The sequence below is a fragment of the Hyperolius riggenbachi genome, chromosome 3 (assembly GCF_040937935.1).
Source record: "Hyperolius riggenbachi isolate aHypRig1 chromosome 3, aHypRig1.pri, whole genome shotgun sequence".
In the NCBI taxonomy this organism is placed as follows: domain Eukaryota; kingdom Metazoa; phylum Chordata; class Amphibia; order Anura; family Hyperoliidae; genus Hyperolius; species Hyperolius riggenbachi.
In genome coordinates, this window is record NC_090648.1 from 112,900,579 (window position 1) to 112,961,526 (window position 60,948).

The window sequence follows — 60,948 nt, forward strand, 5'->3', positions numbered from 1 at the left end:
AGGAGGACAGTGTGAGGACTGGGACTGGGGAGCACAGTATAAGGAAGTACTAACAAAAGGTAATATAATTCAGGGCAGGGCCGGCCTTAGGTTTCACAGCGCCCTGAGTGAAACCGGATTTTGTTGCCCCCCCCATAAGTAGCATAGTTGTCCCCATATAGGTAGCATAGTTGCCCCCAGTGTAGGTAGTATAGTTGCCCCATATAGGTAGCATAGCTGCCCTCAGTGTAGCTAGTACAGTTTCCCCCAGTGTAGTAGCATGGTTGCCCCCAGTGTAGGTAGTATGCCCCCAGTGTAGGTAGTTTGCCCCAGTATGCCCCCAGTGTAGGTAGTTTGCCCCCAGAAGTGTAGGTAGTTTGCCCCCAGCGTAGGTAGCTTGCCCCAGTATGCCCCCAGCATAGGTAGCTTGTCCCCAGCATAGGTAGCTTGCCCCAGTATGCCCCCAGCGAAGGTTGCTTGCCCCAGTATGTCCCCAGCGTAGGTAGCTTGCCCCAGTATGCCCCCAGCGTAGGTAGCTTGCCCCCAGCGTAGGTAGCTTGCCCCAGTATGCCCCCAGCATAGGTAGCTTGCCCCAGTATGCCCCCAGTGTAGGTAGCTTGCCCCAGTATGCCCCCAGCGTAGGTAGCTTGCCCCAGTATGCCCCCAGCATAGGTAGCTTGCCCCCAGCGTAGGTAGCTTGCCCCAGCATGCTCCCAGCGAAGGTAGCTTGCCCCAGTATGCCCCCAGCGTAGGTAGCTTGCCTCAGTATGCCCCCAGCGTAGGTAGCTTGCCCCCAGCATAGGTAGCTTGCCCCCAGCGTAGGTAGCTTGCCCCAGTATGCCCCCAGCGTAGGTAGCTTGCCCCAGTATGCCCTCAGCGTAGGTAGCTTGCCCCAGTATGCCCCCAGTGTAGGTAGCTTGCCCCCAGCGTAGGTAGCTTGCCCCAGTATGCCCCCAGCGTAGGTAGCTTGCCCCCAGCGTAGGTAGCTTGCCCCAGTATGCCCCCAGAGAAGGTAGCTTGCCCCAGTATGCCCCCAGCGTAGGTAGCTTGCCCCAGTATGCCCCCAGCGAAGGTAGCTTGCCCCAATATGCCCCCAGCTTAGGTAGCTTGCCCCAGTATGCCCCCAGCGTAGGTAGCTTGCCCCCAGCGTACGTAGCTTGCCCCCAGCGTAGGTAGCTTGCCCCAATATGCCCCCAGCGAAGGTAGCTTGCCCCAGTATGCCCCCAGCGTAGGTAGCTTGCCCCAGTATGCCCCCAGCATAGGTAGCTTGCCCCCAGTGTAGGTAGCTTGCCCCCAGCGTAGGTAGCTTGCCCCAGTATGCCCCCAGTGTAGGTAGCTTGCCCCAGTATGCCCCCAGTGTAGGTAGCTTGCCCCCAGCGTAGGTAGCTTGCCCCAGTATGCCCCCAGTGTAGCTAGCTTGCCCCAGTGTAGGTAGCTTGCCTTGCCCCAGTATGCCCCCCCCCCCCTTTATGTGGCAGAGACTCACCTGACATCCAGCTCCAGCGCCGACGTCACTCTTCTCTCCCCGCCTCCGCTCCATCTGTAGTTAGAGCAGGCTACAAGAAAATGGCCGCCGTTTGTCTGCATTTGTGGACATCGGCGGCCATTTTCTTGTAGTCCTGCTCTAAATATAGACTGAGAGGACACCGGGAGACAGCGGGGCGGCAAGGGGCGACAGGGCACATGCGCCCTTGAGAGCATGGCGCCCTGAGTGACCGCACAGGTCGCTCATAGCAAAGGCCGGCCCTGATTCAGGGTAACAGAAAGCACATAGTGGGAGGGTGCTAGTAATTGGCATTGACCAGTAGTACAATGGCAAGAACCAGTAATAAAAAACAGTATGGGGAAAGACTAAGCAAAGGTGCAGAAGACAGCATGAATGTTTATTGCCCAGAAACCCAGTTAAGAACAGTCAGACGGACAACCCAAATTCTATCAAGGAACGTATGCCCATTATCGTTAATTTCTCGGGACAAGCGAGAGAATGTAAAAATATTTTTAATAAATATTGGCCAGTTCTATTGAGCGACCCGATCCTCAAACAGACCCTCCCACCTATACCCAAAATAGTGTTTAGAAGGAGTAAGAATATTAGGGGACACATAGCCCCTAGCAGACTTAGCTCTAGGAAATCATTGACTAATGCTAACAAGCAGGCTGTGACTCAAGTCAGGCCTGGATGTTACCCTTGTGGGTCGAAGCGCTGCCTCTGCTGTAAAACGATTGGTGGAGGCGCCAAGACTTTTGAGACTGGTACCTCTATAGAATACCAGATCAAAAGCCACCTAACATGCCAGAGCACACATGTTGTGTATTTACTTAGTTGTCCATGCAATCTTTCATATGTGGGTCGGACAACCCAAGGATTCCATATTAGATTAAATAAACATAGATCTAACATCACTAAGGGGGAACCCAAACATGGAGTGTCACACCATTTCAATTTAGTTCATAATAGAAACTTCAACACATTAAGGGCCATAGTCATAGAACAAGTCTACCATCCAAACAAATATGAGAGGTATAGGATCCTGTGCAGGCGGGAGTCTTATTGGATCCTTAAGTTGGGCACCCTAGAACCGAGCGGTTTAAATAAATGTCTGGAGGAAATGAGCCATTTACAACCAGTAGTTCATTGATTGATCTGTCTTGGTTCTACCCTTTAGATGCATTTTACCCATCTCTCCCTTCCCCCTCTTCCCTCCTTCCCCTTTCTTCTCCTCCCCCCCAAAAAATCCCCTCCCCCCTCCTTTTCCTTCCTTCCCTCCCCTCTTAATCCCCTCTCTCCTTCTACCCCCCCTCGCATCCTCTCCCTCTTTTTATAGAAATTCCCTCTATTCCTCTTTTTCCCTTCTTACCCTCTTTCCTTCTAATTCACTCATAATATACTCCCGTTATATGGGGGCATACATACTGGAGATCTGTTGTATTTTAATAGGGGCTCCCGAACCCCTCCCTCATAAGACCTGATAGTAGAGGTAGAGAATGTATATATAGATATGAGATGTGGGTTTACGCAATCATCCTAGGTGTAGGTGGAATGTGTTATGTTTTATATGTTTTAGAATTGTATCTATTAGATCTCTATGAGATGTCTTGTGTATTGGCAACCAACAGGCTCTGTGTGAGAGCATGTAGATTATTTATTTTTATCTTTTTAGATATATATATACAAATTTACGCCTTTGATAGCCATTGCGCTTTCCCACTTTATGTGGGTGTATAATATATTTATTATGCCTCTAAGTTCTTTTTTGTCTTGGGGGACCCTTTTAGGCCTTTTTCCTGCAGGATCTGTTTTTCAGGGTCCTGCCTATTAGGTGTATTACGGCTCCCTCTATAGTATTATGAACATTAAGGTTCTAAGTTCACGCCCCACACAGGACCGATTGGTTGATTTTCCATGATGTTGTTTATAAAATGAATTCCTTTTTACCAAGTGTATAGGACTTGAAAAAGCGGAGGCTGATCCTCCGTGAAACTCGTTGTCATTTTAATAAATATTTATAGCCCCATCCAGTCTATGGTGGCTTTTAATATCACCATATAGTATCAATCTCCTGCGTACAGGCGCCGCTCGCAGTGTTATTGCAGGAAGCGAGCGTGCACATTGGTTCCTATAGCTACCATCCAGGAAGTACGCAGGAAGGAGTGACGTCACGTCCGCCCTATCACCATTGGAGAGCCCGGTCCCCGGCTCGGCAGAGAGGGACAAACGCTAACTGTGGCCGCGTACGCTGTACTGGCCAAACTTCAAACAGGTGAGACCTGTCCTGGAATTACATGGTATATTGTGGCTTGAAGGCTCAGAGCGCCCCTCCGGCTTGGCCCAACTGTCACTTCTCCCTTATTTCCCTTGCCCGTTGTAGGTAGCTCGGTACTCTGCATAGGGAAGGAGAGAGGGAGGAACTTGAGTAGGGGAGTGAGCTGCCTTTCCATCATCAGGTGCCTGTAGGCATGTGCCTGCAGTGCCTTATGGTAAATCTGGCCCTGTGTGGGATGCAGTGGCGTACCTAGGGCATTTGGCACCCGGTGCTGGGTATTAAAAGACAGCCCTTCCTAAAAATAATGGGCGTGGCCACAACCTGCGGCGTGCTTCGCGGGAAAAATGGGCGTGGCCATGACCGGATGAGGGTGGAGCTAACTGTAATTTAAAGTATTAGCTAGTATAGTTGCCCCAGTAAAGCTAGTATAGTTGCCCCCAGTATAGCTAGTAGTTTCTCCCAGTATAGCTGCCCCCAGTGAAGCTAGTATAGTTGCCCCCAGTGAAACTAGTTGCCCCCAATGAAGTTAGTATAGTTGCCCCCAGTATAGCTAGTTTAGTTGCCCCCAGTATAGCTAGTATAGTTGCCCCAGTATAGCTAGTATAGTTGCCCCAGTATAGCTAGTATAGTTGCCCCCAGTATAGCTAGTATAGTTGCCCCCAGTATAGCTAGTATAGTTACCCCCAGTATAGCTAGTATAGCTGCGCCCAGTATAGTTGCCCCCAGTATAGCTAGTATAGCTGCCCCCAGTATAGCTGGTATAGTTGCCCCCAGTATAACTAGTATAGTTTCCCCCAGTATAGTTACTATAGCTGCCCCCAGTATAGCTAGTTTAGTTGCCCCCAGTATAGCTAGTTTAGTTGCCCCCAGTATAGCTAGTTTAGTTGTCCCCAGTATAGCTAGTATAGTTGCCCCCAGTATAGCTGGTATAGTTGCCCCCAGTATAGCTGGTATAGTTTCCCCCAGTATAGCTAGTATAGTTGCCCCCAGTATAGCTAGTATAGCTGCCCCTCAGTATAGCTAGTTTAGTTGCCTCCAGTATAGCTAGTTTAGTTGCCCCCAGTATAGCTAGTATAGTTGCCCCCAGTATAGCTAGTATAGTTGCCCCCAGTATAGCTGGTATAGTTGCCCCCAGTATAGCTAATATAGCTGCCCTCCAGTATAGCTAGTTTAGTTGCCCCCAGTATAGCTAGTTTAGTTGCCCCCAGTATAGCTAGTATAGCTGCCCCCAGTATAGTTGCCCCCAGTATAACTAGTATAGCTGCCCCCAGTATAGCTGGTATAGTTGCCCCCAGTATAGCTAGTTTAGTTGCCCCCAGTATAGCTAGTATAGTTGCCCCAGTATAGCTAGTATAGTTGCCCCAGTATAGCTAGTATAGTTGCCCCCAGTATAGCTAGTATAGTTGCCCCCAGTATAGCTAGTATAGTTACCCCCAGTATAGCTAGTATAGCTGCGCCCAGTATAGTTGCCCCCAGTATAGCTAGTATAGCTGCCCCCAGTATAGCTGGTATAGTTGCCCCCAGTATAACTAGTATAGTTTCCCCCAGTATAGTTACTATAGCTGCCCCCAGTATAGCTAGTTTAGTTGCCCCCAGTATAGCTAGTTTAGTTGCCCCCAGTATAGCTAGTTTAGTTGTCCCCAGTATAGCTAGTATAGTTGCCCCCAGTATAGCTGGTATAGTTGCCCCCAGTATAGCTGGTATAGTTTCCCCCAGTATAGCTAGTATAGTTGCCCCCAGTATAGCTAGTATAGCTGCCCCTCAGTATAGCTAGTTTAGTTGCCTCCAGTATAGCTAGTTTAGTTGCCCCCAGTATAGCTAGTATAGTTGCCCCCAGTATAGCTAGTATAGTTGCCCCCAGTATAGCTGGTATAGTTGCCCCCAGTATAGCTAATATAGCTGCCCTCCAGTATAGCTAGTTTAGTTGCCCCCAGTATAGCTAGTTTAGTTGCCCCCAGTATAGCTAGTATAGCTGCCCCCAGTATAGTTGCCCCCAGTATAACTAGTATAGCTGCCCCCAGTATAGCTGGTATAGTTGCCCCCAGTATAGCTAGTATAGTTGCCCCCAGTATAGCTAGTATAGCTGCCCCCAGTATAGCTAGTTTAGTTGCCCCCAGTATAGCTAGTTTAGTTGCCCCCAGTATAGCTAGTTTTGTTGCCCCCAGTATAGCTAGTTTTGTTGCCCCCAGTATAGCTAGTACAGTTGCCCCCAGTATAGATGCCCCAGGAGGGGGGAAGCAGCGCTAGAAGGAGGAGCAGTGGGGGCAGCGGTGGGGAGGGGGAAATATCTCCACCTCCCTCACCTGGGACCCCTCCTTCTGCCTCTCTCCCCCTCCATAGATTAACGGTGGCAAGTGCGGGCTCGGCGGCGGGGAGACATCCGCAGAATTACTCACCACTTCCGCGTTCCAAGTGCTGGCAGCGTCATGTCGTCACAGATCTCCACCTTCAATGCCGCCCACTGTGCTTCCGCTAATCAGGAAGCACAGTGGGCGGCATTGAAGGCGGAGATCTGTGACGACATGACGCTGCCAGCGCTTGGATCGCGGAAGTGGTGGGTAATTGTCCGCTTGTCTCCCCGCCGCCGAGCCCGCACTTGCCACCGCTAATCTATGGAGGGGGAGAGAGGCAGAAGGAGGGGTCCCAGGTGAGGGAGGGGGGGGATATTTCCCCACTCCCCACCGCTGCCCCCCACTGCTCCTCCTTCTAGCGCTGCTTCCCCCTCCTGCTCTGCTGCTGTGGGGGGTCGCGGCGACACCACCTAGCTGTCTGTCACCCGGTGCGCCATGCCCCCCTGCGCCCTACAGTAGGAACGCCACTGATGGGATGCATAATATGGAAGTGGGGGGAGGGGTGGAATTATAATCACATTACAAGGGAAGGGACCAGGAGTGAGGAGCAGAGAATGGGAGGTAAAAGAGGAGTGGGCAGCACAGTATGACAGGAGGAATAAGATATTAAAGTATATGAGGGAGACCAGGAATGGGCAGCACATTATAGTATGGAACACAGTATGGGAAGGGACCAGGACTGGGGAGCACAGCATGTGGGACCAGGAAAAACATCATGGGGATGGGCCAGGAAAAAGGTGACAAAATGTGCTAATCATTGGGCAATAGGTAACGAAAATGCTGGGATGGAAGAGGTGAAAAAATTAACTGCCCAAAGGAGAATGAGAGATAACGGAAAATTGAATACTTACCTACCGGTAATTTTCCTTTCCTGATGCATCCATGGCAGCACTTATGGGTAGTTGCCCCGCCCACCTACCCCATTGGACAGGTAACTAGATAAATTCACGTCCCACCCCCATACACCTGTCTAGTATCTTTTCGACCTCACCGAGCAAAGGGGTGGGTCTCCCATGCTGCCATGGATGCATCAGAAAAGGAAAATTACCGGTAGGTAAGTATTCAATTTTCCGTTTTCCTTATGCCTCCATGGCAGCACTTATGGGAACTAACTAGAAAAATAGAGACATGAAATAAGTACAAGGGGGGGGGGCCTTTGCAGGTGCAGAAAACAAATTAAATTTTAATGAGATCAACACATCTCAACATATGTCAACAAAAACAGGTATTCAATTTGAGACCACAGACAAAACTGATCTACCAAACTGTACAGTAGAGTTCACAGCTGGGTCTACCTTATAATGTTGCATGAACATATGGATTGTGCGCCAATTGGCCGCTTGGCAGATCTTATCTGCTGATACATTGGCATAGGCTGCCCAAAAGGCTGCCACTGATCTTGTGGAGTGTGCCCCTAGCTGAACTGGGGGTACCATGTTCGCCGCTGTATAGGCTGTCTGAATTGTCTTGACTATCCAGCTTGCAATCGTCCTGGAGGAAGCTGACTCCCCCTTCCTGTAGCCTGCTGGTACTATAAAGAGCGTGTCTGCCTTTCTGAACGGCTGGGTTATTTCTAAGTATTGCTTTAAGATTCTTCCGACATCCAACGTATGTGGTTCATTAGTATCATTGTCCTGGAATGTGGGTAATGCCCAATCCTGGTTAAAGTGGTATACTGAAGCCACTTTGGGTATGAAGTGTAGCATTGGTCTAATCACCACTCTGTCCGGGAAAAAAGTCAGAAACGGTTCTCTTGTGCCTATTGCCTGGAGTTCCAATACACGCCTTGCAGAAGAGATTGCTGTAAGAAATACGGCCTTCATAGTTAGGTTCCACACTGTACAAGATTGTATAGGTTCAAAGGGGGGCCCTGTAAGGTAATCAAGAACCACTGGCAAATCCCATTTCGGAAATATGTTCTTCCTGGGTGGTCTCATCTTCATTACCCCCCTCAGGAATTGTGTGACTAGCGGGTCTGTAGCCCATCTGATTCCTGTCAGAGCAGAGAGGGCCGTAACCTGCACCTTCAGTGCAGAATAACTAAGCTGTTTGTCCACACCCGTTTGTAAGAATTCCAACACCTGACTCGGAAGGGGTTGTTCACTATTGACGCTATGTTCAATAGCAAACTGCAGGAATTTTTGCCAAATATTGTGATATGTCTTGTTAGTGGTAGATTTTCTGGCTTTAAGTAACGTTTTAATTACCTTCTCCGAGCACCCTGAATTTTTTAACTTCCTCCCTTCAATCGCCAGGCCATCAAATTTAACTTGTGTGGGTTCTGATGTAGGATCGGTCCCTGGGACAGCATGAACGGTGTTATCGGTATTGGCCATGGAGGCTCCGTCTTCAGACTCCAAAGGAGGGGGAACCATGGTCTGTGTGGCCAGAATGGTATTATCGCTATTAACGTTACATTCTCCTGTGATAACTTCCTGAGGGTTCTGTTGATCATTAGTGTGGGAGGAAAAACATATCCTAGATGGAAATTCCATGTTGTATTCAAAGCATCCACTGCTTCCGCTCTCGGGTCCCATCGGTGAGAGTAGAATCTCCTGCATTTTGAATTCTTGTATGTGGCCATAAGGTCCACTTCTGGTGTGCCCCATTTGTGACATATAGTCTGGAAGATGCTCATGTGTAGAGACCACTCGTTGTTGGTTACCCTGTTTCGGCTCAAGTAGTCCGCTCTGGTATTCTCCAGCCCAGGTATGTAGACAGCTCTCAGGCTGTGGAAATTTGTCTCCGCTAAAAGCATAATCTGTGCCGTTTCCTGCAGAAGTCTCCGGCTCCTTGTGCCCCCTTGCCTGTTGACGTAAGCCACTGCAGTTCTGTTGTCCATCCTCAGGAGTATAGCACTGCCCCTTAGACGAGGTAGGAAGTGAGATAGAGCCTGATAGGCTGCCCTCAACTCCAGGATTTTGGCCGGTAAGTGCGAGGTTGAGTGATTCCAGACTCCCTGAGCAGAGTATTCTAGAAGGTGGGCTCCCCATCCCCACCGACTGGCATCGGTGGTTACTATTAGCGGAGTCCTCTGTTGTATGCCGTGAGGTCTGGATAAGTGGGAGCTCACCGTCCACCAGTGCAAACTGTCCCTCATTTGTGTGGTCACCCGAATTGTCTGCTGCATACTGACTCCATTCCATTGGGACAAGAACCCCCACTGGAACATCCTGGAATGCCACTGAGCCCAGCGTATCATTGGGATCGTGGAGGTTAAGGTTCCCATCAGACTTAGACATTGTCTTGCATGTAGAGTGTTCCGTTGGATGGTACCCTGTACCCTGTCTATTACCACCTGCTTTTTCCCCTCTGGGAGAGTAACAATGTTCTGGTTTGTGAGTAATCTTGCCCCCAAAAAGACCATATCTTGTGCTGGTTGAAGACAACTCTTCCTCCAACTTATCCGCCAGCCGAATTGTTGCAGGGTTGTTAGTAGCGTCTCTCTCTGGGCTAGGATAGTTTCTCTGTCCTGTGCGAGAAGAATTATATCGTCCAAGTAATGGTGTAGGCGTAAGCCTCTGAGACGTAGTAGAGCGATAATCTGCACAAGGATCTTGGTAAAAGTTCTTGGTGCGGTACTGATACCAAAAGGGAGACATCTGAATTGGAGGTGTGCATGCCCGACCGCGAATCTTAGGTACTTCTGGAATTCGGGATGTATCGGTACATGCAAGTATGCATCCTCTAGATCTGCTGATAACATCCAGTCTCCCTGTCTTGTGGCAAGCAGAATGGACTGTAGGGATTCCATTTTGAAGTGGTGTAGATTTATATGCTTGTTCAGGATCCTGAGATCTAACACTGGCCTCAATTCCCCTGATTTCTTTGTGACAAAGAAGAGTGGCGAGTATACTCCCTTGTTCCTCTCTGTCTGTGGAACTGTCACTATCGCCTTTTTTAGAGTTAACTCCTGTATATATTGGTTCAGGATGTCTCTCTTTAATTGTGACCTGGGAATTCGTGTAGGAACAAATAGATTGTGCGGTGGTTTCGTTTTGAAGCTCCAGCGGTGTCCCTCTGTTATTGTTTTCACCACCCAAGGAACATGTTCCGCCCAGACGGATCCAAAACTTTGGAGTCTGCAGCCTACCGGACCCCTCTGGACGGGCACACCATCAAAATCCCTTACTGGCCGTAGCTGAACTGGAAGCGGCCTTCTGTTTGTTCATCCTCGCCAGATTGGCTTGGCCTCCCTGCCAATTACGGCGATAGTCCTTTCCTGGCCTATAGGCTTTGGAATTGCGGAACCTTGTTTGCTGGGACCGTCCTTGCTGATTAAAGGTCCTCTTCTGCCTTCGATCCTGTGGGATTAAACCGGATTTTCCACCTGTTACTCGAGATATTGCGGCGTCTAATTTCTCCCCAAACAGGTTCTTCCCATCAAAAGGGATTTTACACCAGTTATGTTTTGAATTAGGGTCTGCGGACCATGATCTCAGCCAAAGGGCTCTCCTGGCTGTTACCGCATGTAGTAATGTTCTAGCGATGGAGCGGATGATATCAACTGACGCCTCTCCGACGAAGTCAGATGTTAGCTTAAATTCTTGCAGAGATCTAATTAAGGATTCCTTGTCTGTATCTGACGAAATGGCGGTTTCTAGGTTTTCGGCCCAGGCCCGTATGGCCCGGCTGACTGAGGTTAGGGCCACTGCAGGTCTCATGGCCCCGCCAATGATGGCGTATACCTTCTTTAGATCCGAGTCTATTTTTCTTTCAATTGGTTCTTTGAAGGAGATAGCGTCCTCTATAGGTAGCGTGACGTGTTTTGCTAACCGCATAACAGCAGCATCTACTGCGGGTACATTATCAAAGCTGCTACATCTTTCCTCTGGTAGCGGGTAAAGTTTAGAAAATTTATTATTAAAATTTGACTTTTTTTCCAGTTTGCTCCATTCTTCTTGGATTATTTCGGAGATCTCCTCCATAAACGGGAAAGCAGCCGAAGATTTCTTGAGGTGTTTGAAGTAGGTTATCTTCTGTTTTGTGTCCCTCTGTGGTTCCTCCACTTGGTCCTCCCACTCAATGGCCTGCTTTACTGTGCCAATGTAGGGTTCTACCAGGCTGAAGTCGAAGCCCCCTTCTACTTCCTCTGTGTCTGGTACTTCTTCTTGTAATGTAGACGGTAAGGGGTCCCCTTGTGTTAAGTCCGGTCTGCTGGCGACATATTCCGCCATTGAGTCTTGCTGTATGGACGCCGGACGCCAAAGAGCCGCGCTTGAAATCGCCGCCGCTAGCTTGTGGGCGTGGCGGCAGGGATGACGCTTCCGCTATGACCACTTCCGGCTGCGTGGAGCGCACCCGGAAGTGATGACACACCGAGTGTGTCCGAGCCAACACTCCTCAGCTGGCGCCGCTGCGTCAGAAGTCTCCCCGCAACTCCCCCAGGAGCGGCGAGAGCGACCCACACCATCTGCCAGGTATGTTTACCGGGCCAAAGCCGCTTAGGGATCCGCACGTAAGAGGCATTTAGCCATCTGATATGTAGGAGGGGATACGCCACACAGGGGATATTTAATCCCCAAAACTGACAGCCCCGCAGCATTCCCAAAACCCCCCAAGACCAGCAGAACGGGGTTACCATAGGGCTACCTTTAGTAGTCACAAGGTCCACATCAGGAGAGGCTGAACCTGATGGATAACCACACTTAGTGGCCGGCATATGCACCTGAAGTCTTCCCTGTCCGAGGTGAGGACGAAAAACATAGACAGGTGTATGGGGGTGGGACGTGAATTTATCTAGTTACCTGTCCAATGGGGTAGGTGGGCGGGGCAACTACCCATAAGTGCTGCCATGGAGGCATAAGGAAAATAGGGGAGTGAGGACATAGTATATTGGGAGGACATAAGATCCACTCTTGTACTAGGCTTATGCTGGATACACACGTTGAGTTTTCCCATGCGATTTGCGGGATCGATTCCGTCGATTCGATTATTTCCAACATGTTCGATTGTGTGTCGATGGATACAGCCGTCGATTTTGCATACTTAATATGCAAAATCGACGGCTGTATCCATCGAAACACGATCGAACATGTTGGAAATAATCGAATAGACAGAATCGATCCCGCGAATCGCACGGGAAAACGCAACGTGTGTATCCAGCATTACATCCAACTCTAGTCTGTTAAATCAATGTCTGAATTTCCTTGAGAATGCCAATAATCAAATTCATATCTGTACTTTCAGCCCAAACTGTCAACATGATAATTTTTATCTCCAAATTCAGACGTCAAACAGTGAAGTGGATCCAGTCCAGCATGTCCACTGTGTGCTCATAGTATCTTTTGGCTTTAAACTAGTCACTGATTATGGCAATCATATTCTCACAATGAATTTAGTCAGCAATTTATCTAAAGTAAAGATGTTTTGATAGGAAGGGAAAGCTGGCACAAAATGAATGCTAGAACACAGGTGACATGCAAACATACTAATGATTGCTTTGACAAATTCAGCTTGACTGATACCACAAGTATTGGGCCACAAAATATTTCCTTCCGATTGCCTTTCGCTATTAAGGAAAGCGAGCGAGGTGCAAGGTGGACCCTTGGCCCAACGCTGTGTGCCAGAGATGACACCACTTGCCTCTCAACTTCACGGTACAGTTTGGGTAGCGACTTTTTAGAGAAATATTTGCGTCCTGTCATCTTCCACTGCGGTGTCCCAATGGCCACAAATTTACAGAAGGCCTCAGAGTCCAGCAACTGGTATGGTAACAGCTGGCGAGCTAACAGTTCCACCAAGCCAGCTGTCAGACGCCGGGCAAGGGGGTGACTGGCAGAAATTTGCTTTTTCCGCTCAAAGATTTCCTTCACAGACACCTGGTTGCGGTGGGCAGAGGAGCAGGAACCGCTAAAGGTCAGAGGCCGAGTGGAGGAGGGTGGCTGTGAAGGTGCAAGGGAGAAAGCGGCTGAAGATGATGCACCTGAAGGAGGAAAAGTAGAAGGAGGGTGGCTTTTCTTTTGTGTGCTGCTTTTGCTCAGGTGCTCTTCCCATTGCAGGGGGGATTTAGATAGATTTCAGCGGCGGGGATGCAGCGGTTTAGGTAGGGCTATCATATTACACAGGATTGTTTAATAAAAAGATGATTTTTAAGAGACTTCAGTATCTCTTTGAGGAAAAGTAATATTGAAATGAAGTTAATCAGGAACAACTTACTTTGAGTGATTATCTTGCTTGTAAATGTGCTGAAATGTTATTATCAATTAGGTGTTAAATTAGTCAGTTATGAGAAGTTTTGTGAATAGAGCCCATTCAGTGTGATATAAATGTTATATGCCTTGTCTTGTCTATTCAAAATCTGTTGGCCCTCATACTACACGGAAGTGGTAAAATTGGCAAATCGTTGGCCAATCGAAATTGGATGTGCGTATGCATCCAAAGAGCAGAAATAAGCTTGTAACCATTGGCGACCGACTAGACAAAGAACGATTAATCCACACACACTGGTTGTTGGGGGTGCGTAACCAATGATTGGCCAATCTATCCCCTTCCATGTAGTATGAGGGCCAGTAGATTATGAATACTATGAACAGACAGTGCAGGTAAAGCTCTCATACTACATGGAAGTGGTAAGATTGGCCAGTTATTGTGTATGTATAATATGTGTGTAGCAGGTGTCAGCCAATGATGTAGCAATAGGGGATGCAGAGGTAGCGACAGCATGAGGGTCCCTGGGCCAGAGGGGTCCAGTAGCAGCTCTCCTTGCACCACTTTATTGCTGCTAAGCTGGTAATGATCACCTCTATACGTGATTTGATTCAGAGATGACTTAAAGGATACCACAACTGACATGTGGCATAATGAGATAGACATGGGTATGTACAGTGCCTAGCACACAAATAACTATGCTGTGTTCCTTTTTTTCTTTCTCTGCCTGAAAGAGGTAAATATCAGGTATGTAAGTGGCTGACTCAGTCCTGACTCAGACAGGAAGTGACTACAGTGTGACCCTCACTGATAAGAATTTCCCCCTTTTTTATCTCTTTCTTGCTCTCAGAAGCCATTTTCTTCTAGGAAAGTGTTTTATAGTTGGAATTTCTTATCAGTGAAGGTCACACTGTAGTCACTTCCTGTCTGAGTCAGGACTGAGTCAGCCACTTACATACCTGATATTTACCTCTTTCAGGCAGAGAAAGAAAAAAAGGAACACAGCATAGTTATTTGTGTGCTAGGCACTGTACATACCCATGTCTATCTCATTATGCCACATGTCAGTTGTGGTATCCTTTAAGATGTAATAGAGCCCTAGGTTAGGTAGTAAACCTGGGTTCCCCTTGTGGTCTTCTTGGTAAGCTGAAGTGGAGAGAGGTCAGACAAGGTGGCTGGTGGGTCCCCTGGACACCCACTAGGCCCTAGGCACCTGCCTAAGTTTCCTGGTGGATAATCCTTGTCACGGACGGTTGCGGGGCCGCAGGCGCGTCCTGTAACCGCCCGTGAAGAAAAGCGATCGCACTCGATTCTCTGCATCGATTGCGCTTCAAATCGATACAATCTGGGTTGAGTGTGTAGGGGCAGCTGAAGTCCTTTTCTTAGCAGAGAGATAGCACCAGCCCAACTGCTGGATGGCTCTTTTGATATGCTAATGAGCCTGGGCCCAGAGAGTCCCTGGCTTCAAGCTGTGCTGATGGCCCATCCATCAGGTAGAGACCATGACAGAAGCAATCTAGTTGGAAGAAAAGCCAGACCCTCCGGCTCCCTCCCAGCAGGGGAGCTGACACCTAGCTAGCTGCCCCAAACTTCAAAGAGCCTTTGCCTGGGAATGACCTGCTATCAATCCCAAATGGAGATCATATTCCATAAACTGCTATATGTATCATATTTTCTGTGTTGCCAGGCTGGCAGACCCTCCAAACTAACAGAGCGTGTAGGGCCCGGTCTGGCGTTGGTTCTGAGAACATTTCAGAACCTTCTGAGGTAAAGACTGCCCGTTTGGCAGTTCAACAGTGCCCTAATGATACCACAGGGGTCCCACCCCTCATGTTTGGTATCAGGCTGCTGGGTACATCGAGGCAGACCTGAAAATATTAGTAAATCTGCCCTGACCTGTACGGTTCTGTGAGATAGAGCCCATATATGGTTAAGGCATGATTTCTGGTCCCCCAGGACAAGGGGAGGACTCATCTCATGTTCTAAGGGGGTGTGTGGGCCCGCCCTCACTCCCTCCTACTGAATCAGGGGCATAAGAATGGCAGAGGAGCCAAACTCAGTGTCCTCCACCCTGAAAACATCTTGAACTCATCGGTGCCAGCTTGAGGATATGCTGGCATCCACCTGGTCTGAACTCTGAACTTTGATTGAAACCCAGAACTCTGATTTTTCCCACAAAAAGGACATCTTTCCAGGAACTAAGTATTTTTCTCCCTTCTTTTATTTTTTATACTGGCTATTACTGTTTTAATAATTGTTGATTTTAATAATTGTCTGTATATATTAATTATTTATATTGCGTGAATAAACGACTTTCTCCAAGTCATTCACTGTCCGCTACCCTGCTTATCAGCACACACAGAACTGATCCCGGGTCTCTGAAGATACGCTACTGTTTGTTTGTTGTTGGCTAGACAGAATACCGTGTGTTTAACCGTTTTATTCGCAGGACTAGTGAGTTAGTGGGCTCCACGGTCCCATGGTAACCGCGGTGGTGGCAGTTTACTCTGAACCAGTGGGTGAAGTTGTAATCACCCGTGTCTCACAGGCTCCCTTCTGAGTTGTCTGCGGCTAATTCTTAACGGTTCCTGCGCATTGACTGCGACCAGAGTTCGCACGATCTGTGCGCTGGCACCGTTTAGAAGGCTAAGTTCGGTCAGCCACTAGGGCTCCTGTGACAGTGTTAGGCAGCGGTTGGGATCTGTGTTGTGCTGAAAGTATCTACGATAGCGCTAGCGCTATCGAGAAACGAACTAATTCGTTGGTGTAGCTGGAAGGCAATATATTTTTTATATATACAGAGAGACTGTGTAGCCAGTACCCCTCCCCAAAAGTTTTATTTTATTTGGCGTGGAAATGTCCGGGAACTACAAGAAAATGTGCCTGGCGGACCTGCAAAATCTTTGCCAAGAGAGAGGCATTGATGTCGGCCGCAAGAAACAAGGGGACCTGGTAACGGAATTGTTTCAATGGGATGCCCAGCAACTGCGGGAGCCGGGAGTGTCCGCTGAAGTGGATACCAGCCCATCTGACAATCGAGGGGAACCAGAGACTGAGACTCCTGACCGTACAGAGGTTGTGCATCCTGAGGGCCCTGCATCAACAGTTACGCAGGAGAATGTCAGTGTGGACCCCAATCCCAGAGTCTCTGACAGTACTCGCCCGGAACTGGCCAGTACTGGACTGTCCATGGGTGCTGACCCGGTAATGCAGCAGGCATTACAAAAGCTGATGGAGACTGACCTGGAAAAGTACATGCAGTACATGGAAGCCCGCGAGGAGCGGGAACGCCAATCTGCAGAACGCAAGGCTGCTGCTGCAGAACGCCACGCGGAGAGGGATGCCGCTGAGCGGGAACGCCAACGACAACATGAGCTCAACATGGCAAAGGTTCAACAGGCCAGCCGGAGTTCACCGCCCAGCCTCCCTGCTGAAGGAGCTGCAGCACCCGTAAGTGCCAAATTTAAATTTGCTAATATTGAAAAAGACACAGACATTGACTTGTTTTTGCGGTCTTTTGAAAAAGCATGCCGTCAGTATCGTCTGTCCCATGACCAGTGGGCCAGACATCTGACACCTTTGCTGCGCTATAAAGCGCTTGATGTCTTCGCAGAATTGCCTGCGGAGAAGGATAATGATTATGCTGCTATAAAAGACGCTATCATTACTAAGTACCAGCTGACGCCAGAAGCCTATCGGAAAAAGTTCAGGGCCTGGCAGAAAAAGTCTTCTGATTCGTACCGAGATGTGGTCAGCAGCTTGCTCACCACACTCCGCCAGTGGACTTTAGGCCTCACCAAAGGGTCTTATGGCGTCCTGGAGGACTTGATAGTCCTCGAACAATTTCTGAACATTTGCCCTGCTGATGTACGACAGTTTGTGTTAGAACGCAGGCCGGCTTTAGCCACTGTCGCTGCAGACCTTGCTGAGACTTTTGCAACTACCCGGGTGGCTGATACCCGCAGAACTGTCCCATCCAGCTGGAGAGGAGGTCAGCCCAATACCTCGGCAGACCCTCCTGCCCCTGTGAGCCGTCAGCCACAGAGGCCATCCAGCACAGCTTCTGCACCCAGGGCTGCAGCGCCTGGAGAGGTCACCTGTCACTCCTGCCGCCAGCCCGGACACATGAAATTCGACTGCCCGGAGCGGAGACAGACACCACCAGCACCTGGATCATCTGCATCACCTGTACCTCACCCACAGCAGAGGCAACCCGCCAGCGAACCACAGCCTGGATCATCAGATTTTGTCCTGTTTGCCCGCGGAAAGGAAATCCGCGACCGAACCGACCAGCAGCAACTTGTTAGAGTGAACGGCAAAGTTGTCACCGGATTTCGAGACACCGGAGCTGACATCACGTTAGTTCACTCACACCTTGTGCCAAAGGAGAGCATCAGCTCCAGCCGATCCCTTGCCCTTACTGGAGTAGAGGGCACCCTTTTTCACATAGCCCACGCGAGAGTGAAGCTGGATTGGGGAGGAGGGGTCCACGAAAGGGTTGTTGGGGTTATGAAGGATCTCCCATTCCGTGTGTTGCTGGGGACTGATTTGGGCAAGCTTGTGTCCTACTATGAACCTGCCACGACCGCCTTGTCGCTCACGGAAGGAGACGGACTCTCCACCCACCACCAGGTACTTTATACACTTGGGGGAGCACCAGGGGGAGGTGGGTTGAATGTGCCCAGTTCAAGGGTACCAGGTTCAATAGTGCCTGCTTCAAAGGCACCTGAGTTTGATGTACAGACTGTCTGTTGTGATGATGCTGTAACTGTACCTGAGTTTACTGTACAACCTGTCTGTAATGAAAAATTGTCTATACCTGTCAATGTCATTACTGCATGCAACGATGATTTGAGTAATGTCCGTCTGTGCCATTCTGACAGTGTACCTGTGCTAGCAGTACCACGCAGCTGCACTGCTCAGAACCCGAACTCAGAACAGGTGAAGGGGGTTCCGGCCTCCTCCCCCTCCTCTGACCGCGGGGATGAGACCTTTCAGCCGCTGGCCTCATGTGACATGAGCCAGTTGGCTGAAACTGACAACGCTGTATTCTCAGCCGCACTACAAAGTGACCCAAGCCTGGAGGTGCTCAGGCAGAATGCCGCTGAGCCCCTCGCCGACGGGGCTGCTTTCAAGGTGTACTGGGAAGGTGGGAGACTGTACAGTGAGTCTGTACAGCACCCTACAGGTAGATCCCACGCAAATACCAAATGGCTTGTGGTCCCGAGTGCGTTCAGGGGACATGTGCTGAAATCCGCACATGGTAATCCTCTGACAGGGCACTCGGGTGTCCGCAAGACACTTGCCGGTATTCGGAAACAGTTTTATTGGCCCCGGATGAACAGGGATGTAGCAAACTACTGCAGAGCATGTGCCGTCTGTCAGGAGCCGGGAAGGTCCAGGGATTCCCGCGGGGTTCCCTTAGGTCCACAGCCACTTAGCAGGGGAACCCTGCATGGGCTGGCTGTTGACCTAACCAACCCGCTGCCCGTTGTCAGCAGTCCCGGCAGACACCACGTCCGACTGCAGTGGCGCAAACGCCCTGTCCAGAACGGTCCACGTCGGGTCTACCCTGAGGGTAGCAGACCGCGACCGGTCCAGGGGAACCGAGCCACAGGCTCCAATAGGTTTTCCCGCCGCACCAGCAACCCGAGACCCGTCAGCCAGGTTGGCCGACACGCAGCGGGCAGCCGACCCCAGAACGCCAACGGGGAACTAGATCAGATCTCGCAGGTTAGCGGCAACGACACACATCTTGCTGATGCATGTCTATCTGCCTTCTCCCCAGGGGGGGGCTGTCAAGGACGGTTGCGGGGCCGCAGGCGCGTCCTGTAACCGCCCGTGAAGAAAAGCGATCGCACTCGATTCTCTGCATCGATTGCGCTTCAAATCGATACAATCTGGGTTGAGTGTGTAGGGGCAACTGAAGTCCTTTTCTTAGCAGAGAGATAGCACCAGCCCAACTGCTGGATGGCTCTTTTGATATGCTAATGAGCCTGGGCCCAGAGAGTCCCTGGCTTCAAGCTGTGCTGATGGCCCATTCATCAGGTAGAGACCATGACAGAAGCAATCTAGTTGGAAGAAAAGCCAGACCCTCCGGCTCCCTCCCAGCAGGGGAGCTGACACCTAGCTAGCTGCCCCAAACTTCAAAGAGCCTTTGCCTGGGAATGACCTGCTATCAATCCCAAATGGAGATCATATTCCATAAACTGCTATATGTATCATATTTTCTGTGTTGCCAGGCTGGCAGACCCTCCAAACTAACAGAGCGTGTAGGGCCCGGTCTGGCGTTGGTTCTGAGAACATTTCAGAACCTTCTGAGGTAAAGACTGCCCGTTAGGCAGTTCAACAGTGCCCTAATGATACCACAGGGGTCCCACCCCTCATGTTTGGTATCAGGCTGCTGGGTACATCGAGGCAGACCTGAAAATATTAGTAAATCTGCCCTGACCTGTACGGTTCTGTGAGATAGAGCCCATATATGGTTAAGGCATGATTTCTGGTCCCCCAGCACAAGGGGAGGACTCATCTCATGTTCTAAGGGGGTGTGTGGGCCCGCCCTCACTCCCTCCTACTGAATCAGGGGCATAAGAATGGCAGAGGAGCCAAACTCAGTGTCCTCCACCCTGAAAACATCTTGAACTCATCGGTGCCAGCTTGAGGATATGCTGGCATCCACCTGGTCTGAACTCTGAACTTTGATTGAAACCCAGAACTCTGATTTTTCCCACAAAATGGACATCTTTCCAGGAACTAAGTATTTTTCTCCCTTCTTTTATTTTTTATACTGGCTATTACTGTTTTAATAATTGTTGATTTTAATAATTGTCTGTATATATTAATTATTTATATTGCGTGAATAAACGACTTTCTCCAAGTCATTCACTGTCCGCTACCCTGCTTATCAGCACACACAGAACTGATCCCGGGTCTCTGAAGATACGCTACTGTTTGTTTGTTGTTGGCTAGACAGAATACCGTGTGTTTAACCGTTTTATTCGCAGGACTAGTGAGTTAGTGGGCTCCACGGTCCCATGGTAACCGCGGTGGTGGCAGTTTACTCTGAACCAGTGGGTGAAGTTGTAATCACCCGTGTCTCACAGGCTCCCTTCTGAGTTGTCTGCGGCTAATTCTTAACGGTTCCTGCGCATTGACTACGACCAGAGTTCGCACGATCTGTGCGCTGGCACCGTTTAGAAGGCTAAGTGCGGTCAGCCACTAGGGCTCCTGTGACAATTCTGCTCTGTTGTGATTAGTTGTAACTATTAATAGGCTGCTCTCCTTCCCAGCCTACACCTCTCTGACCCCCCCACATGTTCCTGGCAGGTTTTGGTGCTCCATATCAATTGTTATGTATAAAGTGATTTGGGGGGGGGGGGGGCAATGTAAAACTCTCACAAGGGGGCCCAGAACTCCTAATCTACACTTCTGGCTTTAGTCACTGATTCAGTATTTATGAAGCATGAGATCTGAATGACTGCCAGGCAAGTTGCCTGTGGTTTATCATGGAACTGCCTGAAATCTCACCGACCATCGGAAAATTCAGCTGCGTGATTCCCCATTCTGCTCCTCCAATGCTGCCCCTCCTTATTCCATTCCCTCCACTGGCTGCCCATCACACAAATAATCCAATTCACACTTCTAATGTTACCCCACAAAGCTCTTTATAATGTAGCCAGTGGTGTAACTAGCAGGCTTCTACTACAGGCCCACTGGGCTCCGCCTCCATCAGCCCCCTGGTACTCGCCCTGCAGAGAATAAAGCACTGACACCATTGTTATATTTACCTCTGGGGTATGTGTGCTAAACTGCGGTAAGCGGAATAATGTGCGTAAAGACTTGCGCATGATGAGTAGAGCATAGTGCATTCAATGTAAGGTAATACATTATGCTCTACTCATTGGCTTCAACTCACTAAGACCTGTTCATATTTTACTGTAAAAAATGACTGTAAAAATTTCATGTTCAGTAATTATCCTTATGCGGTAACATTTTAGTGTTTGATGGATAATTGCAGTGTATGGAAAAATGGATGAAAGATGTGATACTACACAGAGCATTTTTTAAAATTAGACTGACATGCAAAGTGCAAGTTTAAGAGGCATAATAGTAGTATAAAATTTCAGGTCATAACCAATAGTATCTTATTGACCATTTTTAAAGTGAACCTAAAGCCGATCAAAAAAAATGAGATTAACTCACCTGGGGCTTCCCTCAGCCCCCTGCAGCCGATCGGTGCCCTCGCAGCTCCGCTCCGATGCATCTGCACCCGCCGGCGAACACTTCCAGTTTCGCCGTCACTGGCCGACAGGCATGGGAACGCGAGTGATTGTTCGCGTTCCCAGCCTGTATATCGCCCCCTATGCTGCTATTGCGACCTCCTGGTCGCAATAGCAGCATAGGGGGCGATATACAGGCTGGGAACGCGAAGAGGTCGCAATAGCAGCATAGGGGGCGATATACAGGCTGGGAACGCGAACAATCACTCGCGTTCCCATGCCTGTCGGCCAGTGACGGCGAAACTGGAAGTCGTCGCCGGCGGGTCCAGAGGCATCGGAGCGGAGCTGCAAGGGCACCGATCGGCTGCAGGGGGCTGAGGGAAGCCCCAGGTGAGTTAATCTCATTTTTTTTGATCGGCTTTAGGTTCACTTTAATTACTACGCAATAATATTGTAAAATTAGGGAAATATGTTTTTATTATTCCAGAGATAAAATACTGAACATCTCATTTGTTTTATCGCATGTGTTATCCTTCGTGAATTGAGATTTACCTCACAACTTGGCAGTTTTAGTTTAGTTTCCATGCAGTGACAGCCTTAGATGATCAGTAATATCAGTTGGTGTCGGCTTTACCAAATGCGGTAAGGCTTGGTGATGTATTGAAGACACTGGGCCTGATTCACAAAGCGGTGATAACTCAGTTATCACGCCTAAAAGACTTTAGGCGTGATAAACTTTGCACCACTGAGTTAGCACCGATTTGTGCTCTTTATCGCGCGCAAAGTCCCGCGTGCAAAGTTTTGGATAGGGTTTAATGGGCGCATCGTGCGCACTGCACCGTGCGCCGCGCGATTGCGCGCGGAAAATTCGCGCAAGTTTCTTCTTATCATGCCTAAACTGAGTTTAGGTGTGATAAAGGGCTTTTCACTGGCGTGCAAACACTTTGCACCGCTTTGTGAATCAGACCCACTGTGTGGTAAGAATTTACGCCCAATGTTCTGCCTCCCGCAATTTAGTCAATATAATTGTGAACGGCGGTCAGCTTCAAGGATACTCGCCTCCTTTTCTCTGTCTTAACTTTTATATATCCCTCCCCCAGTGCTGGTCCAGAGCTCCTGTCCTGTCACTTCATCCCTGGACCAGGCCTGGGACAAGGTTGTGTGGACATGGGCAGAGGGAGAGCAGGGTAGCCACAACTTCCGTTCCTTTGGAGATGGAGTTAAAGACCAAGCATCAGTAAACGAGAAATGGCTGTTGTGGCGGTTTCTTCGGTGCGCTGGCACCCATCTTCACCGCACTCCTCTCCACCACGCATCCAATATGATGTGACACTCATGGACCTTTAGTGTCATTTTGCTGTGCTGCATTACAAGGCATAAATTACTCCACAATGATGCCTGAATCCTTTGTGTTCTTTGTCTTATAATTTATGTGTGCAGGCGGCGCATGTGCATTTTACCGGGCATTACGCAAACTATACAACACGTGTGTTTCTTGTATGACACGTCACCCTATTTGTGTAGTGCACATTACACAAGCAATACACATGTGTATAATATATTGTTTGTATAAACCTCTGTAAAATATTCTTGCATTGTCCCCGCATGCATATTGTATCAGTCATTAGTGAATGGTTCCCAAAGTGTAATTTCATTATCTGACAAACATACCATTGTAAAGTAATATGGTGCAGTGAAACAGATTATCACCAGCGTTTCTCACCGGATTTGGCTGACATTACCTTTCAACAGTTACTGATTTTTTGATTGTAAAACCTAACCAAAGTCAATTAGGCCTTGTTCCCATTGCATTACGTTTGGCTTCTTTGACACCATTTTTTTTTCGATTCCCGGCGCTTGGGTGGGCATTGCGTTTTTGTGAAAAGCGCTTTTCTAGCGTTTGCGTTTTTCCTATACCTTCCATTGAGGCAAAATCGCCTCAAAAATGGTACAGGCGCCGCTTTCCTGAGCGGATTGGAAACAAACTGCTCAGATGTGAACTCTCTCATAGAGAATCATTGCACAAGCGCTTTCAGGGCGATTTTTGAAAATCGCCAGCGCTTAAAAAAAATCAAAAACCGCCTCTAGTGAGAACGAGCCCTTACAGTATTATTTCAGCAGCCACGATTGCTGATAGGGCTGCAGTTTGTAAAGGGGCCACAAGTTGGCGATCTATAAGTGAACCTCCACTCAGGAGTCAGGAATTAAAGGACAACTGAAGTGAGAGGGATACGGAGACTGCCATATTTATTTCCATCTAAGCAATGCCAGTTGCCAGGCCCTCCTGCTGATCCTCTGCCTCTAATACAATTAGCCATAGCCCCTGAACAAGCATGCAGCAGATCAGGTGTTTCTGACATTAATGTCAGATCTGACAAGACTAGCTGCATGCTTGTTTCTGGTGTTATTCAGATACTACTGCAGAGAAATATACCAGCAGGGCTGCCAGGCAACTGATATTGATTAAAAGAAAATAAATATGGCAGCCTCCGTATACTTCTTACTTCAGTTCCCCTTTAAGCATTGCAAGTTATCTAACTTTAAAAAAAATACTACTTTTGTTAAAAATATTTTTTAAAACTTAAAGGAATCATCAGGCAAATATATCGCAAATCTGATTTACTTAACTGGAGCTTTCTCCAGCCCCTCGCAGCTGTATGTCCCTCGCTGAGAACTTAGTTTGCAGCCCCCGGCCCGGGGTCCCCGCACTGTGCAGAGGACGACCTTGAGGTCATCCTTACTGCACCGCATGAAGCGCCGCTGTCAATCAAGCGCACGTTGTCCGTGGCGTACTGTGCAGACGCAGTACGCTGAAATCCCTACCTCCCTGGCCCGTTGCCTGGGCATCACTATTGACTTGGCCCTTTCCTTCATCCCCCACATTCAAAACGTCACCAGAGTCGGCAATTTCCATCTCCACAATATCTCTAAGATGTACACCTTCCTGACCCCAGACACTACCAAGCTGCTCATTCTTGCCCTCATCATCTCCTGCCTTGATTTATGCAACTCCCTTCTGTCTGGCCTCCCCTTGAACTGCATTGCCCCCCTTCAATCAGTTATGAACGTGGCTACTAGACTCATCCATTCTCACCACTTCCTATCCACATCTCCCTGTAAATCCCTGCTCTGGCTCACTATCCGATTCAGTATAAGTTACAAGATTCTATGCCTGGCCTATAAATCTGCTCACAAAACCTGCCCTACCTAAATCTCGGAGCTTCTTCACAAATATACACCAGGCTGCCTCTTGCATTTCCCACTCCCAAGCACGCCTGCAGGATTTCTCAAGAGCCTCCCCCACCCTCTGGAACTCCCTTCCACTGCCCATCAGACTTGTACCTTCCTTCAACCCATTCAAGCAAGCCCTTAAAAACCACCTCTTCTAGATGGCCTACCCACTCCCTACCACACAGTAACTGTCTACTCATAGCTCCCAACCCTTCCTCTTTTGGAGGGACACTCACTCTTTGGAAACTTCCTCATTTGTCCCACTTTCAGGACTCATAAACAGATCTGTGTAACTATATGTATTTTATTTACTGAAAAATGTGTTTAATTGACTCTTAACTTTATTTCCTTCTTTTAAATTGATATATTTCTTATTTTCAAATGTTAATACGAAGACCAGTATAGAAAGGACCAGTGTGGTTTAAATTATAAAACAACATTTTTTTCTTAAGAAATCTTTATGGTATGCGTGACTAGGGTGTCTGTTGGGCTTGTGGGTAAGCATGGTTTAAGTGTCTGTTTTTCTTATCCCAAAATATACTGCACTTCCTGGTGCTGGTGGTCAATCGCATGCAAGTTTTACCATCGGACACGTGTGATTCTTGTGACCACCCTCTTTGTCTGGGGGACTGAGGCGTCCCAGGTCTTTTTAGGGGGATCGCAGCCCCACTATACACTTGCCAGTAAATATATAATCAAGTTTTACAGGCAGCTAGAAATTGTCTGTTACTTAAAGCATACAATGTATTTTTTATACGATCCACTTTTTTCTTCTGAAACAATTATATTTGATCCCATGCTGGGCATGAGCGCCCTTGTGAGCACTAAGCTGACTGATTCTTCTCCATCTTGTATCCTTCCTTGGTCAATTAGGATCTCTGTGCTGCCCCGCCTCCTGTCCAACCTCCTTTGGCCGGCGTCTCTGCTGTGTCGGGAAGAGACTGAGGGCTGCGCAGCATCACATTGGTCCACGGGAGCTTTGAGAGATTAGTGTATGTGTGATGATGTGAGCTTGTCCATGCCCCCTTGATGAAGTTGGACATTGTACCGGCGAAACAGGTTGGGCTCTTTAGTCGTACTTGCCGGACCTGTGGCTCTTGGCTCACACACCAGATCTCCTCCACTCTGATCCTCCAATTGTCAGCTGACTCCCACATTGTGACTTGTCTCATTTGACCAGCTTGGACTGCGGTACACACCCATGCTACGTGCAGTTACTGGCCTTGGACCTGCGTATGGAGGACATTCTTCTGAACATTGTCCAGTCACCACAAGATCCTCTTACTATCTGAATTACAGCAAGACACAGGCATCACACCTTAGGCCAGGGTCACATTTAGTAAATCACATGAGATTTCCAAAATGTTCTATGGGGAAAACGCATGCAATTCTACTAAATGTGACTCTGACCTTACTAGCTTGACTGATTGGGTACAGTATGCCAGCCTCACAATTGCCACTGTGACATTGCCTGCACCATTCATGTGCTTTAGCTATATGAGCTGTGACCTGCATGTCGCTGCTTTCCGCTCACAGTTTCTGCAATACACTGAGGCAGGGGACACGCTTGACTGTTTTTTATGCGTTTTCTGCACAGAGAGAGAACTCATGTTAATGAATGGGCTAGTTCACACTCAATGTGTTTTTCGCGCACAGAAAAAAAAAACTGGCATTCTGCATCATGATTCTGCTCATTTATCAGTTTTCTGTATCAATTACATTAGCTGCTGTGAAAAAAACGTGCGCTGCATAGAAATACACATGGTGTGCAGAAAACGTGCGCAGAAAACTGAAAGACAAGTGTGTTCGCTGCCTGTTCAGTAACTGTTGACTGCGCTTCTTCTGGCTTTGTAACTGCCCAGTTGCTATACCAGCATGTGATGTTTGCTATGTCTTTTGGACTCTGATTTCCAAGTGTTCAGTACGGAGCTACATTGAGGCACACCATCAATACGGTGCAGTTTGGACATCATACAGGCCTGGGTTTGATTATATGGTGATCACCATTACATCTATATGTCTTCTGCATGTCTGCGCTGTAGGAGTGGTTGGTCAGGTATGGGTGAGACGGCCAACCTGGAGGTCTTTCTTTTAAAGTTTGTTTATTCAATAAAATTATACAGTATTTTATATTTGACTCTGACTCAATGCTTTTGATTGATGTGTACCCCTCTTCTATTATACCCTAGTTTGGTCTTATCTCAAAAGAGTTGGGAGGTAGGTCTACTGAATACTTATTCTACAGCCCTACCTAGTGTGCCCATCTCCCCTTCCCTTAGATTGTAAGCCTTTAGCAGGTTCCTCCCTTCCCTAGTGTATCCCTCTGCTCCTTTCCTATGACTGCCTCGTACAATAAATATATACTATGGTACAAAGGATAACAGACATAACAAGGTTATATAACATTGGACAAAGTTATACTAGGCAAACCGGGTACCAAATACATGATCATGCGATTCTGGGTGGGTTAGGTAGGCCGAGTAATACAAGTACGAGGCAGTCATAGGAAAGGAGCAGAGGGATACACTAGGGAAGGGAGGAACCTGCTAAAGATTGTAAGCCTTTAGCAGGTTCCTCCCTTCCCTAGTGTATCCCTCTGCTCCTTTCCTATGACTGCCTCGTACTTGTATTACTCGGCCTACCTAACCCACCCAGAATCGCATGATCATGTATTTGGTACCCGGTTTGCCTTGTATAACTTTGTCCAATGTTATATAACCTTGTTATGTCTGTTATCCTTTGTACCATAGTATATATTTATTGTCCAGCGATGTGTAATATGTTGTTACTTTATAAATATAATAAATAATAATGGTAAATAATGGTGGGCACTTAAATATTGACACTTTGGGCATCATTTTGACATTCTTCCCTTAGGAATGGACTCACTTTTGCTGCCAGCGGTTCAGACATTTATGGCTGTGTGTTGAGTTTATTGATGGAACAGCAAACTTACATGTTATACAAGCTGTACAAGTGTAGTCATTTTTGTGAGATGCTATATATATTAAACTATACTGAACCATGTGCTGTATCCATATCCACATGTTGTACACAAAAGTTCAGTGAACTCATGCAGCGTTCACTTAGGGCCTGAGCACACGTCTGCATTATAACAAAAATTCTCATAAATGGATCATAAAAAGCGTGTATATTGAAGTGTGTTAATGAGCATTGCCATGTGTCTTTAAAATGCTTTCTATGTCCTTTCTGGTGTCCTTGCATATTGCACACTGACCCTGGAGAAATCAGCAATGCACAAGTGTGCTCAGGCGTTACCTACACTTTGTACACACATGCGCTGCATACGTACTGAAGCTTTGTGTACACATGCACAGTACACTTAGGGCTCGTTTCCATATAGCACGCTTTCAGTTGTGCTTATGGAAACGCAATCGCAGGGACATTAGAGAGGGACTGCACTCTCTGATGTTTCCATACATGTGCTGTGAGTCACAGCTGAACCGCAGCACATGGTTGCCTGCATTTCGGGGGAATTGCGCCCGCTATCCCATTCAGTATAATGCACAGGATCACAAGCACTGCCCGCCGGGGAGTCACGTGCTGTACACACACCTAGATTTATCAGCACACTGTACACATGCACTGAAGTTTTACCCATAATGTGCTGTAAAAAGATACACTGTTCTTCCACACACTGTAAAACCATATGCCACTTACACTTAAAGGATACCAGAGCCCAACACACTAGGAGAAATGGGGGAGCAGGAATGTAGGGGGAGCAGTCCTGATGCCCACCGCTCCCCCGTTTTTCTCTGCCCCAATCCTTTCATACCTGAAGCCCCTTATGCAGCGTCCTACAGTGTGCGATCGCAGACGGGAGTGCTCTGCATATGATGTCACTATTTACGTCATGCGCAGAGCGGTCCCGGCCAAGGTTGTACGCTTACCCAACTACTGTATTCTGACATACAGTGCACTCAACCATATGCTTTACACATCAGCTGTACACTTACTTGTGCACTGTAGGCAGATACGCTGTATACTTACTTACACCCTGTATACAAAGGCAGTGTACACTTACCCACATGCTATACACATAGGCACTGTACACTTACCCACATGCTATACACATAGGCACTGTACACTTACCCACATGCTATACACATAGGCAGTGTACACTTACCCACATGCTATACACATAGGAAGTGTACACTTACCCACATGCTATACACATAGGCAGTGTACACTTACCCACATGCTATACACATAAGCACTGTACACTTACCCACACCCTGTATACAAAGGCAGTGTACACTTACCCACATGCTATACAAATAGGCTCTGTACACTTACCCACATGCTGTACACATAGCCTGTACACTTAACCACACACTGCACACATAGGTGCTGTACATTTACCCACACACTATACACTGTACAAACAGGCTCCACGGCCACACTGATTTTTCAAATAAAAAAAACACCAGTTACAATCTTATTTTATTTTACCTATTTTATTGAGAATTTAAACTATCTACAAAAGGGATTGGCTTGGAAGACAGATGAAAGGCTTTGCTGGTCACTGGACTTGTTATGATGTCATCAGGGAGCCGGTGTCAGCAAGAAGGTGAGCATGAAGGATCAGCATGCAGCAGGCAGATGTAAAGTGGTAAGGTGAACAGGTGAAAGATCAGGGCAGTGCAGGGGAACTGCCACCAGGTCATGTTTATTTTGTGGGAAGACTTCGCCCGGATCATGTTTATTATGTGGGGAAACTGCTGTCAGATCATATCTAATTTGTGGAGAAACTGCTGCCAGATCATGTTTATTATGTGGGGGAACTGCTGCCAGATCATATCTAATTTGTGGAGAAACTGCTGCCAGATCATGTTTATTATGTGGGGGAACTGCTGCCAGATCATATCTAATTAGTGGGGAAACTGCTGCCAGATCATGTTTGCTTTTTTTTTTTGGGGGGGGGGGGGGGGAGCTGCTGCCATATCATGTTTATTTTAATTTATTTATTTATTTATTTTTTTTTTGGGGGGGGGGGGAGGACTGCTGCCAGATCATATTTTTTTTAAATTCAGTTTTTTTGTTTTTTTTTTGGGGGGGGGGGGGGGCTGCTGCCAGATCATGTTTATTTTTTGAGTGGACTGCTGCCAGAGCGTGTTTTATTTTTTATTTTTTTGTGGGGGGGCTGGGGGGACCGCCGCCAGATCATGGTTATTTTTTTTTGGGGGGGGCGCTGCTGCCAGATCATGTTTATTATGTGGGAAACCGGCTTTCAGATCATATCTATTTTGTGGGGGAACTGCTGCCAGATCATGTTTATTTTTTTTTTGGGGGGGGGGGGGACTGCTGCCAGATATGTTCATTTATGGGTTTTTTTAGGGGGAGAGGGCTGCCGCCAGATCATGTTTATTTTTTTTTTTGGGGGGGGGGGGAGAGTGCTGTCAGATCATGTTTATTTTGGGGGGGAGGGCTGCTGCCAGATCATGTTTATTTCATTTATTTATTTTGGGGGGGGCTGCCGCAAGATCATGTTTATTTTGGGGGGGGGGCTGCTGCCAGATCATGTTTATTTTGGGGGGGGGACTGCTGCCAGATCATGTTTATTTTGTATTTGGGGCGGAAACTGCTGCCAGATCATGTTTATTTTGGGGGAGGACTGCTGCCAGATCATGTTTATTTTGTATTTGGGGCGGAAACTGCTGCCAGATCATGTTTATTTTGGGGGAGGACTGCTGCCAGATCATGTTTATTTTGTATTTGGGGCGGAAACTGCTGCCAGATCATGTTTATTTTTTTTTGGGGGGGGGCTGCCACCAGATCATGTTTATTTTGGGGGGGAACTGCTGCCAGATCATGTTTATTTTTTGGGGGGGAAACTGCCACCAGATCGTGTTTATTTTGTTTGGAGTGGAAACCGCTGCCAGATCATGTTTATTTTGAGGGAACTACTGCCAGAGCATGTCTATTTTTTTATTTTTTTTTGGTGGGGGGGGGGGGGGGGGGCTGCTTCCAGATCATGTTTATTTGAGGGGGAGACTGCTGCCAGATCATGTTTATTATGTGGAGAACTGCTGCCAGATCATGTTTATTTGAGGGGGAGACTGCTGCTAGATCATGTTTATTATGTGGAGAACTGCTGCCAGATCATGTTTATTTGAGGGGGAGACTGCTGCCAGATCATGTTTATTATGTGGAGAACTCCTGCCAGATCATGTTTATTTTTTTTTGGGGGGGGGGGCTGCTGCCAGATATTTATTTTTGTGTGTGTGTGGGGGGGGGGGGGGAAACTGCTGCCAGATAATGTTATAATGTTTATTATATGGAGGAACTTCTACCAGATCATGTCGATTTTTTTTTTTTGGGGGGGGGGGGGGGCTGACACCAGATCATGTTGATTTTGGGAGGGAACGGCTGCCAATGTTTATTTGGGGAGGGGGGGGGGGAACTGCTGCCAGTTCATGTTTATATTTTTTTTTGGGGGGGGGGGGGCTGCCACCAGATCATGTTTATATATTTTTTTTGGGGGGAGACTGCTGCCAGATCATATCTATTTTTTGGGGGGAGAGGGAAACTACTGCCAGATCATATCTATTTTGTGGGAAAACTGCTGCCAGATCATGTTTATTTTTTTATTTTTTTGGGGGGGGGGGGGGGTGCTGCCAGATCATGTTTATTATGTGGGGAACTGCTGCCAGATCATGTTTATTTTGTATTTGGGGCGGAAACTGCTGCCAGATCATGTTTCTTTTGGGGGAGGACTGCTGCCAGATCATGTTTATTTTGTATTTGGGGCGGAAACTGCTGCCAGATCATGTTTATTTATTTTTTTTGGGGGGGGGGGGCTGCCACCAGATCATGTTTATTTTGGGGGGGAACTGCTGCCAGATCATGTTTATTTTTTGGGGGGGGAAACTGCCACCAGATCGTGTTTATTTTGTTTGGAGTGGAAACCGCTGCCAGATCATGTTTATTTTGAGGGAACTACTGCCAGAGCATGTCTATTTTTTTATCTTTTTTTGGTGGGGGGGCTGCTTCCAGATCATGTTTATTTGAGGGGGAGACTGCTGCCAGATCATGTTTATTATGTGGAGAACTGCTGCCAGATCATGTTTATTTGAGGGGGAGACTGCTGCCAGATCATGTTTATTATGTGGAGAACTGCTGCCAGATCATGTTTATTTGAGGGGGAGACTGCTGCCAGATCATGTTTATTATGTGGAGAACTCCTGCCAGATCATGTTTATTTTTTTTTGGGGGGGGGGGCTGCTGCCAGATATTTATTTTTGTGGGGGGGGGACTGCTGCCAGATAATGTTATAATGTTTATTATATGGAGTTATATGGAGGAACTTCTATCAGATCATGTAGATTATTTTTTTTTTTGGGGGGGGGGGGGGGGCTGACACCTGATCATGTTTATTTTGGGGGAGGGGACTGCTGCCAGATCATGTATATTATGTGGGGAACTGCTGCCAGATCATGCTTATTTTGGGGAGGGGACTGCTGCCAGATCACGTTTATTTTGGGGGGGGGGACTGCTGCCAGATCATGTTTATTTTGGGGGGGAACTGCTGCCAGATCATGTTTATTATATGGGGGAACTGTTGCCAGATCACGTTTATTTTTTTTTTAGGGGGGGAAGGCTGCCGCCAGATCATGTTTATTTTGGGGGGGAACTACTGCCAGATCACGTTTATTTATTTATTTTTTTGGGTGGGGCGGTTGCTGTAAGATCATGTTTATTCTGTGGGGAAACTGCTACCAGATTGTTTATTTTGTAGGAACTGATCCAGGGGAAGGCGAAAAACCTTTCAAGGCGTGGGCCAATAAGCCTTAAAAAGGGAAAATTCCTTCCCGACTCCAAATGGCAGTCAGACGAATCCCTGGATTAGCTCTCCTGGGAATTGCCTAGTAATTCTGATCCTCCACCCCCCTTCCTATAGCTATATATTTTAGTATTTTTTCTCTTTTGGATGTTGTTTTACTTCTTTCCCTTTTGTAGAAACAAATACACACAGACAGACAGACAGACACACATATACACACACACACACACACACACACACACACACACACACACACACACACACACACACACACACACACACACACACACACCCCAACTTAACAATAGTGATTTTTTTTTTTTTGTGTATTTTTTTTTTTTTTTTTTGTATTTTTTTTTTTTTAAACTGCCTGTTTTTTTTGGTGGGCACTGATCCAGGGGAAGGCGAAAAACCTTTCAAGGCGTGGGCCAATTAGCCTTAAAAGGGGAAAATTCCTTCCCGACTCCAGATGGCAAATGGCAATCAGACGAATCCCTGGATCAGCTCGCCCGGAAATTGCCTAGTAATTCTGAACCTCCCTCCCCCCCACCCCCCCAAAACACACACACACACACACACACACACACACACACACACACACACACACACACACACACACACACACACACACACACACAGACACACACTGACACACACACACACACACACACACAGACACACACACACACACAGACACACACACATAGACACAGACACACAGACACAGACACACACACACACACACACACACACACACTTAATAATAGTAAAAAATTTTGTGTTTTTCTTTTTTGTATTTTTTTTTTGTATTTTTGGTTTTAAACTAACCCCAACCCCCCCACCCCCCATTTTTCCCTAACTATTAAAGTATATGTTTTTTTTTTTCTTCATTGGAGCAGGACGCCTTAATGATGGTCTGTCTGTAAATCAAAAAGAGGACAATAAAGTTAGTAAGAGTCCAAGGATATTGTATATAATCAGAAGATGGCTTACCTAGGCGGTCCTGGTGGCACTGCAGGTGAAGAAGCGTCTCACCCGTCTCCAAGCCCTGGCGCATCTGAAAAAGAAAGAATAAAGGTTGCGTCACATGAGGGAATAAGGACACATGTCAGGGATATGCCCCAGATACAAAGCTAACAACACCAATGACTTTCTGAAGCCTATAAAACGTGCATCAGTCCCCTCAGTGGGTACAGAGCGCAGGATGATGTGTGTACCTGAAGTCTCTGCTTTCTTTCTATTCTGCAGGCTGAGGCACTCCTCCATTATTCCCCTGCTCCAGCATTCCCGTCTTCATCCGCGCCGGCCGCATCTTCTCAGTGACCCGCTGCATATTATGTATTACCATGTACCAGGTCACGGAGGAGAGGCACCCCTGTGAGGATGAGGAGGGGAACACACAGAGCCACAGACTAATGGGGGAGAGGCAGCCCTGTGAGGATGAGGAGGGGAACACACAGAGCCACAGACTAATGGGGGAGAGGCAGCCCTGTGAGGATGAGGAGGGGAACACACAGAGCCACAGACTAATGGGGGAGAGGCAGCCCTGTGAGGATGAGGAGGGGAACACATAGAGCCACAGCCTAATGGAGGAGAGGCAGCCCTGTGGGGATGAGGAGGGGAACACATAGAGCCACAGCCTAATGGAGGAGAGGCAGCCCTGTGGGGATGAGGAGGGGAACACACAGAGCCACAGACTAATGGAGGAGAGGCAGCCCTGTGAGGATGAGGAGGGGAACACACAGAGCCACAGACTAATGGAGGAGAGGCAGCCCTGTGAGGATGAGGAGTGGAACTCACAGAGCCAAAGACTAATGGAGCAGAGGCAGCCCTGTGAGGATGAGGAGGGGAACACACAGAGCCACAGCCTAATAGGGGAGAGGCAGCCCTGTGAGGATGAGGAGGGGAACACACAGAGCCACAGACTAATGGGGGAGAGGCAGCCCTGTGAGGATGAGGAGGGGAACACACAGAGCCACAGCCTAATGGGGGAGAGGCAGCCCTGTGAGGATGAGGAGGGGAACACACAGAGCCACGGCCTAATGGGGAGTGAGTCAGCCAGGACAGGTGGGTCGCTACACTGCCAATAACTCTGAAGGGGACCCGGGACCACAATGCAGTTGGGTAATAAACATAAATATGGTAGCCTCCATATACCTCTCGCTTCCGATTCCCTTAAAAGGAGAATTTACCCGCATGGGAATTAAACAGGAAGAACTTTTTTTTGTGGTTCAGGAATGATCAGCAACAATACTTGTGAACATATAAGTTCAGATTCCCCCTCTAGTCATAATTCAGGCTAATACCTGCTAGAGAGCTCATTAGAGTGACAGATACCGTGGCTGAGAGTTGCAGGGCTAATACAATCAGCCATAGGAACAATAGACTCTGCCTGTGAGAACTTACAAGTAATATAAAGGTTCGTACACACGTCGGACTGTAACAAGCTACCAGTCGTCAGACCCGTCCCGTTCTAATGAAAGTTTGTCGGTGTGTACAGTCTGTCATCAGGCTGATAAGGATGGTTTTGACTGATCCGCTTGGCGGATCGGTCAAAACCAGCCTTATTAGCCTGACGATGGACTGTACACACTGGCAAACTGATGTCAGAACGACCGCCCCACGGGCGGGTCTGACGACTGGTAGCTTGTTACAGTCCGACGTGTGTACGAACCTTAAAGAAAACCTGAACTGAAAATTAAAAGTCAAAATAAGCATACACAAGTCATACTTACCTTCCATGTAGTCTACTCCTCAGTGTCTTTCTCCTCTCCCGTGTCCTGTTTGTTCACTGTGATCAAGGGAATTTTCCATCCTCCATTTTGAAAATGGCCATTACCCATAACAGCTTTCTGGTCAGCACACAGTTAAACTGTAACATCGCCCACTTGAGCCATAGAGAAACACAGACATTACCTGGTACATCAGTTTTCCTCTCAGCTATAACTGACAGAAACTGATAAATAACTGACAGCAACTGATATATTTCAGATCTGACAAAATATTGTCAGAACTGGAAGGGATTATTGTCAGAAGAAAATGGTGAGCTTCTGAGAGGAACTGATGGCAAGGTAACTATGTAATGTTCATTTGAAGTTACCTCATGTGTTTATTTTAAATATTTTTACTCAGTACAGGTTCTCTTTAAGCTGACAGTACACCGCAGGCCAATTCCCGTTTAATTTCAACATGAAATCTCTTGAGAATCGGATGAGCCCGCCGCATCCTCCACCTCGCCGCTGTGTGTGTATGTATGTGTGTGTATAATGTATAAATGTGCTGTAATGTGCATTTATACATTACCTGTCCTGTGACCGTCTGTCTGCCACCTCTCTGCAATTATCTGCATACACGCTGCTGGTGTGTGACGTCACACATCGGCGTGCTATGCGCTGGCAGCGTGTATGTGGGTAATTGCAGAGCAGCAGAAGACGGACGGCCACCATAACACAGGACAGGTAATGTATAAATGCATATTACAGCACATTTACATATTACACACACTTGTACACATTCAGGGAACAACGCCAGGGGTTTTGTCACTTGTCCTGATATCGCTGCCGGTTACCACTGGGACCCGATAAAGCAAGTCGGTCCTACATCTTGCAGCATGTCCGATCGACTCATGTGACCAATTTCAACAAGAAATTGGTTGCATTGTTGGTTGGGCATGCAATTGGCAGCACCAATTTTAATCTGATTTTGAATATAATAATCGAATCGGATGGTTAATCGTCCGCCAAGTTGCCTGATGTATGGCCAACTTTAGACAGGATAGCTTTTCAGGGACACAAAAAGTAGATTTAAGTGATCTTTGGAAGCAATTTAAATGCTAAGCAAAAAATATTTGAAAATTAAATGCTAAGCAAAAAATATTTGAAAATTAACTACAGTAACTAAAGTTGGGGAACACTTTTATTGAATTCTTCACATAGTTCTTCTTTAAATTAGGATGAAAAACAAAACATATCCATTAAATGTGACTTGTCACCCTTCTGGCAGGTTTCATGTAGACAGCTAAAAAACACCCCAGGGGAAGTATGTCCAGATCTGCCCTAATAGGAGGAATAACTACCCCACCACACAATCAGGGCCGGTTTCCACTACAAAGTGATGCGAATGCGGCTACCTCCCGATGCGGAAGTGTATTGGAGGAGATGGGAAGCGGCTGCGGGCGGATGCGTCCGTGCGAGAATCTGCAACATGCTGCAGATTCTCGGATCGCTCCGCACACCATGCACGCAGGGGAAACTCTTCCATTGCTGTGCATGTGTTTCAGGACACCTGCGGTGCGATGCGGCTATGTAGCCGCATCGCACCGCTCCTAGTAGAAACGGGCCCTCAGAGTCTTCCTGTACTGTCCCTGATCATTCCAGTCGGGAATAGCATGCAGGAGGAGGAGCTTATCACAACCCATTTGCATAGTGTTAGTACCTTCAGCAGAGGTCACCCACTGTGGACCGACTCTCCACACTGATCAGTAGTGGTCAGTGTTGCTCTTTGACATGCACTTTGCTATAGGAGCCCCACTGTGTACTGTACAGAATCAGACTGGGAAGGTAGAACTGAGGTGGAGGGGATATGATGGCTGGGCAGTCATAAGCCATAGATTTAATCCTGATCTATCAGGAAGTGACATCACAAGGAGGGAGCCTATAGGAAGCACTACAGATGGCCACACCTATAGACAGGTTACAGGACAACTTACCTTGCTCTCAGAGTCCTCCGCGGAGCTGGTGTTGGCTCTGCCGGTGGGGCCTCCGGTGGTGATCCCTCTGCTGGTCCTGGAGTGGGTGGCCTGGAAATGGAAAACAGAGGTAAGTGTAAGAAGGCTGTGGAAATCTTCAATGGATATAATACAATTCTTATCCTGTCTAACCGGCTGGTGGGCAGATCCCATACATGGACAACAAATGGTCAATTATTCTTGCATGCAAATTTAATATAAATTGTATGCAGCTTGGAATTGGGCCAATCAAAAATGATAGGAAGAACATTTGTTTTACCCAGTTCCAAGTTGCATGAAATTTGCATGCAAACCGGAATTGTATGCATTTCAGTAATATCTTGTGATTGGCTCCCATTGTTATCCTACACCTGCATCCATTTTATAAACTAACCATCAAAGTCCATAATCATTAGTGGCAAGTATTGGAGAATTACTTACTGGTCCTCTGCAGCTGGTGGCTGGTTGTCCTCTGCAGCTGGTGGCAGGATGTCCTCTGCAGCTGGTGGCTCGATGTCCTCTGCAGCTGGTGGCTCGATGTCCTCTGCAGCTGGTGGCGGTGGTGGCTGGACGCAACTGCAGAAAAAGCGAAAGAGAACTATCAGTCACACAGTAAATACTTTGTAGGGCTAAGGAAGGAAGAAATAGCTTGCAATCTGTTTATTCTCAAGAGACAGCAAGGAGCTACATATATGTAAAGTACTTACGGTTCAGCGCTTCCATTCACTTGTTTGGCTAATAAAGTACTTACATTGGATCCTCGATGTAGTCGTCTCGGATCCTGCAAAAAAATGATAAGAAATAGCAGGATTTAATATTTTTATTATTTATTGGATTATATAGCGCCAACATATAACGCTGTGCTGATGCTAAATCACCTCCTTCCTCTAGTGCAAGGAGCTATAGACCCTCCGGACCACCCCCACCAGTCCTTTCCCCGATCCCCCATGTCCCCCTCCAGCACTCAGGAAATAATGAGCTGCTGGGGGGGACAGGGATGATTGGGGAAAAGTATTGGAAAGGCTTAAAAGAGGCACTTTTTTCTAATGCATTTCTGCAGTAAGGTAAAGACTGAATTGCTGTACTGTGAATACTAATGTTCACCACTAGAGGGGCCTGGGGAGACCGCGTTCAGTCATGGAAGACCCCAACACCTATGCAAGGGTGTAGCAATAGTCATAGCAGCTGCTATGGGGCCCTGGAGCAGAGGGGGCCCAGGTGGAACTTGATGTATTCAAGTGACCATGTACTATATGCAGTGTAGATCACATGAGAATGCAAATCTCCCATTTACCTCATACCCATAGGGGAGAGGTAGGTGGTCATATCCATAGGGTAGAGGTAAGTGGTCATACCCATAGGGGAAAGGTAGGTGGTCATATCCATAGGGGAGAGGTAAGTGGTCATATCCACAGGGGAGAGGTAGGTGGTCATATCCACAGGGGAGAGGTAGGTGGTCATATCCATAGGGGAGAGGTAGGTGGTCATATCCATAGGGGAGAGGTAAGTGGTTATATATCCATAGGGGAGAGGTAGGTGGTCATATCCATAGGGTAGAGATAAGTGGTCATATCCATAGGGGGAGAGGTAGGTGGCATTTCCCAAGTATGCCTACATTTTATGGCCCCATGAAACTTTTGCTATGGGGCCCCATAATGTCTAGCTACACCACTGCACCTGGGCATTCGCTACCTAAATACCTCCTTGTATCACTGAGGGCCCAAAGGAAAGAGGTGTGTCTGCCATCCCCAGTGCTAATGGAGGAAATAGTGGAGCTCCTTGTGTATTGCTGTGTATTGTGTATATGGTAATGCTCACCTCTTCACCACTCTTCTCCAGGCATCTTCCTCGTCGTCTCTATAAAAGGAAACAAATATAAAATGAGGTTACAATCCTTGTACAGCAATCTAATGCAGGTCAGACTATAAGATTCAGGTAATACTTACGTGAGGGGGGGCACCGGGTGCATCTCCATGGCAAATATGAGGTCAGCAGCCACGGCGGTGATGATCCTAGGAAATAAGACAAAGGGCGAGGCGTAACTTTTTATGTTATTGATGAATAAACTCAAAGGTAATACTTACACAGCAACTCAAGAATGGAAAGGAGTCCGGATAAGCGGCTGGAGGCTGGAATGTAATACATGTAATGGAGACACGTGATTACAGGGCCAGCTTATAGCATGGCAGTTGTTATAGAGCATTAGTAGTGGGTCTCTTTCACACCATCCCTGTATATCTTCATGGCTATACAATGTCATGTAGAACAGGTAGGTGATTGGACACGTTGTTGTCTATAAAATGTCCCAGAGAGCTGATTGGTCAGTGGTAATACTTACCCCCACAGGTTCTCGGGTGTTGGGGTCTGCATGTCTTCGTAAGATCTGCAGGGAATAAAGAAGACATAATCTCAGCATACAAGTAAAAGACAACCAACTGCATCTTATAAGTATTGCCTGTGTGTGTCCCGCCCATCTGACTACACACGTATCTGACAACCAACTGCATCTTACAAGTATTGCCTGTGTGTGTCCCGCCCATCTGACTGCACACGTATCTGACAACCAACTGCATCTTACAAGTATTGCCTGTGTGTGTCCCGCCCATCTGACTGCACACGTATCTGACAACCAACTGCATCTTACAAGTATTGCCTGTGTGTGTCCCGCCCATCTGACTGCACACGTATCTGACAACTAACTGCATCTTACAAGTATTGCCTGTGTGTGTCCTGCCCATCTGACTGCACACGTATCTGACAACCAACTGCATCTTATAAGTATTGCCTGTGTGTGTCCCGCCCATCTGACTACACACGTATCTGACAACCAACTGCATCTTACAAGTATTGCCTGTGTGTCCCCCGCCCATCTGACTGCACACGTATCTGACAACCAACTGCATCTTACTAGTATTGCCTGTGTGTCCCGCCCATCTGACTACACACGTATCTGACAACTGCATCTTACAAGTATTGCCTGTGTGTGTCCCACCCATCTGACTGCACACGTATCTGACAACAAACTGCATCTTACAAGTATTGCCTGTGTGTGTCCCGCCCATCTGACTGCACACGTATCTGACAACTAACTGCATCTTACAAGTATTGCCTGTGTGTGTCCCGCCCATCTGACTGCACACGTATCTGACAACCAACTGCATCTTATAAGTATTGCCTGTGTGTGTCCCGCCCATCTGACTGCACACGTATCTGACAACCAACTGCATCTTACAAGTATTGCCTGTGTGTGTCCCGCCCATCTGACTGCACACGTATCTGACAACCAACTGCATCTTACAAGTATTGCCTGTGTGTGTCCCGCCCATCTGACTGCACACGTATCTGACAACTAACTGCATCTTACAAGTATTGCCTGTGTGTGCCCCACCAATCTGACTACACACGTATCTGACAACCAACTGCATCTTACAAGTATTGCCTGTGTGTCCCCCGCCCATCTGACTGCACACGTATCTGACAACTAACTGCATCCCAGTCTACACAGACTATCATGGAATCTTGATGCAGCCCCCCTCCTGTCATGTCACCACCCCCTCCCTATAGATTGTAAGCCTTTGGCAGGGCCCTCCCTCCTTGTGTATCCTATCTTATCGTGCATTCTGCTCATCGATTAACATGAACTTGCATTACTCGGACTACTACTCTAGTGCCTGATCTGGCATTGTGTGTCTTATTGCTTATTCCCTGTATTGTGTTGTCTGTAACCCCTATTATCAATGTCTGCAAGCTAATTTATTGTACAGCGCTGCGTAATGTTGGTGCTATATAAATCCAATAAACAACAATAATTAAATACTTACGGCATCGGTCCATGGTTTCTGGTCAGGCGGTTCTGCACGATGGCCAGGCCAATCCTAAGGAATACAGAATGTTTACATGAGCCATCATATTATCATAACACATCTGTATATAGTCAGATCTGAGCAGTATAAGTGACCTCGGCCTCATGCTGTAATGAAGTGATATGTGATGATTTCATATGTTCACCTTCCCCCAATAACATTACACATACAGTAAAAACATTTTATAAACAAATAGTGAATAGTAGATGTGATACTCACTCGACACTTGGTTCGTCCAGGATGTCCCTGATGAAGAGGGCGGAAGCCAAACGAGTAGCAAGGTAGCTAAGGGATGAAAGAGAGAATAATGAGTTATCTTTGCTTGAAATGGGACTCTGACATGTTTTAAACATGTACAACAGCAATCTTTCCATCTTCTGAACAATACGGGAACGCAAGTCAGTGAAGGTGAGAAAACTGCTATCACTAGTCTATGATAATGGCCTCAATTCACTAAGATCATGCTGGAGATAATAAGGCAAGAGAAAACTTGCTACAAACAGTGAGAGAGTTAGCTTATCTCTTCATTCCTTAAAGCGGACCCAAATCAAACATTTTTTTAATTCAAAATATTTAGTTGCACCACTCTGACACATACAAAGATAAATAAACACTCCTTCAAGCCTATGAGCATTTCAGTGCATGCTTTTCACCCTTCTCTTTTATAACTAGGATTATACAGGTGGCAGCCATTAGCAATTCCTCCTTTGCTGGACACCATTTACTCCACCAGTTTGCCGGATTATTTGCCGGCAATATGAAAGGAAGGAAGGGAGGGGTTTCTCCCATAAATGTAAAATATTTTATATTTGTCATCATGCAGCTGAAAAAAGGCTGCTATTTATTATTATAATTTAGAAAATAGATTTTATTTCTGAAATCTTGTATTTTTAGTTTGGGTCCACTTTAAGTTACCTCCTCTGTAGTTAAAGGGGCACTATGGCAAAAAATTGTAAAATTTAAAATATGTGCAAACATAGACATATAAGAAGTAAGTTTTTTCCAGAGTAAAATGAGCCATAAATTACTTTTCTCCTATGTTGCTGTCACTTACAGTAGGCAGTAGAAATCTGACAGAAGTGACAGGTCTCTTCATAGGGGATTCTCAGCAAGGCTTTTATTCTTTATAAAGATGTTCCCTAAAAAGGATTTAAACAATGATGCTGTCCAGCTTCCCTGCTCGTTACACAGTTTTTTGGCAGTTGGACAGAGTAATGGTGGCCACTAATGATCCAATCTTTTTCATCCAATCTTACCATTTCTATCTAATATAAGGGAACTGCCTATAGTATCCAATTAATATATTCCATCAGTTTACTCTTCTACTACATAGATTTGGTAAGATTGGATGAAAAAGATTGGATCATTAGTGGCCACCCTAAGGCTTCTTGCACACTGCAACTGATTCCGATTCAGATTCCGCTTTTTAATCAGTTTTTACATCCGATTCAGATTCCGATTTGCAGTGTGCAGGGTGCAAACTGCAAATCAGAATCTGAATCGGATGTAAAAACTGATTAAAAAGCGGAATCTGAATCGGAACCAGTTGCAGTGTGCAAGAGGCCTAACTGCCATTCACTAAGTGCTTTTGAAAATAAATAAATCCCTGAGAATCCCCTATGAAGAAGATAGCAGAGTGAGTGCACACCTATGCCTAAAACATCCTTATACCTTGCATACACAGCGGTGCAACATCCGGATAGAAACCAGCTAAATATCTTGCAAACAAGGAGAAAAGGAATATCCAGGAGCAACTTCGCCAATCCAATTTTCATAAAAAATCCAATCTTTAATGCAAAACTTCCATAAAACCATCAGCCTCTGCACCTCCTGCACTACCTCACTACCTCACAATGATAAGTATTGCTGCTTTTTTGTCTTTTACCCTCTGATGGTTTTATGGAAGTTTTGCATTAAAGATTGGATTTTTTATGAAAATTGGATTGGCGAAGTTGCTCCTGGATATTCCTTTTCTCCTTGTTTGCAATCCCCTATGAAGAGATGGGCTAGTCCAAAACCTCTCACTTCTGTCAGATTTCTACTGCCTACTGTAAGTGACAGCAACATACTCACTAAGCCATCATTAGCAGAAGCCGTCACTAGGGAAAGCCACGCAGGAGAGGAGAGGTCTGCTGATCGGTGCAGGAATCGCTGGTGAGGTGAGCTGATGCTTCCGCTAATTATTCTTACACAGGGCCAGTGGAGAAAACATGCGGGAACCAGAGGACCACATGTGGGGGGGGGGGGGGAGGGGATACAGGGGGACAGGTGGACCACTCAGGGGTACAGGAGGGAAGACAGGGAGAACCAAAGGACAATGCAGGGGAATAGAAGATGACACAGAGGGACAGGAGGACACAGGGGGTAAGGGAGGACACAGTGGGACACGGGGACACACGGGTAAAGGAAGACACAGGGGGACACACTGAAGTACTCAGGGGAAGTAAAGGAGGACACAGGGGTCAAAAGAGGATACATGGTGGACAGAAGGGAACACAGGAGGACAATAGGGGAGAACATCTAGATCCTACTGGAGCATAGATGCACACACACACACATATATATATATATATATACATATATATATATATATATATACATATATATATATATATCCCTTGTTTTTACCCTCTAAACCTAGGTGCGTCTTATATTCTGAAAAATATGGTATATCACACATAGAACGCATGTATATCACACATCTGTTTATACTATAAGTGAATATAAACAGGTAAAACTCAAAAATTTTGAATATCATGCAAAAGTCCATTAATTTCAGTCATTCAACTTAAAAGGTGAAACGGATACATGAAATAAGAACCCATTGCAGGTGTTTCGGATTAATTAGCTGATTAGAGTCTGACACTGAGCCTAGAATATGGAACATTTTCACACTATTCTAATGGTCTGAGATTTTGATTTTGGGGTTTTCATAAACTGTAAGCCATAATCATCAAAATGATAACAAATAAAGGCTTGAAATATTCTCGCTTTGCATATAATGGGTCTATTTCTTATATTAGTTTAACTTTTTAAGTTGAATTACTGACATAAATTAACTTTTGAGCGATATTCTAATTTTTCGAGTTGCACCTGTAGGCTTTGTAGACAAAGAAAAATGACTTACAGCTCGTCTCTTTCAAGGCCTGAAAATAAAAGAGAGAACATGAGTGAGATTATTCAGAAATATCAGGCACAGAATAGAGTATTGTAGGCTTTGTGGGATAAGCTGGTCCTCCCCTATAGTAATAATAGTGTCCTGCACTGACTAGACGATTGTCGTCACCAGGGCCAGGACAAGGTCCCCCCATTCAATTGTGCTCACCCCAGTATAGGTAAGAAATGCACCTGCAGTAATAAAAAGCAACTACCCCTTTCCCCCAGTATAGGTAGCCAGATGTGCCTCCAATATTATGTAGCCCCCCACCCAGCATAGGTAGCCAGATGTGCCACCAGTATTACATAGCCTAACCCAGGCATGGGCAAACTCGGCCCTCCAGCTGTTACGGAACTACAAGTCCCACAATGCATTTGCCTTTATGAGTCATGACTGTGGCTGTCAGACTCCTGCAATGCATTGTGGGACTTGTAATTCCGTAACAGCTGGAGGACCAGGTTTGCCCATGCCTGGCCTAACCCCACCCAGAATAGGTAGCCAAACTGCCTTCACACACCCAGTATAAGTTGCAAGATGTGCTTCCAGTATTAGATAATCACCCCACCCAGTGTAGTTAGCCAGGTGTGTCTACAGTATTAGGTACCCTTACTCCTCAGTATAGATAGCAGATGTTCCCCCAGTATTAAGTAGCCTCCCTCCTCAGTATAGATAGCAGATGTGCCCCCAGTATTAGGTACCCCCCTCCTCGGTATAGATAGCAGATGTACCCTCAGCATTAAGTAGCCCCCTCCTCAGTATAGATAGCAGATGTGCCCCCAGTATTAGAAAGTCTCCCTCCTCAGTATAGATAGCAGATGTGCCCCAGTATTAGGTAGCCCCCTCAGTATAGATAGCAGATGTGCCCCCAGTATTAGGTAGCCCCCTCCTCGGTATAGATAGCAGATGTGCCCCCAGTATTAGGTAGCCCCTTCTAAGTATAGATAGCAGATGTGCCCCCAGTATTAGGTAGCCTCCCTCCTCACTATAGATAGCAAATGTGCCCCCAGTATTAGAAAGTCTCCCTCCTCAGCATAGATAGCAGATGTGCCCCAGTATTAGCTAGCCCCCTCAGTATAGATAGCAGATGTGCCCCCAGTATTAGGTAGCCCCCTCCTCGGTATAGATAGCAGATGTGCCCCCAGTATTAGGTAGCCCCCTCCTCAGTATAGATATCAGATGTGCCCGCAGTATTAGGTAGCCCCTCCTCAGTATAGATAGCAGATGTGCCCCCAGTATTAGGTAGCCCCCTCCTTAGTATAGATAGCAGATGTGCCCCCAATATTAGATAGCCCCTTCCTCGGTATAGATATCAGATGTGCCCCCAGTATTAGGTAGCCCCCTCCTCAGTATAGATATCAGATGTGCCCCCAGTATTAGGTAGTCCCCTCCTCAGTATAGATATCAGATGTGCCCCCAGTATTAGGTAGCCCCCTCCTCAGTATAGATAGCAGATGTGACCCCAGTATTAGGTAGTCCCCTCCTCAGTATAGATATCAGATGTGCCCCCAGTATTAGGTAGCCCCCTCCTCAGTATAGATATCAGATATGCCCCCAGTATTAGGTAGTCCCCTCCTCAGTATAGATATCAGATGTGCCCCCAGTATTAGGTAGCCTCCCTCCTCATTATAGATAGCAGATGTGCCCCCAGTATTAGGTAGTCCCCTCCTCAGTATAGATATCAGATGTGCCCCCAGTATTAGGTAGCCTCCCTCCTCAGTATAGATAGCAGATATGCCCCCAGTATTAGGTAGCCTCCCTCCTCAGTATAGATAGCAGATGTGCCCCCAGTATTAGGTAGCCCCCTCCTCAGTATAGATAGCAGATGTGCCCCCAGTATTAGGTAGCCCCCTCCTCAGTATAGATAGCAGATGTGCCCCCAGTATTAGGTAGCCCCCTCCTCGGTAAAGATGGTAGATTTGAGTAAACTCTCGATCATACTCCAATTGTAGCTCTGCCATTACCGTTGCTGGTCCTGTGTGTGTACAAGACTCATACTTACAGTCAAGATATCCGCCATTGTCAAAATCAGACTGAAAAGAGAAAAGTGGAAAGACACAAATTAGTATTTCATGTTATTACATTATATTCAACAACAACAACAACTTTCATCCATTCCTCACATGCCATGTTGGGTGTACTTACTGAGTCACTGTCTGAAACCTCACGGTCCTCACTGTAATGAGAGAAACAAAAACTGTGTCAGATACAGGAAGAGTAAAGTAACACAAATAGCAATACTAGGGAGCCTCTGTGGCCCTCCATCACCCCCCTCCCCAGACAGTATTAGGTAGGTTCTGTGGTCTCTTGTTACATCCCTCCTCCCAGGTAGCAGCATTAGGTAGCCTTTGTGGCCCCCTCCATCACCCTGACCCCATACAGTAGTATTAGGTAGCACTTGTGCCCCCTTATCATTCACAAGTTATAGTATTAGGAAGCTTTTGGGGTTGCCCACCCCGATAGTAGTAGTAAGTCATTTTTGGCCCACTCTTAATGCCCAGATAGTTGTATTAGATAACCTTTTAAGCCCCCCCTCCCATAGTAGTATTCAGTAGCCTTTGTACATCCCCTCCATAGTAGTATTCAGTAGCCTTTCTGCTCCCCCATGGAAATATTATGTACACTTTGTACACCCTCAATAGTAGTATTAGGTACCCTTTGTACACCCCTTATAATAGTCTTAGGTGGTCTTTGTGCACCCCTATAGTAGTATTAGACAGACTTTATGCACCACCCGTAGTAGTATTAGGTAGCCTTCATGTACCCCCCATAGTAGTATTAGGTAGCCGTCGTGTACCCGCCATAGTAGTATTAGGTAGCCGTCGTGTACCCGCCATAGTAGTGTTAGGTAGCCTTCATGCATCCCCCATAGTAGTATTAGGTAGTCTTTGTGCACCCCCATAGTAGTATTAGGTAGTCTTTGTGCACCCCCATAGTAGTATTAGGTAGCCTTCATGCACCCCCCCCCCCATAGTAGTATTAGGTAGTCTTTGTGCACCACCCATAGTAGTATTAGGTAGTCTTTGTGCACCCCCATAGTAGTATTAGGTAGCCTTCATGCACCCCCCCCATAGCAGTATTAGGAAGCCTTTGTGTACCGCCCATAGTAGTATTAGGTACTCTTTGTGCACCCCCCATAGTAGTATTAGGTAGCCTTCATGCACTCCCTATAGTAGTATTAGGTAGTTTTTGTGCACCCCCATAGTAGTATTAGGTAGTCTTTGTGCACCCCCATAGTAGTATTAGGTAGTCTTTGTGCATCCCCATAGTAGTATTAGGTAGCCTTTGTGTACTGCCCATAGTAGTATTAGTAGTCTTTGTGCACCCCCCATAGTAGTATTAGGTAGCCTTCGTGCACCGCCCATAGTAGTATTAGTAGTCTTTGTGCACCCCCCATAGTAGTATTAGGTAGCCTTCGTGCACCGCCCATAGTAGTATTAGTAGTCTTTGTGCACCCCCCATAGTAGTATTAGGTAGCCTTCGTGCACCGCCCATAGTGGTATTAGTAGTCTTTGTGCACCCCCCATAGTAGTATTACGTAGCCTTCGTGCACCGCCCATAGTAATATTAGGTAGCCTTCATGCACCCCCCCATAGTAGTATTAAGTAGCCTTTGTGCACCCCCATAGTAGTATTAGGTAGTCTTCATGCACCCCCATTAGTTGTATTAAGTAGCCTTTGTGTTACGCCCATAGTAGTATTAGGTAGTCTTTGTGCACCCCCCATAGTAGTATTAGGTAGTCTTTGTGCACCGCTCATGGTTATACTCACATGTCTATATCAAGGTCTATAAGAGAAAAAAAAACAGGAAAGTAAATTCACCGGCTACTGCCGCTCTATATGGACATCAATCTATTACCTCTATATAAAGACACTTGGTGAGATGCTGCACATGTATTGATATACTTACACAATCTGCAGGCTAGTGGCCGAATGATCCACTGTTCGGATTGGAAACTCCCTATATAAGAAAGAAAGCAAGACATTATTAGCTATTGCTAATGTTACAGGAGGGTTACTGAACAGCATATGGATATACTCACGACATGGATGGAGGGCTCAAAGTTTTCGGGTCCTCAAGGTCAGACATAATTCTGTAGAGAAAAGAACAAAAGAAACATTAAGATCACATGGTATGTATGACGTCACATCAGCCATAGTGATGTAATAACATTTTCCAAAGCACAATATTACATTATAAATTGAGAACCCCAAGCCACACTCTGAGCCGCAGCCCGGAAGGATATATGCAAAGAGGGCATCAGGATCCGGCCACATGTAGCCCGTCTTCTTATACTGGGGGAGCACTCTCTGGCTACCTATACTGGAGGGAGATTTCTATGGCTACCTATACTGGGGGAGCACTCTCTGGCTACCTATAGTAGGGGGATCTCTGGCTACTTATACTGGGGGGAGCACTCTCTGGATACCTATAGTGGGGTGAGATTTCTCTGGGTACCTATACTGGGGGGAGAACTCTCTGGCTACCTATAGTAGGGGGCTCTCTGGCTACCTATACTGGGGGAGCACTCTCTGGCTACCTATAGGGGGGGCTCTCTGGCTACTTATACTGGGGGGAGCACTCTCTGGCTACCTATACTGGGGTGGGATTTCTCTGGCTACCTATACTGGGGGGGGGGGGGAGCACTCTCTGGCTACTTATACTGGGGAGCACTCTCTGGCTACTTATACTGGGGGATCACTCTCTGGCTACCTATACTGGGGGGGGGGGGGAGCACTCTCTAGCTACCTATAGTAGGGGGCTCTCTGGCTACTTATACTGGGGGAGCACTCTCTGTCTACCTATAGTAGAGGGCTCTCTGGCTACTTATAGTGGGGGGCCTCTCAGGCTAGCTATACTGGGGAAGCACTCTCTGGCTACCTATAGTAGGGGGCTCTCTGGCTACTTATACTGGGCAAGCACTCTCTGGCTACCTATAGTGGGGACCTATCTGGCTACCTATAGTGGGGGGGGGGGGGGGTGTCTCTGGCTACCTATAGTGGGGACCTCTCTGGCTACTTATACTGGGGGAAACACTCTCTGGCTACCTATAGTGGGGACCTCTCTGGCTACTTATACTGGGGAGAAACACTCTCTGGCTACCTTTAGTGGGGGGGGGGGGGGGGCTCTCTGGCTACCTATAGTGGGGACCTCTCTGGCTACTTATACTGGGGGAAACACTCTCTGGCTACCTATAGTGGGGGGCCTCTCAGGCTAGCTATACTGGAAGGTCTCTCTGGCTAACTTTACTGGGGGGAGCACTCTCTGGCTACCTATACTGGGGGGGGGGGAGATTTCTCTGGCTACCTATACTGGGGGGAGCACTCTCTGGCTACCTATAGTAGGGGGCTCTCTGGCTACTTATAGTGGGGGGCCTCTCAGGCTAGCTACACTGGGGAAGCACTCTCTGGCTACCTATAGTAGGGGTCTCTCTGGCTACTTATACTGGGGAGCACTCTCTGGCTACATATTGTGGGGGGGGGGGGGGGCTCTCTGGCTACCTACATGAGGCCAGCAGGGTGGTGGCTCACCCTACTGCTGCTGAAATTCTGGGCGGCTTTAAATACTTTTCCCCCTTCGAGTCAGAGGAACTCGGAGAGACACATAATTCGGGATTCCAAATTGCATTGAAAATCCCACTGCACCGCTATAGTGTAATAACATTACATCTACGGTGGAACTCAAATCAGGCACTATGCAATTGCGAGCATGCGATGAAACCATCTGTCTCGTAATAGAGAGGCCTGTCTGGCTACCTATACTGGGGGGTACTACCTATATACTGGGATACTTGTGGTATTTTATAGCTTAAGAGACACTTCATGTACACTTTAAGAACAGTATCTTAACCACTTTGCCCACAACTACAGTATATCTACGTCCGCTGTGACTTCATCCAAGCTACAAAGATGTAGATATACAATTTTTATGTTTTGAACAGCTCTGCATGACCGGGTGTGCACCAATTGGTGTAAGGGAAAATATGTTCCCTTAGCCAATTAGTGACCCCCCCGCTGATGAAACTACTACAGCTACTGTAACAGCAGCAGTGATTGCTCATCGTTCTAAACAGAAAAATACATTTGAAATAGATGGTCAATCGGTCGCACCGACACCTAATGTATGGCCACCTTCAGGTGTCATAAGTAGTGATAAAGTTACAGCTTATTAAATAAGGGCATAGCTAAAATGTCAACTGTCCATACGGGGGAAGCAGGAGTGTGAAGTGGTTAATATCACTGCAATACTCACAGCAGTCGCTGGTCGGACAGTAGTCTTCCGCAGGTCAAAGGATTAGTAGATACGTCTGTAAATGGAAAGGAGACAGTTAAAGGACAGTCCTCAGCAAGTCTATACAGACACACATATGACTACAGGCATGACATCAGTGTTTGTAGTGCCATAAAGCAGCTGCTGTGCCTATTACTAATGCTACATCTCTGTATATCAGATAAAAATATCAGCACAAGCCGCCCTCAGTATAAGCCCAGCAAATTCCAACTTCATATATACAGGGTGAGCCATTTATATGGATACACCTTAATAAAATGGGAATGGTTAGTGATATTAACTTCCTGTTTGTGGCACATTAGTATATGTGAGGGGGGAAAACTTTTCAAGGTGGGTGGTGACCATGGCGGCCATTTTGAAGTTGGCCATTTTCTATCCAATTTTAGTTTTTTCAATAGGAAGAGGGTCATGTGACACATCTTATGGGAATTTCACAAGAAAAACAATGGTGTGCTTGGTTTTAACATACCTTAAAGGGACACTTAAGTCAAACAAAAAAAATGAGTTTTAATCACATGGGGCTTCCAATAGCCCCCTGCAGCTGTCCGGTGCCCTCGCCGTCTCCCTCCTATCCTCCTGGCCCCGCCAGCAGCCACTTCCTGTTTCGCTGACAGGCTGGGGACGCGAGTGATTCTTCGCATTCCCAGACACATTAGCACCCTCTTTGCTGCTATATGGTATATGATATATGCTATAGCAGCATAGATGGCGCTATTGTGGCCAGGAACGCGAAGAATCACTCACATCCCCAGCCTGTCAGCTCCTGTCACCGAAACAGGAAGTTGCTGCCGGCGGGGCCAGGAGGATCGGAGGGAGATTGTGAGGGCACCGGACAGCTGCAGCGGGCTATTGGAAACCCCGGGTGAGTAAAACTCATTTTTTTTTGTTTGACTTAAGTGTCCCTTTAAGGCTTCTTGCACACAGGGACGTTACAGGCGCACGTTAGTGCAGCCTGTAACGCTCCCCCAACGCACAGCAATGTAACACAAGTGGGCTGTTCACACTGCCCACGTTGCGTTACATTGTAACGCAGCAAAGTGCTGCATGCTGTGCGTTCTACGTGGCTAAGCCGCGTTAGACTGTTTGCACATGCTCAGTCATGTTGGGGAGGAGGGGAGAGCGGCCGGGCACATGGCTAATTAATAATCACTGCACTCAGTGACGTGCAGTGTTTACTTCCTGGAGCGGCCGCTCTGTGCGGCGATTGGCCGGGCGGGACCACGTGATGCCGAGCTGCACAACGTGGCTCACTCTGATGTCCACATCAGAGAGCACCAGGCGTTGCGTTAGGGACACGTTATGTGCCCTATAATGTCCCCTAAACGCAACGTCCTGGTGTGTAACTAGCCTTATTCTTTCATGAGTTATTTACAAGTTTCTGACCACTTATAAAATGGCACAGAACTACTGCACCTGCACAGTACAGTCATGAAGTCGCAATGACGTCATCCGGATTGTACTGCGCAGGCAGAGAACTACTGCACCTGCGCAGTACAGTCCAGCTGACGTCAGCGCGACTACGTGAGCCACACGCTGGAGCACAGGTAGGCCCTCGTGTACCGGAGGAGACTCCGGGCCACCGGCGGGGAGCAGAGCTGCAGCGAGGGCACAGGACAGCTGCCAGGGGCTGGAGGAAACCCCAGGTAAGTGGATTTTTTATTTTGATTCTTCCTGGACGTGTCCTTTAAGCAGCAATCTGCAGCGCACATTCATGCTGGAGTGTCTGTGGAAGAAAAAATCTGCCTGGCTTGTAATGCCTGGTACACACCATGCAATTTCCCATCAGATAGATGGGTCAAAAGATCATTTCTGACAGATCTGATCGTTTTTCTGATCGATTTTCTGATCACTACTATGCAAAGCGATCAGAAAAACAATGGGAAATCAGATCGGACTTGTTGGAAATGATCTATTGGACCCATCTATCTGACGGGACATTGCATGGTGTGTACCAGGCTTTAACTGAAGTGAGGGAAGAAACAGATACCGACGGAGACGGACGCTTGGGTAATAAAGGAGCCAATACCACATATGGGACAGTGCCAATTTCTGTTCTAATGATGCAGAATACAGGAGAACTGCAGATCCCAATGTGGGAGAACTGCTAGTCAAAGTCTTGATAGTGCTGCAGACCCAGGTGCTGGCTCTGATTAGAACCAGTCCTTCAAGAATTGTGAGAGCTGGAATTTGTGGGGACTACAAGTCCCAGCATAGCCCAGCGCATAGTACAGGATAGGTCTCTTGCACTATATGGAGCTGCCAGTCTCATGTGACATGGAAACACTAGCAAGCAGCCCAAACATTCCCTGCCAGCCCCATAGAACAGACAAGAGGACGGACTACAAGTCTCAGCATAGTGTCAGTCTTGATTATGAGTGGAACCACAAGTCCCAGTGGAACCACAGTCCCTTTCAACCCTTCTGCCAGTACTGTAATTATGCAAAGTAAACAAAATCAGGGAGTCCCAGGTGGCATCATGCCAGGCCGCATGTTCAGGCAGCTGATCTCTGCACAAATGATGCCCATATATGGTTCATGTTTTTCATTTCTTCCGTTAGATTGAATATAAAGATTTTTTCAACATGTCCAATCGGATTATTATTGAAAAATCGTCCTGATTTTTTTTTTTTTTCTTGATCAAAACAATAAATTATTTTTAACTTTCATTCGATTTGATCATATTGCTCGAATAAATGAAAACGTTTTTATTGTACCATGTATGGGCACCATAACATGGCCAGGCAGATTTATTTATTATTTAGGCAAGAAATATTGTTATTATGTTGTGCAGAATAGTCAATGGGCCTGATTCACAAAGCGGTGCAAAGTGTTTGCACGCCTGTGAAAAGCCCTTTATCACGCCTAAACTCAGTTTAGGCGTGATAAAATGAAACTCGCGCGAAATTCCCACGCGCAACCGCGCGATGCGCCCATTGAATCCTATGGGCGCTGCGTGCGGAGTTGCGCGATTGCGCGCGCAAAACTTTGCGCTGGACTTTGCGCGCGATAAAGAGCACAAAACGGTGCTAACTCAGCAGTGCAAAGGTTGTCACGCCTAAAGTCTTTTAGGCGTGATAACTGAGTTATCACCGCTTTGTGAATCAGGCCCAATATATTATCTGTTTTCAGCTCATTGTTATTCCGCCCTGTTTTTCTATCCGCTTCCCCTCCTACAGTCTTTGGAGTAAAGCTACGTACACACATTAGATAAAAATTGGTCATATGCTTAATAAAACGACCGATTAACGAGGTTTCAACCTGATTTATTGGCAGCAACCAACAATGACTGACCATCAACAACCCAATGAAATGACCGATATCAGGAGTCTGCCATGATCGAACCTGTTGGAATCGTTTGACCAACGGTCTGTTACCGTTGTATGTGTGTACAAATAATTAACAGACGTAAAATGATGATTTTTATTAAAGAGAGTCTGAAGTGAGAATAAATCTCGCTTCAGACCTCATAGTTCACATGCCCCTGCTAAAACGCTGCTATCCCGCGGCTTAACAGGGGTCCCTTCACCCCCAAATCCCCTCCGTACAGCGGGGGAGCGCTTCCTGGTTGGGGCAGGGCATACCGCCGCAGCCCTGCCCCACGCGCGTCTGTCAGCGCGTATCTCCACCTCTCCCCCGCCCCTCTCAGTCTTCCTTCACTGAGAGGGGCGGGGGAGAGGCGGCGATACGCGTCTGATAGACGCGCTGAGTAGCCCTGCCTACAGGAAGAAAAGATTTACGACCAACTCCACGACCAAGGATTGCGGGGGTGGGTTTGGGGGTAAAGGGACCCCCGTTTAGCCACGGGATAGCGGCGTTTTAGCAGGGGCACACATGCCCCTGCTAACTATGAGCTCTGAAGCGAGATTTATTTTCGCTTCAGAGTGTCCGTAAAGCACATGCGTGAAAGTATCGCCTGCGTAGTAGTGCGACAACAGAAAACAGGCGCGGGATTTTCCGCACATTCGTACTAAGAGCGGTCGTTCCTTAATGTTACATTTCAAAAGGGTTTATTATTAAACGTTTAGAATACCTCTCACGCTATTGCGCGCTGTTCCCTGTCTGCCCACCGGCCAAGCAGGAAGGGACGCTTTGCAGGAGGACGACTGGCAGTCGGCCGAAAACGAAACTTAGCTGCGGAGGGAAACTGGAGGGCACCGAAGGACCGGCGCGGGCACAGGACGGCTGCAGGAGGCTTGGGAAAGCCCAAGGTAAGTGAATTTTTTTTGGGGCCCACAGTTAAGGTTCCCTTTAACATCACTACTTTAACATTAAAGGGGTTCTGTGAAGTTTTAAAAAAGCACAAACAGACACTTACCCGGGACTTCTATCGGCCCCCTGTGGCTATCATGTCCCACGCCGTCCTCCTCCGATCACTTGTTCCCCGTCGCCGGCATCAGTCAATTATTCGTCTAACAAGACGAATAGTGCGTGCTCCCACTGGCGTCTCCGGGACCTTACTGCGCTGGCACAGTACACTCCCAGAGACGCGAGCAGGAAAGAGCCTATAGGCCCAGAAGACCTGACACAGACTCCGCCCCCCACAACTGCCACTCTCCAGGCTACATATGCTTATCATGCTGATAAACACACATTGCTGAAACCATTTAACTTCAGGAGATAATCCTAAAGTGGCCCATACACTTACACAATTTCCCGCTGATATACAGCAGATTCGATCACTGTGATCGAATCTGCTGTGAAATCGTTGCGCAAACGCTGACCGAATGATCGATTGCCATCCAAAATGGATTGTTCCCGTCGATCTGTCCATGTGGAAGATTTTGCTCGATCGCCGGCGAGTCAGGAGTGCGTCGTTAACGGCGTTTGAATGTCCGACGACCGACGCTAGTGGCAATACATTACCTGTTCCGCCGGCGCGTGTCCCCGCTGTCCCTTCTCCACGCTGGGTTCCAGATGGCTTCACTTCTTCCTGTCTCGGCAGCAAGTTTAAACAGTAGAGTGCCCTCTACTGTTTAAACTCCCCGACAGGATGTAAAGTGAAGCTGGAGCCCAGAGCGGAAAAGAGACAGCGGAGACCGGGGGACTTGCGCCGGCCGCATCAGGTAATGTATGCAGGGGGCGGAAGCAGAGGCAACTCCACAGACTGTGAATCGGTTTCATAGTAAAATCGATTCAAAATCTGTTTGCAGTGTAGGGAGCTAATAGATCCCTCCTTGATCAGATTCAATCAGAGAGGGATCAATCTGCTGGTCGATCTGGTGGCAATCGACCAGTGTATGGCAGCCTTAACCTGCAGAAGCCATTACAGAGGCCTCATATGACATGTGTAGCCATAGTGCAGTGTTGCCCACCTTTCAAATTATTTTTTACTGACAAACTTCTCAAAATTTAATGGCAAATATATATATATTTTTTTTTTTACCGATACCCATTCCTGCAGCATAGAAAGGGCTCAGCGCTGAAAAAATGGGCACAGCCATGCAACATAATGTGGGCGTAGTTGTGAACCAAATATACATAATCTAATGCTAGATACCCATGATGCAATGTTCTGACAGATTTACTGTCAGATCGATTATTTCCAACATGTCCAATCTGATTTCCGATCAATTTTTGGTTCATTTCGATCGGAAACCAGATCGAGAATGTTGGGATTAATCAATCTGACTGTAAATCTGTCAGAGAATTGCTCAGTAAAGTTGGGGATGACAGTGTTGTTGGACTGCAATAACAGCATATGTGACAACACACAGTGCCCAGCGACACACACACTGAGCTCCCATAGAAAAGTGACATAGCAGGCTTCCACTAACCTCTCAGCTGGGCAGAACAACAGCTGCACTTTAGGGCTTGTTCACACTAGGAAATCACAAAACGCAAGTGATTACCGCTAGTGTTTTTGCGGGAGTAATTTTTCCCGCTATAAACGCAGAAAAATCACAGGACGCAGCTTTTTGTGAGTGATCACGATTAGTGGTTCTATAGATGCTAATCGCAATCGCTCCAGAATTGCCGGCAAACAGCTGCAGGTAACGTGTTTGCGATAATCGCAAAACGCCCGCGGTCCAGACAGTGACAACACTGCCATAGGGGAGAATAGGAGTAGCCTTTTGTAAAAACGCTAGTGGTTTGCGGGAATCGCACGATTCCCACTTAGATGTGAATGAGGCCTTACAGAAGACTGAGAAGAAACTGGCAAGCAAAGCTGTGGTGTGGTTTGCCCCTTTCATTGCTCCCCAGGCATGGTGATGCTGAGCCCAGTCCATAGCATGCCAGGGATGCAATCCTCACAATTATAAAATAAATCTAGCAATAAGTAGAAGTAGGTGGGTAGACTTGCTATTTTCAGCATCGCCAGCACCAAACAAATGCTAATAAACGTTGTGGATAACCTTAATGAACAGTATAAAAAAACAGAAATGAATTTCTATTCATGTCAAATGTATTATAGTGCAGCCCTATGTTGGAACTGAAAATGTAGCAGAGCAGACCCAGCACTGGTCCAGCTAATGTAAAACAAACATTGATGATCACTGTGTCACTGGCTGCAGTAGTGTCTGTGCTGCCCACAGCTGCCTCACTAACCCACATGACGTGCTCAGTGCCAATCACCCCCCAATATCTCAGCAGTTATTCCACCTGTACACCCCAAAGTTTGAGGGTAGGGAGGGGCCCCCCGATTTGCCTATGTGCAGAATATCAGCCCCCCAGCCCTGCTGGTTCACCAGATAGGTCCTTATACTCTTATCTCGGGAACCAGCAGGGCTCCTGGGCTGTCATTTGGCACAGATGTATATCGGGCTGTCCCCTCCTTACCTTCAAATTTTGGGATGTGTGGGGGGGAATACCTGCAGAGATACCGCCCCCAGCATAACACAGAAGGGAAATCCACACTCCTCAGGCTGCCTGCTCGGTAATCCCCATCTCCTCATTGGCTGCAGTGCTGGACGGAGGGGCGGGAGCTACGGAGGAAGGCAAAGGCTGAGCTGCAGTAGGCCGGCTGAGCCATGGGGCGGGACTGATTCCTGTCTCTAGTGATTCCTGTGTCTTTGTAAACACTCCCTCCAGCGGCCCCGCCTCCCCTAGAAAGATCCGAGCTGTACAACAAACCAAATGTGTTACCAAGATCTTTTCAATGATCCGGATGATTCGAATCGGATCATTGAAGAGATCCGGATCTTTGATCCGAATCTCGGATCATTTTACTACAGGAAGCATTCGGGGTGAAATGAACAGCAGGACAGGTCTGTGGACAGGAGAAGGGGAGGGGGGTGGACACACAGAGAAGGGGAGAAGATGGACAGAGGGCAGGGAGTGGACAGAGAAGGGAGGAGGGACGAGCAGAGAGCAGAAATGTTTGCACGTAATACCCACATGCTGAAGTCATATGCTTTACATGATATATTTCACCTAATGTTCATCTGTACACTTTCAAAGAAAAGGTCGCACAGTGAAAGAAAGCATTCCCAGAAGATAAGTGCAGCTGTTTAGTGCCGAGTGCAGGAGGATTATATTGCCTTTCAATCACAGTGTCTGCAAAGTTACTGAGCTGTGCTGAGCCAAAAGCTTCCAATGTGTTCACTGTGCAGCACTACGGAACAGCCAGCCTGTAATGAGCAGCAGATTATAGCCAGTATGTGTGCTCTACACATATCTGGCAGTGGCACCCATGTCCCCTCTCTCTCATCTACCTGTCTCCCTGCAAGGCTGCCTCCCTTCCAACAGAGCGATCCATCTCTGCTCTGCTTCCAAGACCCCGCTGCCCGCTGAGAGGGGGCGTGTCGCTCCTGGCCCCGCCCCTTTTGCGATCCGAATCGTTCATTTTGATGATTCGGATGATCGACTCATAAAATAGATTCGGATCAAAGATCCGAATCGTTCATGATCCGGACAACACTAAGAGAGAGGAGGGAGGGAGACTCGGAGAGGGAAAGGGAGAGAAACGCTCGAGTAGGCAAAACACAGCGGCGGGGGAAGGGGGGAGACACGGAGCTAATTATGTAATCGAGGGGTAAATACACATATATCTCAATAAAAAGAAACATTCAGGTGCACTTTGAACCATAAATACCATCAATTTGCAGCCATAACCTCAGAGACCCCAAATCAGCATCTACTCACCTCCAAGGCACAGCTAGAAGTGACCAGAGCATGCGACCTAACTGCCAGAGCATGCGGCCTAACTGCCAGAGCATGCGACCTGGCATTATGACATACCAGAGCATGCGACCTGGCATGTGCAACAGGTGGCACATGCCAGGTCGCATGCTCTGGTATTTCATAATGCCAGGTCGCATGCTCTGGTATGTCATATTGCCAGGTCGCATGTCCTGGCAGTTAGGTCGCATGCTCTGGCAGTTAACCACTTCACAACTGAAGGGTTTTACCCTTTCAGCATCCGAGCAATTTTCTCCTTTCAGCTCTCCTTACATTCATTCGCCTATAACTTTATCATTACTTATCACAATGAAATGAATTATATCTTGTTTTTTTCGCCACCAATTAGGCTTTCTTTAGGTGGGACATTATGCCAAGAATTATTTTATTCTAAATGTGTTTTAAACTTTTAATGGGAAAATAGGAAAACATTTGGAAAAAAAATCATTATTTTTCAGTTTTCGGCCATTATAGTTTTTAAATAATGCATGCTACTGTGATTAAAATCCATGTAACTTATTTGCCTATTTGTCCTGGTTAATACACCGTTTAAATTATATCCCTATCACAATGTTTGGCGCCAATATTTTATTTGCAAATAAAGGTGCATTTTTTTTCAGTTTTGCGTCCATCCCTAATTACAAGCCCATAATTTATAAAGTAACAGTGTTATACCCTCTTGATATAAATATTTAAAGAGTTCAGTCCCTAAGGTAACTATTTATGGTTTTTTTTATTGTAATTTTTTTTTTTTTTTATTACAAAAAAAAAAATTTGTAACAGTTGGGGAATGTGGGAGTTAATGAGTTAATTTATTTTGTAAAAGAATGTATTTGTATATAAAAAGTGTTTTTGGGTGTAGTTTTACTTTTTGGCCACACGATGGCAACAGTAATTTTTTGTGAATGCGTCCTGTAAGCATAGGAAGTACGCTTACAGGAAGTTCAGGGAGGCTGGGAAACGTTTTTCTTTCACAATGATCGCGCTGCTTCTCATAGAAGCAGCTGATCATTGCTGGGGGCTTAGATCAACGAACGGGAACGTTTTTTCCCATTCATTGATCTCCAGGTAAGCGGGCGGCGGCGTGCGGGAGCACGTGCGAGCGGGAGCGCGGATAGCGGCGGTAGCGGCTGCGTATATCTATGCTCCGGGCGGGGAAATGAAGTTCAAAGGAGCGTAGATATACTGTACCCGGGCGGCGAAGTGGTTAATCTCTGCTGTAACATGGCAGGGGCAGATTGATTTATTATTTAGGCAAGAAATATTGTTGTTATGTTGTGCAGAATAAAGCCAATATATTATTTTTTACAGCTTATCGTTATTCCACCCTGTTTTTCTATTTGTTCTATAGTTTTCAGAGTAAAGCTACGTACACACATTAGATACAAATTGGTCGTAAGCCTAATAAAACAACCAATAATTAGGTTTTAACCGATTTATGGGCAGCAACTAACGACCATCAACAACCCAATGAAATGACCAATATCGGAAGTCGGCCATGATCAAACCTGTTGGAATCGTTCGACCAACCATCTGTTACCGTTGTTTGTGTGTACAAATAATTAACTGACGTACAATGATCATTTTTATTGAAGCACATGTGTGAAAGTATCGCCTGCGTAGTAGTGCGACCAAAGATTTTTACAAATCCACGGGTCGCCATAGACTAACATGACTTCCGGGCCGACGCAGATCGCCACAGCGCTAACGTGGTTTTTGACCTGCGTCGGGGATGTGGCGAACTCTTCACTTCCGTCACGCTGTAACGTCGCAGTATGGCAGTCTCCATAGACTCATTGGATGGCGAGAGAGGTCAGGCAGTACACACAAGCAGTACAACACGCACACACAGGAGAGAGGGCAGGCAGTACACACAAGCAGTTCAACACACGCACACACTGGAGAGAGGGCAGGCAGTACAACACACGCACACACAGGAGAGAGGGCAGGCAGTACACGCAGGAGAGAGGGCAGGCAGTACAACACACACACACAGGAGAGAGGGCAGGCAGTACACTCACAAGCAGTAGACACATGGCAGTACAACACACGCACACACAGGAGAGAGGGCAGGCAGTACACACATGGCAGTACAACACACGCACACACAGGAGAGAGGGCAGGCAGTACACAAGCAGTACAACACACGCACACACAGGAGAGAGGGCAGGCAGTACACACATGGCAGTACAACACACGCACACACAGGAGAGAGGGCAGGCAGTACACACACAGGAGAGAGGGCAGGCAGTACACTCACAAGCAGTACACACATGGCAGTACAACACACGCACACACA

General features: G+C 47.1%; 1 protein-coding gene across 1 annotated transcript; it reads right to left on the bottom strand.

The window, feature by feature from the left end:
* Positions 1-33,287: 33,287 nt before the first annotated feature.
* On the bottom strand, positions 33,288-60,312 carry LOC137562211 (uncharacterized). The gene is made up of 15 exons (XM_068273543.1): positions 60,225-60,312; positions 48,150-48,200; positions 48,011-48,026; positions 46,386-46,416; positions 46,243-46,273; positions 44,214-44,232; positions 41,306-41,371; positions 41,045-41,098; positions 39,562-39,606; positions 39,170-39,235; positions 39,042-39,080; positions 37,975-38,004; positions 37,665-37,799; positions 37,206-37,295; positions 33,288-33,554 (listed from the first exon to the last, which is right to left on the bottom strand). The coding sequence occupies exons 1-15, from the start codon at positions 60,310-60,312 to the stop codon at positions 33,491-33,493; spliced, it is 825 nt and encodes a 274-aa protein (XP_068129644.1). The 3' UTR covers positions 33,288-33,490.
* Positions 60,313-60,948: the final 636 nt, after the last annotated feature.

Bases quoted from the DNA above. Each gene is read 5' to 3' on its own strand.
- LOC137562211 (XM_068273543.1), bottom strand. From the start codon at position 60,312: ATGGCGACCCGTGGATTTGTAAAAATCTTTGGTCGCACTACTACGCAG. The intron at 39,081-39,169 runs GTAAGTATTACC...TTCCTTTTATAG, and splicing joins CACCCGGTGCCCCCCCTCAC to AGACGACGAGGAAGATGCCT. The intron at 37,296-37,664 runs GTAAGTAATTCT...TTCCATTTCCAG, and splicing joins CCACCAGCTGCAGAGGACCA to GCCACCCACTCCAGGACCAG.